The 70,810-nt window shown below is 29.2% G+C and overlaps 10 protein-coding genes across 16 annotated transcripts in view; 8 read left to right on the top strand and 2 right to left on the bottom strand.

The window, feature by feature from the left end:
• Window positions 1–5,352: 5,352 nt before the first annotated feature.
• Window positions 5,353–7,157, bottom strand: LOC101498086 (1-aminocyclopropane-1-carboxylate synthase 7). Its single transcript, XM_004503474.4, has 3 exons — window positions 6,890–7,157; window positions 6,491–6,783; window positions 5,353–6,291 (listed from the first exon to the last, which is right to left on the bottom strand). The coding sequence occupies exons 1-3, from the start codon at window positions 7,058–7,060 to the stop codon at window positions 5,424–5,426; spliced, it is 1,332 nt and encodes a 443-aa protein (XP_004503531.1). The 5' UTR covers window positions 7,061–7,157; the 3' UTR covers window positions 5,353–5,423.
• Window positions 7,158–28,239: 21,082 nt separating this feature from the next.
• On the top strand, window positions 28,240–31,202 carry LOC101497763 (uncharacterized). Its single transcript, XM_004503473.4, has 3 exons — window positions 28,240–28,381; window positions 29,520–29,706; window positions 30,665–31,202. The coding sequence occupies exons 2-3, from the start codon at window positions 29,525–29,527 to the stop codon at window positions 30,849–30,851; spliced, it is 369 nt and encodes a 122-aa protein (XP_004503530.1). The 5' UTR covers window positions 28,240–28,381; window positions 29,520–29,524; the 3' UTR covers window positions 30,852–31,202.
• A 1,181-nt stretch (window positions 31,203–32,383) lies between these two features.
• LOC101497430 (uncharacterized) lies at window positions 32,384–36,465 on the top strand. The gene is made up of 3 exons (XM_004503472.4): window positions 32,384–32,544; window positions 32,860–33,046; window positions 36,033–36,465. Exons 2-3 carry the CDS (start codon window positions 32,865–32,867, stop codon window positions 36,217–36,219), a joined length of 369 nt encoding a protein of 122 aa, XP_004503529.1. The 5' UTR covers window positions 32,384–32,544; window positions 32,860–32,864; the 3' UTR covers window positions 36,220–36,465.
• Window positions 36,466–36,609: 144 nt separating this feature from the next.
• LOC101497099 (probable caffeoyl-CoA O-methyltransferase At4g26220) lies at window positions 36,610–39,147 on the top strand. 2 transcript variants are annotated; one of them, XM_004503471.4, is made up of 5 exons: window positions 36,610–37,255; window positions 37,351–37,430; window positions 37,582–37,726; window positions 38,392–38,523; window positions 38,610–39,147. In XM_004503471.4, the coding sequence occupies exons 1-5, from the start codon at window positions 37,187–37,189 to the stop codon at window positions 38,898–38,900; spliced, it is 717 nt and encodes a 238-aa protein (XP_004503528.1). In that variant the 5' UTR covers window positions 36,610–37,186; the 3' UTR covers window positions 38,901–39,147. The 2 variants fall into 2 exon arrangements, with proteins under 2 accessions (XP_004503528.1, XP_073225521.1); XM_073369420.1 differs by having other exon boundaries at window positions 38,392–38,557; window positions 38,653–39,147.
• A 136-nt stretch (window positions 39,148–39,283) lies between these two features.
• LOC101496780 (small ribosomal subunit protein uS8my) lies at window positions 39,284–40,865 on the bottom strand. The gene is made up of 3 exons (XM_004503470.4): window positions 40,449–40,865; window positions 39,909–40,069; window positions 39,284–39,724 (listed from the first exon to the last, which is right to left on the bottom strand). The coding sequence occupies exons 1-3, from the start codon at window positions 40,576–40,578 to the stop codon at window positions 39,626–39,628; spliced, it is 390 nt and encodes a 129-aa protein (XP_004503527.1). The 5' UTR covers window positions 40,579–40,865; the 3' UTR covers window positions 39,284–39,625.
• Window positions 40,866–42,503: 1,638 nt separating this feature from the next.
• Window positions 42,504–45,106, top strand: LOC101496226 (F-box/LRR-repeat protein At4g29420). Its single transcript, XM_004503468.4, has 2 exons — window positions 42,504–43,100; window positions 43,736–45,106. Exons 1-2 carry the CDS (start codon window positions 42,647–42,649, stop codon window positions 44,641–44,643), a joined length of 1,362 nt encoding a protein of 453 aa, XP_004503525.1. The 5' UTR covers window positions 42,504–42,646; the 3' UTR covers window positions 44,644–45,106.
• A 122-nt stretch (window positions 45,107–45,228) lies between these two features.
• Window positions 45,229–58,556, top strand: LOC101495894 (zinc protease PQQL-like). The gene is given in 21 exon segments (XM_012716730.3): window positions 45,229–46,055; window positions 46,168–46,414; window positions 47,285–47,410; window positions 47,529–47,666; window positions 47,755–47,889; window positions 47,997–48,254; window positions 48,371–48,508; window positions 48,597–48,666; window positions 48,791–49,004; window positions 51,371–51,476; window positions 54,050–54,283; window positions 54,911–55,075; window positions 55,155–55,304; window positions 55,378–55,469; window positions 56,232–56,313; window positions 56,424–56,507; window positions 56,583–56,699; window positions 56,782–56,892; window positions 57,117–57,197; window positions 57,790–57,984; window positions 58,077–58,556. Coding segments are annotated over 21 exon segments (3,048 nt in total). The 5' UTR covers window positions 45,229–45,843; the 3' UTR covers window positions 58,170–58,556.
• A 2,367-nt stretch (window positions 58,557–60,923) lies between these two features.
• LOC101495565 (large ribosomal subunit protein eL31) lies at window positions 60,924–62,459 on the top strand. The gene is made up of 3 exons (XM_004503466.4): window positions 60,924–61,058; window positions 61,139–61,233; window positions 62,040–62,459. Exons 2-3 carry the CDS (start codon window positions 61,151–61,153, stop codon window positions 62,317–62,319), a joined length of 363 nt encoding a protein of 120 aa, XP_004503523.1. The 5' UTR covers window positions 60,924–61,058; window positions 61,139–61,150; the 3' UTR covers window positions 62,320–62,459.
• A 1,402-nt stretch (window positions 62,460–63,861) lies between these two features.
• On the top strand, window positions 63,862–67,462 carry LOC101495244 (uncharacterized). The gene is made up of 7 exons (XM_004503465.4): window positions 63,862–63,971; window positions 64,044–64,117; window positions 64,241–64,324; window positions 64,930–64,984; window positions 65,210–65,345; window positions 66,894–66,944; window positions 67,034–67,462. The coding sequence occupies exons 1-7, from the start codon at window positions 63,890–63,892 to the stop codon at window positions 67,131–67,133; spliced, it is 582 nt and encodes a 193-aa protein (XP_004503522.1). The 5' UTR covers window positions 63,862–63,889; the 3' UTR covers window positions 67,134–67,462.
• A 739-nt stretch (window positions 67,463–68,201) lies between these two features.
• Window positions 68,202–70,810, top strand: part of LOC101494191 (vacuolar protein sorting-associated protein 32 homolog 1-like) — a 5,567-nt gene continuing 2,958 nt past the window's right edge. For 3 of the 6 annotated variants that reach the window (XR_001144055.3, XR_003473714.2, XM_073370506.1), the window contains exons 1-2: window positions 68,202–68,621; window positions 69,988–70,087. Coding sequence is in view for 4 of the 6 variants with exons in the window: in XM_073370506.1 (XP_073226607.1) it covers window positions 68,550–68,621; window positions 69,988–70,087 (172 nt within the window). In the remaining 2 variants the exon portion in view is untranslated. The remainder of the gene's footprint in view (window positions 68,622–69,987; window positions 70,088–70,810) is intronic. The other 3 variants (XM_004503464.4, XM_027336122.2, XM_004503463.4) reach the window with 3 other exon arrangements.

Genomic DNA, 70,810 nt, shown 5'->3' with positions numbered 1-70,810 from the left:
GCATCAAACCTCATGTTATGTTTGGAATAGGTAATTGTTGAAATAAAGGAAAAGAAAGCACATTAATCAAAATCATTTGGTTTGTAGTTAGTTGACCAGCAAGGAAGAGAAAATAATTGGATCCTATATTAAAAATCATTCTCTCTAAATTGAAAAGAAAATATTAAAAATGAGAAAAAGCAAATTAAATTATAATATTATCCTATTTTGTCATGATTAATTTCATTTTTCATATTTTTTCTTTCGGTTGATTATATTTTTATATATTATTTTTTTTATTAATATAATTATTTATTTCATTTTATTCTTCTCTTTGGTATCAAATCATCCAACAATTACCTCTTTTCTATTTTTTTTCTTTCTCTTTCTCTAATTTTTTTAAAGAAACTAAACAGTGTTTATTTTTAAGAAAACCTTAAAATATAATAAAAATATTTAATATATACACGTTAAGAGAGATAAAATAAAATAAAAAATATATAATAAATATAATAATTTGGTCATGTGATAAAATAAAATATATAATAATTAAAGTATACAAGTGACATGTATAATTATTGAATATTATCCTCACAAGATTGATAAGAACGTGTAGGACCCGATTCATTACTTGACAGTTCCATTCAACCGTACAAAGCTCCGTACAAGTTCGTGCAATTGTTGTATTAGCTATATATAGTTGCATTTTTTTTAAATTATCAAATCTATATATACTAGCATTTATATGAACTTTTTCTGTCTGTTTTATCAATAAAATAAACAGAAATTAAAAAACTTAGTAATATAATTGAATTATAAATTAAAATAGTTTAAATTTAGGAGAAGTTTTCTTTTATACAAAAACTTAGTATATCCTTTTATATACTTAACTATGACTTTTTTTAAAGTTTATTATTTTATTGAACAATAAAACATAAAATTTTAAATAACATAAAATTAAAAAAAAAATTATATATAGTTGCAGATGTATCGAAAAAGAAATATGTCATATACAATCACTATAAATCAAACCAATTTTACATTGATATCTAATAATTACATTCGATTCTATCATTATCAAATCGTATTATTAATAATCGTCATTTTAAAAAATTATCAAATCAACAATTTTTATTTGATGTTAATGTAAAACGGTTTACAAGAGACAATATATACTAATTAAATCCATCAAATAATTTAAAATAAAATAAAAGTTAAATTGGATATTATTTTTATGTATAGATATAGATATATGTAATCAAAATATAATAACAGTAAAAAATAAAATATATCCTATAAAAGAATTAATAATATTAAAATACTTTGATCATATTCATTACCAATTTCAATATAATTTATTTTAATAAAATTTATTTATGACATAATTATTTCTTAGTAGATATGATAAAACAAAACAATTAAATTTTGTTTATTTAGCTTTTTATAATTTTAATAAATGCAATGACTATTTTCACAATTCACTACACATTTCATGATTAAATTTGAAATTAATATATTTTTATTGATCGATAAATATTAGCGTTGGTCCATAGTACGTACAAGTTAAACTATAATACATATCTCTAAAATATTTGTTATATATTATCAATATTTATAAATTATTAGATGTCTTACAATAATTTAATAATAAAATACAATATTTAATGCAAATCAATTTTTAATTTTTTTTATGAACTAATTTTTAAAATAAAAATATAACTAAAAAATTATTCTACACACTAATATAAATACATAATACAAAATTTAGCATGTTCCTCGAAAATGTAAATAGTTTTGAAATGGGCCAGTATGGCCCACCACAGGATGAAGAAGAGAGGGGTTGGTAATAGAGTACTATCACTTGTACCCCCCACATATCTGAATCAGACAACCATTCTTCGCTCACTGGACCCTCTCCATAAATAAACTTCGGTGCCAATTTATTACCTATTGGTATTGGATCCATTATTTAAGGTGTTTACTTTTTATTTTTAAACTATCATAAATTCATTTCCACTTCTATTTGATTTATTTCAACGCGAAATGTTGTGACATAGCATTAGCTCTGTTACTATTGTTCATATTTTATGGAAGGTAGAGACGAATTTCAATTATTTATGATTATACTTTTTAGCTCTTTTATGTCAGTTCTTAAATTAATTTCATATTTTTTACTTTAATTTGATTTTTAAATTTTAGACTATAATAAATAGTATTTAATTATTTTCTATCTTTTAATTTAAACTTTCAAATATCATTTTTGTTCCAATTTTATTAGTTTTTTCAATAATTAATTTTTACCAATATATTATTATATGTTTTAAAAACTCTATCTTAAAATTCATTTTAGACCTTTATGTGTATTAGATTCTTGCTCGCACGTATATTATAGAAAAACATTAAGTTAAATGGAGAAATTGGTGTATTGCGTTGCTAATAAAATATATACCAAAAAAATAATTTTTTATGAAAATATGTACTAAAGTTTATTTATTACAATTTTTTTTTTATGAAAAATCGAATTTTGAAGAGTTTTAATCATATTTGTATAATATTTTATGATTATCAAAATCTAAAAAGATAGTATCCTTTCTCTAAAATGAACAATGTTTCTATAAGAATTACGTAAAAAAAAAAAAAATTGATAGACGAAGAGAAAGTTTTAGTATGAAAACACAATAATTTCTGCGACAACAAAATCCTTATATTTTTGTCATTTTCAGTTTTCTCTTACCTTTGGTCAACATCCGTCCACAATTATATTTATTAAAAATCACACTATTGTTAAATTGGATTTTGTGTGTTACTATACAAATTCATCAATTTATATATATATATATATATATATATATATATATATATATCACATAATTTTTTAAAAGAATAAATAACACACTAGTATATAAATTAATTATACACTCTTCAATCTTAGTAAAAGTGAGTGGTTCCTAACTCCTTATATTATTTACGAGACTTCTACATAAATATATACCGGATAATCTGATTGACAAATTCTTGATATATTATATTAAATTTTTATATTACAGGTAATATTTTCTTACACGATTGATTTATAAGGTGATAAATGATACTTTTATAAAATCACTCGAGATCTTATGTATATTCTAACAGTGGAGTTTGAGTTTTTTTTTCAATATTTGTCATAAAAAAAAAAAACTTTACATAAACTATAAAACTTAATGCATAGCAATTTATTCCATAAAACTAAGACGGCAGCCCTGCATGTATAATATCATATACTTTAATTGGTCAGTGTTGGCTAATTAAAGTTTGGTGGCGAGATGATAAGTACAATAATCTTACTAATAATACTATCTTAAGGATATCATTCGTTCTTATTTTTAAAGTCAATAAAAATTAATATATCTAATTTGAATTTTAAATTAAATATATTAATTTTTTATTTATAAATAAAAACCAATGAAGTATTTTTAAGTGTAATTAGAAGAATATAAATATATATTTTTTATAAGTATTTAATAAACTTTAAGAGCTATTATACATTAAATTGAGATATTATTTTTTATTTTAAATTTTTATAATAAAAACAAATACTTAATAAGATTTTAAAAATAATTATTTTTAAAAAATGATTTTTGAACATTTAAATAATTCAATATACCAAGTAAAAAAATAATTAAATATACAATTTTCAAAATAAAATTTCAAGTTGATTTAATACACGTCACGTTAACCATTGTCTGAATATAATTATGAAAATTCTTTGTAAGTCAAAAGTTAGCCTGATCGTGCGATCGATCGCCATCGATTAGATGATATATCAAGTAGGGGGACCATTAATAATTTGTTTTAATAATTTGAACACCACGCGCGACACTAAGAAGCCAAAGTATTAATAGTATATCTATAAAATTAATTATTCTTAATGAAGTCAAGTTATATATTATCCATATAATAAGTCTGAGAGTGACACATCTACTTTCAAATTGAGAGTTGAATCAGAAGAGCTTCTCTATTTAAAAATGATTCCAACCTTGACATGAGGCTAAAAGCCATAATAGCTTTGGTTTTTAATGCTAGCTGTTGCATCAAAACACCACACACATGTCCTTTGACTCTTCACCTATCTAAATAGTAACATCGAATTTGAGTTGTGCTTTTCTTTTTTTTTCCTCTCTTAAGTGTCTGCTTCTTAAGATGAATTTTATAATTTTTGAATTGAGTCTATAAATAAGTAAAATCTAATTAATTAATTAATTAATGATTTTTTAATAATAGTTTGAACTCACATTTATTTGAATTGTTGTTAATTAGCAACCCAAAAACAACTTTGACAATAACTTCATTGATTTATACACCTTTTTAATTATTAACATGTAATATCCTAAATAGTCTAGTCGTTTGTCTAGAGATACATTAAAAGGAGTTGTATGATGAGATCTAAGATCAATTAAATTCTCACACAACATTTCCTCCTCTCTCTAATATTAATATATAGTAACTACTAATATTCGCTTATTAAAAAAAAAAAAATCTTTTTTAATTGTTTAAGAATTTTGTTTTTCTTCAAAACTTTGGATGTTTTAGAAACTTAAGCCATATTTTACAATGTTCTTCCAAATATACCCTTGGGTATAATCAATACTACATTGTAGTACTATTTTGCTTTTTACAATATTTTTTTTTAAAATTTAAAATTGAAATTCACACACATTAAATAAGAAGAAAGTAGAATATCATAATTCAAACGGACATCATAAAATATCAAATATTTATGTGACTACTATTCGAATTGTACTTACGTAATATTTTTTACAATATTATTTTAGTATTTGTTAAGAGATGAATTTTTATACATTATTAGTATTATAATATCCATAAATTAAAACTACTTATACTATAGTAGTATTTTAAAACATTTATTTATAATGGTTATGACTTATATGTAATTGATTGACGGTGTAGATAATATTGTATATAAATTAAATTCATTTATAAATCATTAATTTTATCGTAAGAATATAAAATTTGATTTTTTTTTTTATTCAGGAATTTTGATACTTATAAACATTAACTAAGTGACTCCTTAATCATATAAATGGACAAGTATTGGAAATTTGTAAAAAAAAAATAAAAATAGAATAGAATAAGCATAAAAAATAGTACATATAATCAATATACTTTAATTAACTTAATTTCACATGAATTAATGATACAAAAGGAGTTTCCAAAGAACTTGCTTAATTAAAGCAAGCAAACAAGAACCAAGACATACATATATAGTACACTTCAAGTGAATATGCTTTACAGTAATATTCCATATATCAACGACAAAAGAATTTATCAAAATGGCCATAACCATCTAAAAAAAATACTACCATGATATGAATATTGAATATTGAATATTGAATATTGAATAGAAATGAATTTGTCAAATAGCATGCATATCATTCTTCTTTTCTTTATATATTTTTTGTCCTTATTCTATCCATGAATTTACGTATCCTTTCCAATGCAACTTGAAGAGTATGTTCACTCATATTTGCAAAACACACTCTAAACCAACCAGGTTGTGTACAATGACAAGAACACCCCGGAGATATATTCAATTTCACTTCATTCAAAATATCATTCCAAATTTCCAATTCACCTTCCTTACTTTGTTCCTTCAAATATGGACTTAAATTCATCCAACAAAACAACCCTGCATTCCCTTTCAAACACTCAATTCCAACATTTCTCAAACCTTCAATAATCATTTCATATCTTTTCTTCAATCTCTCCCTATTAATCTTAATGTAATTCTCTGTAAACTCTTTATCAGACAACATAGTTGCCAACAAATGTTGTGTTTCTGAGGATATTAAGGAAAAACTTGACATTCTTCTTGCTGTTATAACAACATTATCATTGTATGAATAAATCGTTCCAACTCTAAAACCAGGTAGACCAAGATCTTTTGACAAACTATAAACAATGTGAACTCTTTCTGCAACATTTTTTGGGTAGTTTTTCGATTCTAGAATCTCTGCTACACTTATGAACTCAGAGGATGTAAAAACTGAGCCAGAGTAGATTTCATCTGAGACAAGATGGATGTTTTTTCGTGTCGTAAAATCGATAATTTGTTCTAGAACTGAACGTTGAATTGTTGCACCTAAAGGGTTTGATGGGTTTGTTATAAGAACTCCACTCACTTTCATGTTCATGGATTCTGCTTCTTTGTATGCAGATTCTAATGCTTGTGGTGTAATTTGGAAATTGTTTGAACCGTCACACTGAATTGGTACTATGTTTACACCAGTTCTCCACCTTAAATCTCTATCAAACCTACACAAATATCCACAAAGAAATAGATAAGTACATAGAATTTTTTTCCTCACTATACTATAGTAGAAAAAGTATAGTGAAATTTTTTTAGACTTAAACTGACCAAAAAAAACAAATGTGTAAAATTTTATCACGTGTTATTTTAAGAATTTTTTTATCTTAAAATAGATAAGTAAATTATTGAGTACTTCGTTCTTACCCTGGATAGTACGGGGTAGGAACAAGTAAAGCGTCTCCAGGGTTTGCAATAATGAAAGTTAATAGTTCATTTGCAGCGGTTGCTCCGGCAGTAAGAACAATTCTTTCATGATCAAATTTTGCTCTTCCCCCTCTAATTTGTTCCATGAAGTTAGCCATTGCAATTCTGAATGATTTAAGTCCATGATAGTCTTGAAATAAAGCATTCTCTCTAAAACCAGGTGCTCCTTTTTCTCCCCATGTTGAAGCCTCTGGATGCTCTTCCAAATACTTTTCTAGCAAATCAAATGAAACCTGGAAAATCACAATAACATACATATTTATAAGATACTCATGATTATACACAGTTTTCTAATTAATTAATATTCTATAATTTTGAATTCAATATTTAGAAACTTACTTGATTTTCTGCCAATCCCATTTGAATAACTCCAGAGGAGTTAGTTAATTCATGATAAGGATTTTCATCATAGGCTTTCCATCCAGCAAAGTAAGGTGAGTTTTCTCCATGTGTTTCAGAAATTGCAATTTTTGAAAGTTGCACACAAGATTGTTCATTCTCAATACCCATATTTAATTAAATAAGCTTATAATTAATTAAAGAAGTAGAAAGTTTTTGTTAGTAAGAGAAATTAAAGAAGGAATATGGAAGAGATAAAGTAGTTGAGTTGAGTTGATTTGAATTGAGTTTGTGAATGAAATCCCCGCTCTATATATAGACTTTGAGAGTATACATCAAATATAATATAACATCAAATAAAAATAGTTTATTGTTATGTAGTATACATAGTTAAAGAAAAATATTTACACCGATTTTAAAAATAATTTTAATAAAAATTAAAATCAACAATTTATTATTATTATAATAGTTGTGATTAATGGATAGAATAAAAAAAATTACATTAGAATATATATAAATAAAAATATCAAATTATTATTATTAAATTATAAGAAAATCAGAGTTTCACCAAGAAGTTTTTTTCTTACACAGATATAGATTTATCTGACGTGACGGGTGACAACTGTAGATGATGCCAGATCACGCGGAAAATATATATGGTTGTTGTTGGGGAGGTGGATTTCTTGCAATATTTGTCGGTTTAATGGATTCATGTTTAGTTTATAATATAGTATACATTAGATAATTAATTAGTGTGACTATTTCATATGGTTACTACAATATTATTATACACATTTATTAAAAGTGGTTGAGACTCAAAAGGAATTTTGAATTCTAAACCTATGACTAACTATGAAGCATCCACGAGATTAGGGGTGTTTGACAATAATTTTAGTATATGCGTTATGATTTGGGAATCGATTTACTGCAAGGAGTTTTGTACCATTTGTTAATATGTTTTAAAAAATTATTTTTATAATATTTTTTTTATAAATAAAAATATAAAAAATTAGTTTAAATAGTTTATTTTAAAATATGATTTTAAGTATTTAATCTATTTTCTACAATTTTTTTTAGATAATGAAATTTTAAAAAATGATTAAAATGAAAAGCTATTTTAAGAAGCTTTTCATAAAATATTTTTGAATTGTACTTTTAAAAAAAATAATTTTTATACCATTAAAATCTCTTATAATGAATATATAACTCTAATTTTATTAGTGATATGATGATGGTGATACGATATTAGTGATATGTTAATGATAATGTGATGATAGAGAAATTAATAAAGAACTCTAGTTCTCAAACTATTTCTCATATTTAGATAAAGCGACTAAAAACGACACTTTCAACTTTTATTCGTTTATTTTTTTATTCTTAATCAGTTTAATTATTTAATTTATTCATTTGTGATGTGTCACGTCACTCCTCCATTTATAATGAAAGAGATTATTTTAAAATTAAATTGAATTTAAAATATTTAAATTGAAAGAAAAAAACTTATAAAAAAGAAAATTAGAGAAATACACGAACTTTTATGAACTAATCAATTATTTAATTCTTTATTTTATAACTTTTTGAATTAAACAAATTATTTAGTTTAAATACATATATATTTCTATTATCAATTTATATCTTTAATAAATAATATTTATATTTTATTTAATTTATAATAAATAAATAAATAAACATATGTGAATAAAAGTTATAATAGTTATCTTTTTTAATATTAAGTACTATGGTAAACTTAGGGTGATAATATGATTTTCAGCATTCATCCAATCCATCCACCACACAACAAAATTAGGAGTCAATTCATCCATTTTAAAATATGGATGGATCTAATTCATCCAACCTTATTTTAAAATCTAATTAATCACATTTAGTTTTTATGCAATCCAACATATTACATATATTTATTTTAAAATATATACACTTAAGAAACCATATATATACAATTATATTTATTATTTTACAAAAAATATTTTTAAATAAAAAATATTTCTTTTTACATAAATATATTGTCTGGTTACTATTTAAGAAAATAGGTTTTGTTATATTATTTTAAAAACTGCTTTTAAAAAATTCTTTAACTAATGTTATTTAAGTAAGAACTGATTTTGTTTTATTATTTTTAAAAACTTTGTTTACAGTCACTTCTTTTTGGTAAAAAACTGTTTTTTAAAAAGACTGATTTATTTGTTTAAAAAACATTATTTTTATATTTTTAAAATAAAAATAATAATTTAAATATTTTAATTTATTAATTATCGATAATAAGAGTTGATGAGTGTTGACTGAACAATGAAGTTCTATTGGGATCACACGAGTCGCAGAAGCTCATACACTGATCATTAGAGATTTGATGTTTGTTATCGGAGTTCCGCCACCACCACCATCAATCATAATTTTATTTTAAATTAATAATAATTAAATTATTTATTGTTAAATTCTAAAAACTGTTTTAACAAAGTAATATAAAAACTATATTTTTAATACATTAAAAACTGTAATTAATTAATTCAGGAAAAAAAACTCTAGTTAACTGTGGTCCAAAAAAACATTTTGATAAAAATAAAAACAGTGTTAACTTTACAAAAAACCGTAATAAAAAAACTGTTAAAAAAACATCATATTCTTTTTCACACAAAAAACAATTTTTAAAAATCTGAAAGTATTTTTACAATAATACAAAAAATATTTTTCTCAAAAACTATTTTCATAAATAATTATTTCTTGCAAAACAGTTTTAAATAATAATACAAAAAATAGTTTTCTCAAAAACTATTTTCAAAAATAATTTTTTATTGCAAAACAGTTTTAAATAATAATAAATATAATTATTTAAAAAAATTAAAAATATATTATTATTGTAGATATTAATTTATTGGAATACTAAAAAACATTTAAGTGGATTGGATGGATATCCATCAATTAAAAAAATTAGTTGATGGATTGGATTGGATGTTCTTTAAAAAAATTAGTTGATTGTAAATGAATGATTTTGATTTATCCATTATTATCGTAATCTAAATCTATTCATTTTGTCATCTCTACTTTTACACAAATATATTGGTTGATTATCGAAAATAGGTTTTGTTATATTATTTTTAAAATAATCTAAAATAGTTAATTCTTAAACTAATTGTTATTTATTTTTATAAGAACTGATTCTATTATATTATTTTAAAACACTGTTACTAAAAAATAACTTTTTTTTGGTAAAAAAATTTATATTATAAAAAACCAATTTAAAAAAAAACTGAATCGTTTACAATTTTAAAATAAAAATTTAAATATTCTAATTTATTAATTAGTTATTAATAATGGGAGCTAAGTAGGTGTACGCTGGAGTTGCAGGAACTCCATCACCGATCACTATGGGAAGCGTTGGAGATCCTCTGTTCGCTATATGTAACTCTCAATCGCCACTTTTTTAAAATTAAAACTAATTAAATGATATATTTTTAAATAATATAAAACTTTTTTATACATTAAAAACTGTATTTAATTTATTCAAGAAAAAAAATTGTAGTTAACTTTGATCCAAAATAAAAACAGTAGTAAACTTTACAAAAAAACGTAATTGAAAAACTGTTAAAAAAATCATATTGTTTTTGAAATGGTTTTTTCTGAAAGTATTTTAAAAATAATTCAAAAAATAGTTTTTTCGAAAATTAATTTTTTCAAAAATTAATTTTTTTCTTGCAAAACAATTTTTAAAAAGTAAAACACTATTACTTTAGATATTAATTTACTAGAATACTAAAAAAAATGAAGTGAATTAAACGGATATCCATTTATAAAAAAAAATAAAATAATGGATTGATTGGTTGATTTTTATTTTTACTAGATGGATTGAATTTGATTTTTTTTAAAAAAAATTAATAGATAGTAAATGAATTAATAAATTGTATTGGTCCATCTATTATAATTGAAATCAAAATTAATAAAAATCATCCATTTTATCACCTAACAATAAAGTATTATGAGTGTGGTCTGAATTATCCATAATATAACATACCATGATTCTTTGATCGAGTTATCAAAATCCCTCTCTAGAAACTGCAAAAGTTGAAATGCAATGAGAACCAAATGATTAGTACATTTAAGATGTGAATACGTGTGGAGATTTTTGGAGAGTAGTTAAGTGTTTTTAATGAGGTGACATGTGACAAAGATTGAAAAAGATTTTTGATGTGCAAGCTAGCTTAAGTTCTTCATTGATCTTACCCCACTATATTATAGCCACACGCTTTTGAGTTTTGACTGAGATTTCCATAGATGAAGCCATTAACAAAACAACACACTTAATGACTTCTTAATTTTGAAACATCCTCTCTTATATCCTTTCAATTTCATTTCATTTAATAGTATAATTAACTTATATGCATATTTATATATAATTATTAATCATTTGTGCAATATGCTATTGGGCACGTAGTACTACTACTATATGAGATAAGAAATATATTTCAAATCAATCACCACCATTCGTGTGGAAAAATTTAGCTCCCACATTATAATTACAATGATAGCTCGAGTATTTGTGAATTGAATCAAATTGGATTTCAAGGCAAAATATCCAATATAGTTAATGGTATTGCACTAAGAATTGGTAACTTGGTCTATGACAACAACATTAGAACTATTTAATTATTCAAGAAGAAAATTGAATTGAACTTAATTGTTAAACTAAATAGATTAAATTGAATTAGTAATGGTATATCTTGTAGCCAACAGAATTAATATAAAAATTTCTGAACCGAATTAAAATTATTTTTAAATCGAACTTATTTTTAATTTTATGAACTGAGTTATATCGGATAATCATTATTACATATTAATTGATATTAGAATTGTATAAAAAACAAAAACAAAAATAAAATCAGTTGAATATTAAGACATGCAATATTCAAAACAAAAAAATCAAATTAAAACATTAAACTTAACTGAACACCCCAAAAAAGAATCGAATTGAACTAGTTCAATCCACGAACTGCCAATTATGTATTCCATCAAGAGAAAATTTGAGTTATATTATATTATTTAAATGATCATAATTAAGAAATAATACAATTAGAAGGTGATCAAAGGTGTTCGACTTTCAAAATTATGCAAGAAACAACAATGATATTCCAAAAATAAAGAAAAATGTAGAAAGAGATATTTCTAATTTTTTTAACAACAAAAAAAATGTATAAAAAACGAGTACAATTAATAAAGAGATACTTGGCAAGAATAAGAATATAATCAAAACTATCCATAGATCCATTCTATAACCATATCTAATTACTAATCTAATGCGTTCACTTTAAGTACTAAAAACCCAGTGATAATAATTAGTTGCAAGAAGCATTGATAAATAATTGTCATTTGAATCCAGATTAATAAGCTAAGTGTGATTTGACTTAAACAAATTGGATGGTTAGGTATACAAGCTTAGGATAAATACGCACACCATATAAATCGTGCATATCTAAGAAAATATTATTATTCTTGTGAAGTAAATTTCTCCATATATATATATGCATGCGCCACAACTTTATAAGGAGTTAGGAAGTTGAGATATTTGTCAAGATTGTGTTGTTTTTTGTGGATTTCAATCATTTTTTTTACTAATATTGGATTGTTCTAGATTTAGAAGAAGAAAAAATGAATATATGACAAGCAATGATGAGAGGAATATGCTTCATATAATTGTGGGGCTCAACAACACCGTTAATATCTATGTGCTAGAGAAGATCAACTTTTGATATGCAGTTAATATTATGAATCTTGAATTTAAGAAAATATTTTTTTTTTATAGAAAAAAGTAAGAAAAAATATATATAATAGGACTGGAGGTATCATATGACGACTATGAGGCGACTTGGGCCTGTAAGGTTAAGACAAGTATCCATAAAAAGAGTTCACAAGATATGTGGAAATTCATTATTTATATATATTTGATGGTTTTATAATGGAGTTATTGTCGTGGACAAGTGTACGTATATTTCTTGCTAGATTCCCTTCTCTTCCCAGATTAAAAAACATCATCATTCACCAAAAAAAAAATTCATTAAATATTTGAAGAGCCCTTTAATCTTTTATTGTTATATTAATTAGAACAACTTATTATAATTAATTCTTAAAATTTAAAATGATTTTAATTCAATTATACAAAACTAACTTATAAGGTTTGAGAATTATATATAGTTATAATATTTTTTCGTGATATATTTCACATGTCTCTCACACACACGATATATTAAATATATGGAGTACAATTTACGTGTCCCGATAGAATATAGTTCGATATATTATTTAATAATTTTTCTTCTTCATATAATCTTAAAATTTGAGTTAACTCGGATTAAATGCTACAAAACTTATTTTTAAGATAAAGGACAATGTTTCTTGCTTTTGTAAACAAATATTTTTAAGTTATATCTAATTTATTGCGGAAGAGTTTAACTAATTGTTGGCGTTGTTTGGTTTTGAGTGGCAAGGGGTTCATCCACTTTTTATGTAATTTTGATTTTAATTTTAAATAAAATAAGTAAAATTTAATAAATATAGTTATAATTATGTGTGTTGATTTAATGTGCATGAGTTACTCTTTATTTCTAAATGGTTATAGCCATGGAAACTATAAAATTATTTGCTCTTAAAAGAAAATGAAAGGTAAAAGAAGAAGAAAAAAAAAATAGGCCACACCAAAATGAAATATTGTCTTCATTATAAGTATAAACATAGATATACAATGATATATAATTTGCAATTTTTTTTAACGAAGTTACGATATTATAATATTGTTGTAGGAAGTTATATAAGAAAAATGTCTGATATACATTCCATTGTATCTACACATTTTGAAAACAAAAATAATGTGATATAAATAAAAAAATAAAATAATAAATGAGTGTATAATATTATATAAATAGATGACAAAATAAAGCGTTCTCTCTCCATAGAAAAATAAGAAGATATAGATAGCGATTGCGAAGTTGTGTTATATTGGTTTGAATTTATTTGAATAATATGTGAAAGTGACAAGTGGTCTATTGTCCATGAAGGAAGTTTACAAGACTGCTTCATTTGGGTTTGGGCTCTTCTCCGACACAAAGTTCTTTTTCTAAATTGGAAGTCTAGAAAAAATCAACTCGTACGTGCGATTGAGGATCTTTTCATAATTGTTTACAGCTAAGAGTGTCAACATTAAAGGAAAAGGCCAATATATTGTCACTTTGATGTGGACGTTATTTGATTGAACTATGCTAACAATAAAAAGGGAAATGTTTTTAAAATTAAATCATGTTGCATATGATGTTTTATTAAATTTGATGTATATTTTGTTTGCCCTTCTTTGGATACTACAATTTTATCATAATTGTACATTTTTTTTAAGTTCCTATAAGTGTAGTTAGTTGCAACTCAATTACACTAAATGTGGATAGTATATTGAAAATAATATAAATTTAATGTCGTTAAAATTTAAAAGAATTAATTTAAAGTAAATTTACAATATTCAAGATAATAATATAAAATGATCACGTGTATGATGTATATGTACCTATAAATATAATAAAATAAAAATAATTGTAATATTTATGTTTCTTGATTTATAACATTGGCAATTAAGTCATTATTGAATCTTTAATAGATCAGATATAATATATCAACTTAAAGTTAACGAATATTATGACAGAGAGAAAAACAAATAATCGCACCAAAACAACAACAAAAAATGTCACATTCGAACAAACTAAAATCATGAAAAAATACAAAAGAAAAACTAAAACTATGTAAAACAATTAAATTAAAAATATGCAAATTATAAGAGATTTATTTTTTAGAAAATCATAATTCAGATTTTAAAATTTAGACTATTTTATTTTTGATCGAATGGATAAAATAAAATCATGTTATTGTATTGAATTTGGATTCAATAATAGAGAAAGAAGTGAGACACACACCTGGATTAAAGGGTTACATTTATAAAGTCTATGACATTTCTTATGAAACTTTATACATAGAAACTAAGAAAATAAGGAAGATCAAAGTTACGTTTCTAATGAAATATTGGAATGAAAATATTTTTTTTCAATAAAAATGACAAAATTTGATGTCGTAATATGTTTGTAAATTATCATTTTTAATTTATAAAGAAATGATAAAAATGACCAAAAGTTATATCATAGTTTTTCGGTGACTACTATATTTAAAAAGACAAAATTGAGAATCCAACGTGGATAAGATTTCAATTTTTAAAGTAAGGCTCGCATAATAAAATTACAATATTTTTTCTTTGAATATTGATTGATGTTTAATATTTTCTTAAATAACTTACAAGATTATTATATATAGAATTGTAAATAAAACAAAGTCCAAGACTTATATAATAGTCGAGAAAAAGAGTGTTGTCGTATAACAGAAGCCTTTACACGTGTTTGGATTCACGGCAATTTACAATGCGTCCCTAACTTCCTATGTTTAATTACTACCATGGATTTTTTAGAAGCAACAAATTCTTGTGTATGTTGGGTTTTTGTGGCGAATATGGTGACGGTGATTTTGTTAATCTTATCCTAAAATTAAACATTGTTAGCAACATATGTGATCTCAAGGTGTTTTATGAATTTCCAAACATACATGTCATGTATTAGGTCGATCAAATTAAGAATAAATAAGCTTTAAATTTGATCTTTTAAATTGTAAAGATGGAACAATTTAGTATTTTAAACTTTCTCAAAAGACAATTAGTCTTTTAAATAAATGAACATAACTCAATTTATATATCATACTTTTAAATGTCGTATATTTGTTTTGATGCAGTAAAATACTATTAAAAATAAGAAAACACTAATAATTGACTTAAAGTATCGATTAAACAATAAATAAAAGTAAATTTTCATATAAACAAATTATTTTTTTATGAAACTTCTTAACTTTTAAGACATTCGTGAATGAGACCTGTAAGTAATATATATATATATATATATATATATATATATATACATATATCTATTCGCGAGGTACAGTTTTTATATATATATATCATTGATCATATTAAATCTAATAAAAAAATGAGTTTGTTGTCAAATTATTCTCAATAACTAATAAATTTAGTGATTAAATTTTCTCAAGCGAAAAGAAAAAAATGTTGATTTTGGTAATATAGATTTAAGAAGCGAACCAACGTGCGAAACCTCGTAAAATCCTTAGAGTGTCCCAATGTTGATGCAACCATTCCTCCAGCAGCTTTGAACACAAAGTGGCCTTTCAAAATCATCCGCCAGCTAGCTTTAAGACATCATCGTGGCCCTCCTTCGAGAGGGTATGTAATTGATTTTATCCAGTATTTAGTAGGGTTGGATATACCCCCAGGTCCACACATACTCATCCATCACACCCACATTTATAACTCAACATATTTATAAGTTCCTTTATTAAATGTGGAATTTCAAGTCCGATCTATTCAATGACTCATCATCCGCTTTCTAAAACTTTCTTTTTATACTTCTCTCCACTTTTTCTTTAGTTTGATATTTATATATTTTCAATGTAATAATTTTATGTGACATAACTATACAATTATTAGTTCATATTAATTTACACTCTTTTTGTTATTTTATTTTCAACATTTACTTTTTTATTGGATAAATACATATAAGTGTCCATACTTTAGAAATGAGTCTCACATAAAGGGTATGACTCACATGTTTTTCACTCACTAATAGAGTGAATGTTGAAAAGAGAGTGATAAAGAGTGAGTTGCGTGAATGTTGGAAATAGAGTGATAAAGAATGAGTTACTAGTGCGGCCCTTGACAAATTGTTTAAGCCTCTAACGACTACCGCTACCGACTTTGTCTTATTTATGGAAGCATGAGTTCACATTCCTTCTCATTCTCCTAATTGAAAAAATGACTTGATTGACGTTGATTCGAAAGAAAAAAAATGAATATATGTCTCTTATCATCAAACCAATACCAATATCAAGTTATTGCTTCAATGGTAATTAAGAACAAATAGACTCATAATGTCTCTACTAGTGATAAGTATGGCGGTCACAATTTTCAAGCACTCATTCGTGATGGACAATATGTGGTGTGAGTCCACCGAAATACTTGCCAAAGGTCCTCTATTTAACTAAATTGAAATTTAAATCTCTTAATTTTTTTTAATTCAGAATATTGATATAATTTTATAAATTTCGGTATTTTTCGTATAATTTTGTGTGGAGTTTATTACGTAAAATCAAGATCATTTTAAATATTTTGAAAGTCATGTTTTAATTTAAAAAATTGAACTTCTAATAAAAAATGTGAAACTCTAATAATTGAAAAAAAAGATATAATAAATTTTAATTCCTTTAAAATTTTATTTTAGTACCTATAAAAAAACTTTCAACTTTTTAATCTCTAATAAAAATTATTTTGTTTTAGCATTTATTTTAAAATTTTGTATTTTATAAAAAATGATATTTTTAGTCTTTAAAAAAAGTATCCATAAAATCAAAATAGAAACTATAAATAAATAAAATTTATTTATTTTTTCTTCTTCTTTTTCCAGTAACATATTATTGAATTTTGTAACGTTAATGAAATCATATAATTAAATTTGATAAATTGTTTTGTGCAATTCTTAAGCAACTATATTGTATCGAATTAGTCACTTATATTTTATTTTTTAAACCTGATAATTTATTTAGTTTTTATTACGAATAAGTCATTTATGATTTTGTTTTTTCAAATCTACTTGGAATAATTGGTTTGATCACTAAACAAACGTTTTAACTCTACAACGTTTGTCAAGGAAGGACTTTAAAACGGTTTTGAGTGTCATCTATACATTATAATAAAGCAAAGATGATAATTTGGCAAGTTTGCCACGTGTCAGCCAAATAGAGTCTTAGGAATATATGAAGTTTCTATTAATAGAAATAATACTTCATCGTGCAGATTTATGGCCAATTAAATAATTAAAAATAAAATACTATACACCACGACTACTTGATAGTTTTTTTGAAGGTAAGTGTTTTTTAAACACTACTTTATCAACTACCGCTTCAAATTAATTTAATTAAAAAATTTACGGCCAATTAAAAAATTAAAAATAAAATACAATACACCACGATTACTTGACAGTTTTTTGAAGGTAAGTGTTGTTTAAACACTACTTTATCAACTACCGCTTCAAATTAATTTAATTAAAAAATTTATGGCCAATTAAAAAATTAAAAATAAAATACAATACACCACGACTACGACAGTTTTTTGAAGGTAAGTGTTGTTTAAACACTACTTTATCAACTACCCCTTCAAATTAATTTAATTAAAAAATTTATGGCCAATTAAAAAATTAAAAATAAAATACAATACACCACGATTACTTGACAGTTTTTTGAAGGTAAGTGTTGTTTAAACACTACTTTATCAACTACCCCTTCAAATTAATTTAATTAAAAAATTTATGGCCAATTAAAAAATTAAAAATAAAATACAATACACCACGACTACGACAGTTTTTTGAAGGTAAGTGTTGTTTAAACACTACTTTATCAACTACCCCTTCAAATTAATTTAATTAAAAAATTTATGGCCAATTAAAAAATTAAAAATAAAATACAATACACCACGACTACGACAGTTTTTTGAAGGTAAGTGTTGTTTAAACACTACTTTATCAACTACCCCTTCAAATTAATTTAATTAAAAAATTTATGGCCAATTAAAAAATTAAAAATAAAATACAATACACCACGACTACGACAGTTTTTTGAAGGTAAGTGTTGTTTAAACACTACTTTATCAACTACCCCTTCAAATTAATTTAATTAAAAAATTTATGGCCAATTAAAAAATTAAAAATAAAATACAATACACCACGACTACGACAGTTTTTTGAAGGTAAGTGTTGTTTAAACACTACTTTATCAACTACCCCTTCAAATTAATTTAATTAAAAAATTTATGGCCAATTAAAAAATTAAAAATAAAATACAATACACCACGACTACGACAGTTTTTTGAAGGTAAGTGTTGTTTAAACACTACTTTATCAACTACCCCTTCAAATTAATTTAATTAAAAAATTTATGGCCAATTAAAAAATTAAAAATAAAATACAATACACCACGACTACGACAGTTTTTTGAAGGTAAGTGTTGTTTAAACACTACTTTATCAACTACCCCTTCAAATTAATTTAATTAAAAAATTTATGGCCAATTAAAAAATTAAAAATAAAATACAATACACCACGACTACGACAGTTTTTTGAAGGTAAGTGTTGTTTAAACACTACTTTATCAACTACCCCTTCAAATTAATTTAATTAAAAAATTTATGGCCAATTAAAAAATTAAAAATAAAATACAATACACCACGACTACGACAGTTTTTTGAAGGTAAGTGTTGTTTAAACACTACTTTATCAACTACCCCTTCAAATTAATTTAATTAAAAAATTTATGGCCAATTAAAAAATTAAAAATAAAATACAATACACCACGACTACGACAGTTTTTTGAAGGTAAGTGTTGTTTAAACACTACTTTATCAACTACCCCTTCAAATTAATTTAATTAAAAAATTTATGGCCAATTAAAAAATTAAAAATAAAATACAATACACCACGACTACGACAGTTTTTTGAAGGTAAGTGTTGTTTAAACACTACTTTATCAACTACCCCTTCAAATTAATTTAATTAAAAAATTTATGGCCAATTAAAAAATTAAAAATAAAATACAATACACCACGACTACGACAGTTTTTTGAAGGTAAGTGTTGTTTAAACACTACTTTATCAACTACCCCTTCAAATTAATTTAATTAAAAAATTTATGGCCAATTAAAAAATTAAAAATAAAATACAATACACCACGACTACGACAGTTTTTTGAAGGTAAGTGTTGTTTAAACACTACTTTATCAACTACCCCTTCAAATTAATTTAATTAAAAAATTTATGGCCAATTAAAAAATTAAAAATAAAATACAATACACCACGACTACGACAGTTTTTTGAAGGTAAGTGTTGTTTAAACACTACTTTATCAACTACCCCTTCAAATTAATTTAATTAAAAAATTTATGGCCAATTAAAAAATTAAAAATAAAATACAATACACCACGACTACGACAGTTTTTTGAAGGTAAGTGTTGTTTAAACACTACTTTATCAACTACCCCTTCAAATTAATTTAATTAAAAAATTTATGGCCAATTAAAAAATTAAAAATAAAATACAATACACCACGACTACGACAGTTTTTTGAAGGTAAGTGTTGTTTAAACACTACTTTATCAACTACCCCTTCAAATTAATTTAATTAAAAAATTTATGGCCAATTAAAAAATTAAAAATAAAATACAATACACCACGACTACGACAGTTTTTTGAAGGTAAGTGTTGTTTAAACACTACTTTATCAACTACCCCTTCAAATTAATTTAATTAAAAAATTTATGGCCAATTAAAAAATTAAAAATAAAATACAATACACCACGACTACGACAGTTTTTTGAAGGTAAGTGTTGTTTAAACACTACTTTATCAACTACCCCTTCAAATTAATTTAATTAAAAAATTTATGGCCAATTAAAAAATTAAAAATAAAATACAATACACCACGACTACGACAGTTTTTTGAAGGTAAGTGTTGTTTAAACACTACTTTATCAACTACCCCTTCAAATTAATTTAATTAAAAAATTTATGGCCAATTAAAAAATTAAAAATAAAATACAATACACCACGACTACGACAGTTTTTTGAAGGTAAGTGTTGTTTAAACACTACTTTATCAACTACCCCTTCAAATTAATTTAATTAAAAAATTTATGGCCAATTAAAAAATTAAAAATAAAATACAATACACCACGACTACGACAGTTTTTTGAAGGTAAGTGTTGTTTAAACACTACTTTATCAACTACCCCTTCAAATTAATTTAATTAAAAAATTTATGGCCAATTAAAAAATTAAAAATAAAATACAATACACCACGACTACGACAGTTTTTTGAAGGTAAGTGTTGTTTAAACACTACTTTATCAACTACCCCTTCAAATTAATTTAATTAAAAAATTTATGGCCAATTAAAAAATTAAAAATAAAATACAATACACCACGACTACGACAGTTTTTTGAAGGTAAGTGTTGTTTAAACACTACTTTATCAACTACCCCTTCAAATTAATTTAATTAAAAAATTTATGGCCAATTAAAAAATTAAAAATAAAATACAATACACCACGACTACGACAGTTTTTTGAAGGTAAGTGTTGTTTAAACACTACTTTATCAACTACCCCTTCAAATTAATTTAATTAAAAAATTTATGGCCAATTAAAAAATTAAAAATAAAATACAATACACCACGACTACGACAGTTTTTTGAAGGTAAGTGTTGTTTAAACACTACTTTATCAACTACCCCTTCAAATTAATTTAATTAAAAAATTTATGGCCAATTAAAAAATTAAAAATAAAATACAATACACCACGACTACGACAGTTTTTTGAAGGTAAGTGTTGTTTAAACACTACTTTATCAACTACCCCTTCAAATTAATTTAATTAAAAAATTTATGGCCAATTAAAAAATTAAAAATAAAATACAATACACCACGACTACGACAGTTTTTTGAAGGTAAGTGTTGTTTAAACACTACTTTATCAACTACCCCTTCAAATTAATTTAATTAAAAAATTTATGGCCAATTAAAAAATTAAAAATAAAATACAATACACCACGACTACGACAGTTTTTTGAAGGTAAGTGTTGTTTAAACACTACTTTATCAACTACCCCTTCAAATTAATTTAATTAAAAAATTTATGGCCAATTAAAAAATTAAAAATAAAATACAATACACCACGACTACGACAGTTTTTTGAAGGTAAGTGTTGTTTAAACACTACTTTATCAACTACCCCTTCAAATTAATTTAATTAAAAAATTTATGGCCAATTAAAAAATTAAAAATAAAATACAATACACCACGACTACGACAGTTTTTTGAAGGTAAGTGTTGTTTAAACACTACTTTATCAACTACCCCTTCAAATTAATTTAATTAAAAAATTTATGGCCAATTAAAAAATTAAAAATAAAATACAATACACCACGACTACGACAGTTTTTTGAAGGTAAGTGTTGTTTAAACACTACTTTATCAACTACCCCTTCAAATTAATTTAATTAAAAAATTTATGGCCAATTAAAAAATTAAAAATAAAATACAATACACCACGACTACGACAGTTTTTTGAAGGTAAGTGTTGTTTAAACACTACTTTATCAACTACCCCTTCAAATTAATTTAATTAAAAAATTTATGGCCAATTAAAAAATTAAAAATAAAATACAATACACCACGACTACGACAGTTTTTTGAAGGTAAGTGTTGTTTAAACACTACTTTATCAACTACCCCTTCAAATTAATTTAATTAAAAAATTTATGGCCAATTAAAAAATTAAAAATAAAATACAATACACCACGACTACGACAGTTTTTTGAAGGTAAGTGTTGTTTAAACACTACTTTATCAACTACCCCTTCAAATTAATTTAATTAAAAAATTTATGGCCAATTAAAAAATTAAAAATAAAATACAATACACCACGACTACGACAGTTTTTTGAAGGTAAGTGTTGTTTAAACACTACTTTATCAACTACCCCTTCAAATTAATTTAATTAAAAAATTTATGGCCAATTAAAAAATTAAAAATAAAATACAATACACCACGACTACGACAGTTTTTTGAAGGTAAGTGTTGTTTAAACACTACTTTATCAACTACCCCTTCAAATTAATTTAATTAAAAAATTTATGGCCAATTAAAAAATTAAAAATAAAATACAATACACCACGACTACGACAGTTTTTTGAAGGTAAGTGTTGTTTAAACACTACTTTATCAACTACCCCTTCAAATTAATTTAATTAAAAAATTTATGGCCAATTAAAAAATTAAAAATAAAATACAATACACCACGACTACGACAGTTTTTTGAAGGTAAGTGTTGTTTAAACACTACTTTATCAACTACCCCTTCAAATTAATTTAATTAAAAAATTTATGGCCAATTAAAAAATTAAAAATAAAATACAATACACCACGACTACGACAGTTTTTTGAAGGTAAGTGTTGTTTAAACACTACTTTATCAACTACCCCTTCAAATTAATTTAATTAAAAAATTTATGGCCAATTAAAAAATTAAAAATAAAATACAATACACCACGACTACGACAGTTTTTTGAAGGTAAGTGTTGTTTAAACACTACTTTATCAACTACCCCTTCAAATTAATTTAATTAAAAAATTTATGGCCAATTAAAAAATTAAAAATAAAATACAATACACCACGACTACGACAGTTTTTTGAAGGTAAGTGTTGTTTAAACACTACTTTATCAACTACCCCTTCAAATTAATTTAATTAAAAAATTTATGGCCAATTAAAAAATTAAAAATAAAATACAATACACCACGACTACGACAGTTTTTTGAAGGTAAGTGTTGTTTAAACACTACTTTATCAACTACCCCTTCAAATTAATTTAATTAAAAAATTTATGGCCAATTAAAAAATTAAAAATAAAATACAATACACCACGACTACGACAGTTTTTTGAAGGTAAGTGTTGTTTAAACACTACTTTATCAACTACCCCTTCAAATTAATTTAATTAAAAAATTTATGGCCAATTAAAAAATTAAAAATAAAATACAATACACCACGACTACGACAGTTTTTTGAAGGTAAGTGTTGTTTAAACACTACTTTATCAACTACCCCTTCAAATTAATTTAATTAAAAAATTTATGGCCAATTAAAAAATTAAAAATAAAATACAATACACCACGACTACGACAGTTTTTTGAAGGTAAGTGTTGTTTAAACACTACTTTATCAACTACCCCTTCAAATTAATTTAATTAAAAAATTTATGGCCAATTAAAAAATTAAAAATAAAATACAATACACCACGACTACGACAGTTTTTTGAAGGTAAGTGTTGTTTAAACACTACTTTATCAACTACCCCTTCAAATTAATTTAATTAAAAAATTTATGGCCAATTAAAAAATTAAAAATAAAATACAATACACCACGACTACGACAGTTTTTTGAAGGTAAGTGTTGTTTAAACACTACTTTATCAACTACCCCTTCAAATTAATTTAATTAAAAAATTTATGGCCAATTAAAAAATTAAAAATAAAATACAATACACCACGACTACGACAGTTTTTTGAAGGTAAGTGTTGTTTAAACACTACTTTATCAACTACCCCTTCAAATTAATTTAATTAAAAAATTTATGGCCAATTAAAAAATTAAAAATAAAATACAATACACCACGACTACGACAGTTTTTTGAAGGTAAGTGTTGTTTAAACACTACTTTATCAACTACCCCTTCAAATTAATTTAATTAAAAAATTTATGGCCAATTAAAAAATTAAAAATAAAATACAATACACCACGACTACGACAGTTTTTTGAAGGTAAGTGTTGTTTAAACACTACTTTATCAACTACCCCTTCAAATTAATTTAATTAAAAAATTTATGGCCAATTAAAAAATTAAAAATAAAATACAATACACCACGACTACGACAGTTTTTTGAAGGTAAGTGTTGTTTAAACACTACTTTATCAACTACCCCTTCAAATTAATTTAATTAAAAAATTTATGGCCAATTAAAAAATTAAAAATAAAATACAATACACCACGACTACGACAGTTTTTTGAAGGTAAGTGTTGTTTAAACACTACTTTATCAACTACCCCTTCAAATTAATTTAATTAAAAAATTTATGGCCAATTAAAAAATTAAAAATAAAATACAATACACCACGACTACGACAGTTTTTTGAAGGTAAGTGTTGTTTAAACACTACTTTATCAACTACCCCTTCAAATTAATTTAATTAAAAAATTTATGGCCAATTAAAAAATTAAAAATAAAATACAATACACCACGACTACGACAGTTTTTTGAAGGTAAGTGTTGTTTAAACACTACTTTATCAACTACCCCTTCAAATTAATTTAATTAAAAAATTTATGGCCAATTAAAAAATTAAAAATAAAATACAATACACCACGACTACGACAGTTTTTTGAAGGTAAGTGTTGTTTAAACACTACTTTATCAACTACCCCTTCAAATTAATTTAATTAAAAAATTTATGGCCAATTAAAAAATTAAAAATAAAATACAATACACCACGACTACGACAGTTTTTTGAAGGTAAGTGTTGTTTAAACACTACTTTATCAACTACCCCTTCAAATTAATTTAATTAAAAAATTTATGGCCAATTAAAAAATTAAAAATAAAATACAATACACCACGACTACGACAGTTTTTTGAAGGTAAGTGTTGTTTAAACACTACTTTATCAACTACCCCTTCAAATTAATTTAATTAAAAAATTTATGGCCAATTAAAAAATTAAAAATAAAATACAATACACCACGACTACGACAGTTTTTTGAAGGTAAGTGTTGTTTAAACACTACTTTATCAACTACCCCTTCAAATTAATTTAATTAAAAAATTTATGGCCAATTAAAAAATTAAAAATAAAATACAATACACCACGACTACGACAGTTTTTTGAAGGTAAGTGTTGTTTAAACACTACTTTATCAACTACCCCTTCAAATTAATTTAATTAAAAAATTTATGGCCAATTAAAAAATTAAAAATAAAATACAATACACCACGACTACGACAGTTTTTTGAAGGTAAGTGTTGTTTAAACACTACTTTATCAACTACCCCTTCAAATTAATTTAATTAAAAAATTTATGGCCAATTAAAAAATTAAAAATAAAATACAATACACCACGACTACGACAGTTTTTTGAAGGTAAGTGTTGTTTAAACACTACTTTATCAACTACCCCTTCAAATTAATTTAATTAAAAAATTTATGGCCAATTAAAAAATTAAAAATAAAATACAATACACCACGACTACGACAGTTTTTTGAAGGTAAGTGTTGTTTAAACACTACTTTATCAACTACCCCTTCAAATTAATTTAATTAAAAAATTTATGGCCAATTAAAAAATTAAAAATAAAATACAATACACCACGACTACGACAGTTTTTTGAAGGTAAGTGTTGTTTAAACACTACTTTATCAACTACCCCTTCAAATTAATTTAATTAAAAAATTTATGGCCAATTAAAAAATTAAAAATAAAATACAATACACCACGACTACGACAGTTTTTTGAAGGTAAGTGTTGTTTAAACACTACTTTATCAACTACCCCTTCAAATTAATTTAATTAAAAAATTTATGGCCAATTAAAAAATTAAAAATAAAATACAATACACCACGACTACGACAGTTTTTTGAAGGTAAGTGTTGTTTAAACACTACTTTATCAACTACCCCTTCAAATTAATTTAATTAAAAAATTTATGGCCAATTAAAAAATTAAAAATAAAATACAATACACCACGACTACGACAGTTTTTTGAAGGTAAGTGTTGTTTAAACACTACTTTATCAACTACCCCTTCAAATTAATTTAATTAAAAAATTTATGGCCAATTAAAAAATTAAAAATAAAATACAATACACCACGACTACGACAGTTTTTTGAAGGTAAGTGTTGTTTAAACACTACTTTATCAACTACCCCTTCAAATTAATTTAATTAAAAAATTTATGGCCAATTAAAAAATTAAAAATAAAATACAATACACCACGACTACGACAGTTTTTTGAAGGTAAGTGTTGTTTAAACACTACTTTATCAACTACCCCTTCAAATTAATTTAATTAAAAAATTTATGGCCAATTAAAAAATTAAAAATAAAATACAATACACCACGACTACGACAGTTTTTTGAAGGTAAGTGTTGTTTAAACACTACTTTATCAACTACCCCTTCAAATTAATTTAATTAAAAAATTTATGGCCAATTAAAAAATTAAAAATAAAATACAATACACCACGACTACGACAGTTTTTTGAAGGTAAGTGTTGTTTAAACACTACTTTATCAACTACCCCTTCAAATTAATTTAATTAAAAAATTTATGGCCAATTAAAAAATTAAAAATAAAATACAATACACCACGACTACGACAGTTTTTTGAAGGTAAGTGTTGTTTAAACACTACTTTATCAACTACCCCTTCAAATTAATTTAATTAAAAAATTTATGGCCAATTAAAAAATTAAAAATAAAATACAATACACCACGACTACGACAGTTTTTTGAAGGTAAGTGTTGTTTAAACACTACTTTATCAACTACCCCTTCAAATTAATTTAATTAAAAAATTTATGGCCAATTAAAAAATTAAAAATAAAATACAATACACCACGACTACGACAGTTTTTTGAAGGTAAGTGTTGTTTAAACACTACTTTATCAACTACCCCTTCAAATTAATTTAATTAAAAAATTTATGGCCAATTAAAAAATTAAAAATAAAATACAATACACCACGACTACGACAGTTTTTTGAAGGTAAGTGTTGTTTAAACACTACTTTATCAACTACCCCTTCAAATTAATTTAATTAAAAAATTTATGGCCAATTAAAAAATTAAAAATAAAATACAATACACCACGACTACGACAGTTTTTTGAAGGTAAGTGTTGTTTAAACACTACTTTATCAACTACCCCTTCAAATTTCCATTGTCGTTGTGTTTTGCAATGACCATAAATAAGAGTCAGGGTCAATCTCTTTCTCAAGTTGGTTTGTATTTAAAGCGACCTGTATTTACTCATGGTCAATTCTATGTGGCTATTTCACGAGTAAAGTCTAGGGAAGGATTGAAGATTGTTATTTTAGATGAAGAAGGAAAACTATGTACCGACACCAAAAATGTTGTGTACAAAGAAATTTTCAATAATTTGTAAACATGTATACGACATTCTTTTTACGGTTATATTTGTTTATTGTAAGTTATTTTTTGTATGGAATTGAATTGATGATAAAATTCATATTATGTCTTTAATGTCAATGTCAATAAAATTATGTCTTGAATGTCAATGTTAATTCAAATTTTTATATTATATAACTTTATTATAACAATATATTTATCAATATAGTAATTTGTATCCGTGCGACGCACGGGTTACTCACTAGTTATAATAAATACGGGCTTAAGTTTTGGTGGATGTATTATTTCTGCTCATTTTCCTATTGCACGATAAACTTTGAGCGGTGTATTAGAAATCAAATGGGTCTGTCAATAGCAACTCCCTATTTGCACCTACTTTGGGTTCACATGGCCCAAACATTCAAGTATAGACCAAACTCAGAGATATTTTTTTTTCTTCCAAAAAAAATTAAGAATCGAAAAACACACACTTCCACAGCTCACACAAGCTAAGAGAGTTGAGAGACACACACAGACATATCCTGTGTTAGCAGCGTCGCGAGGTAGCGGCGGCGAACAATTTCCGATTACTGCATTCATTCAGTCGACAAGGTAGCGTTCTTCATTCTTCCCGTTCTTTGATTTCATATATGTGAATGATTGATCACTCCCGTTGAAATATTTATCTCTTGTTACTTCGTTTTTTGTATTCCTTTTCAGATCTGTTTTCTCTCATTTTATCCGATCTCGTTCATCTGTGTTTTTGTTTGCCTTTTCTCTTCTAAATTTTGTTATTGATATAAGGAATAATGGAATTATAGGGTTTTTACTTTGCATTCAGAATCTAAATTTATGTTTCAAGTACGTTTAGATTACCCGAATAAATTCTTTGTTTGATTTTTAAATATTTCCCCAATTCAATATGCTGTTTCCAGAGTACACAGATACTTCAATTGGCAGAACAATTTCTTTTACTTAGTTAGGTATGTCTGAATTGAGATTTTTTTTGGAAGAATAACATGGTAGATAATCATTTAACATGTCTGTCACACTTAATTTATTTTTAGAAACAATTTATATTTTCTTGAATTTAGAAAATAAAAATAAGTCCTCTCATCGGTCCCCTACAAAGGGTCTATTTGGGAGGGGATTTTGGAAGGAAGAGGAGGAGAGGACTTGTTTTTCCCTTTGAAATTAAACAAACTATAAAATGTTTCTAAGAATGAATGAAATGTCATTGAATGTTGAATTATCATATATCATGTTATTTTTTTGATTTTTTTTTTAAATCTCAAATGTATATTAAAGTATAGGCTTAGCCCTCTAAAACTCTCCTATCTAAAACCCCTATCCCAAACAGAGCATAAGGGTCTGTTTGCGAGTTGGATTTTGGAGGGAAAGGTTTTAGAGAGCTAAGTTTATATTTTGATATTTAAATATTTTTTGAAGGAGCAACATGAAGTAAAATATTTTGTTCATGAGCTGATGCTGTTCTTTCTTGTTTTGTATGTTAATTTTCTTGACTGAAGTTCTCCCCATTTCACATCAATTATTAGCTTTCTGTTAAGCTATCTTTAAGTAATAGTAATTTTAAGATAGAATCAAATGGAAACGGTAACAACAATTCACTTGAAGATCACTGATCACCAATGGGAAGAATAATCATGGATATTTAGAATTACAATTATGGATCAGGAGTAGGGTGATATATTGTTCATCTCATGCCTTATCATGCATTGGTATTTTGCAGATTTGATGGCTTCGAAGTTGCAGCAGTTGCAGTCCAAAGCATGTCAAGCATCTAAATTTATAGCCAAACATGGAACTGCATACCACAAGCAGTTGTTGGAGCAAAACAAGCAATACATTCAGGATCCTCCTACAATAGAGAAATGCAACCTTCTGTCTAAGCAATTATTTTACACCCGCCTTGCTAGGTTTTATTTTGTCCAACTTTTCGCTTTTTTAACAATGTTATATCTAGCTGGATTTTGTGTGTAATATTCTAACTATCCATGCTTCTTGGCCACATTTATTGATTTTAGATGAAGTTATTAATATTGACATTCTTTGTTACATTACACTTTGATGTCGGTCTTTCTAACTGCCTATCCTTTTCTGTATTGAGGGAGGAAGCAATGGAGGGCGAGGTCGCTAGTTTTGAACCTAATTTTTAATTATGTTGGTTGGAACTTACACTTGAAATACAAAGTGGACAGTCAGAGACCCGAAGTGTTATTATGAAGCATCTTAGTTTTGTATTAGATTAATACTATTTATTTGCTAGTTATTTTGCTATTATATATAAGATGGTCATGTGATCATGTGATGAACATGAGTACTTTCTCAGCAGTGAAGTGTCATTAACTTAGTGGTATAGGAATAGGAATCTTAGAGTTAAGGTCATGAATTAGGGATCATGAGGTATAGGAATCGGAATCTTACCTTGAACCTGTAGATATGACCAGAATTCTATTCTTATGTTGAATTGAAACATCAGAAGATATATTCTGAACATTGTTCTGCACTCCTATAGAAATGCAAAGAGAATGGCTGTTTATCGACCCGTCCTAACGGTTTAAGTAGTTCTAAAATTAAATACGTTGACCAATAAATCTCTGAGGAAATAAAATAACTATTCTGCTTTTGTAATTATTTTTCTACATCACAGCCATCCGTAAGACAGATTTAGAATTGTAATTTATTGGTGTTTAGGGCATGATGAAACATGCCACTAGATCCATAGGTATGCATAGATAGATATGTTGGTTTTTGGCTGGGGCTTTTTTCCAGCATTTCCTTGCACGTGTCTTGTAGCTATATATGTATAACAAATCTATTCTAAGTTTTTGTCGCTTCTATTACTAATAAGTTATAACTCACCGTGTTTTGCAGTATTCCAGGTCGTTGTGAGTCCTTTTGGAAGGAACTTGATTATACCAAGCAATTCTGGAAGAATAGGCAAGAGTTGAAGGTTGAAGATGCAGGTATTGCCGTTTTGTTTGGCCTGGAATGCTTTGCATGGTTTTGTGCTGGTGAGATTGTTGGAAGGGGATTTACTTTCACGGGTTACTATGTCTGACAGTAATCACTTAATAATGTAAGATTTAGCGGGGTCTATTCTCCTAAAGTCAGGAGTACTGTCATTTATAACATTATGTCGATTTTGGGCATTCTACAAGCAATTTGTCATTCTTTTTTCGAGGGAAAAAGGTTGAGAAAATAGTGGTTAATAAGCCTCAGTAACCTCTTGTATTTGAAGCGGGATGAACCATACATTGTTCTTTTATCATGTAAGAAAGCTAGCTGTGGTATTCGACGATAATTATTTTCCTGTAATTTTTTAATCATTTTTGCCATTTTCAATGACTATCAATGTTTTCAGCTTTGCATGAAACATTACAACGAGAATAAAAATTGTGGAATTTTTGTACTGTTTTCTGGTCACGATGTTAAATTTAGGTTCGGTTACATATATGAAATGAGTATTTGGCTAATAGTTGAGATTATAATCATTTATGTTTGGTTATAATCACTTTATAATCACTTATGATTGGTTATGTATATGCATTTTATGTTAATTTTTGATTTATTTATTAACAATTGATAATATACCTAAATCTTTAAAGTAAGTCGTTCATTTTAAAGGAGTTGAATCTATGAGGTGATAGTGATGTAAACAAATTGAGTTATTAGTAAAATTATGCAAAATTAACTTCAAATATTCAATCAATTTTACTATTTAAATGAGTCAAGCTCTAGGCCAACCTATGTTATTAAGGTTTGTGAATTCACAAAATTGAACAAGTTAAAATAGCCTTTGTTTTTTCTTCTTCTTCTTCTTAGAAGTCAACCATCATTGGGGAGAATATTCACTTTGTACAGGTAAAACACAATGCAATATTTCAAATTATTTTAAATGTCATGGTTTATTCTTTTTGTTATATTATGCCTTATTTACGAGTACTTTTTATAAGGATAGTAGTTTGTTATTAATAACTTCTTAATAAAAAAAACTTCTGAAACACTTGTGGTACGAGTGTTGGCTTCTAATTTATTTATGAAACTTTTTAATTTACAAAATGTACAATAAATAAGAGAGAAGTTCTATTGTGTATTGGTATTTGAGAATAAGTAAAATATTTAAGAAGACTGATTATTTGAGATAATAATCTGATTAATGTCATTTTATGTTATAAAAATAATTGAGTTTTGAAGTATACATGTCTATAATCAATTTATCTTATTTTTATTAAATTAACATTATTCATATTATTTTTTAGACATTACAATTAAAAAATATTATGAATTTTACTTTTAAGATCCTCATTATTAAATTTCATACAATTTTTAAATATTAGTTTAGGACTAAGGTTGTCACGATAGCCTACAATAGAACTAGCCTACTTAGGACAAGAAATATAACTTTTAGAAGTCTGCTTTGGAATGATTAAAAATAAAAAAAAAACTTTGGAACATGGGTATTTTGAGAAAAGTAACAATGAATAAACTTTTACGGTGGGGTGTAACTTTATTGACGAAAAAACAGGGGTGGTAATAGAAACTTCATTGCCACCTACTTTCGTTCATATGGCCCAAAACTGTTCAAAAGACTTGAAGATACTAAAAAAAAATATAGAAAAAAAAGCACACAAGGTTTGAGACTTAGAAAGTTGGTAGTCGCAGATAGAGAGAGTGAGTGCCGCATCCTTGTTTCTTGCAGAATCCGCGTGGTAACGGCGGCTAAACAATTTCCGATCAATTCACTCCACAAGGTAGCAATCTTCTCTTTTCCGTTTTATTATTTCATCTTTGAATGAATCGTCTATAGTTACTCTCCTTTCTTGCATTCCTCTTCAGATCTGCGCCTTTTCTCTCGTTTTATTCTATCTCATTCTCATGCTTTCACTCATTTTCATAAATCGCCGAATATATACGGTTTTATTTTTGCATCAAAAACTGTATTGATTATCAATCAGTAGAATAATTTAGGTTTTCTTAAATTAATTTAGGTATTGTAATATATTGTTTACTTGATTAGAATATAATTGAATTATGGATTAACTTTGTGCTTTCTGCTTCACTTGCAGATTTAATGGCGGCGAAGTTGCAGCAGTTGCAGTCCAAAGCATGTCAAGCATCTAAATTTATATCCAAGCATGGATCTGTTTACTACAAGCAATTGTTGGAGCAGAACAAGCAATACATTCAGGAACCTCCTACCATTGAGAAATGCAATCTTTTGTCTAAGCAATTACTTTACACTCGCCTAGCTAGGTTTGGTTATATTTTCTCCAACTTTGGTCTTTTTTCCCCCTTAAATAGTGTTATATTTGGCTGGATTTTGTGCTAAAGTTCTCTATTCATGTATGTTTGTTATCTATGTTTTGTTGATTTCTGTTTATGTTTTTGTAGTTCTTTATTCTGATTTGATTTTGTCGGTCATTTTACTGTCCGGCGTTTCCCTTTGTCGACAAAGAAGGAAGCCCTTGAGGGCAAAGTTGCTAGTTTTGAACCTACTGTTGGTTGGCACACTTGAAAAGTGTAGTAGACAGTCAGAGCCTTGTCGAGATGCAGTTTACTAGTAATTAATAATAGCTAGTTGTTTAAGTAAAATGGTCAGGTGATCACGTGGAAGATGATTACCTCGGACTTTCAGATAAAATGAGAATTTTGATCCAAACTCAAGAGAAATTCCTGAACATTGTTACACGACCAGATTTGATGGTTGGTCCGACCATTTGGCAGTTGAATTGTGAACTGATTAGGGCAGTTGAAAGGGGAACTGATTAGGTTTTCAATGTGTTTAACGTGGGAAAAAATGGACTGATCAGAAAACCGATTTAGAACTAGTCAAACTTCTCCAAAACCGGTGGTGATTTGTAGGTTTGAATCAATCATATTTATTTATTTAAGGATATATTGTTTGGATAAGTTGAAGTCCAATATCAAGTGATTAAAACCCCTATATGTTAATTTATAATTTTGTTTTTCTTTATTGCTTAAAGATTTATGTTAATTAATTACATATTGTTATATAATATTAAAAAAGTATATTTAATTATCACTAGTTTGACCATGGTTTAGTCATATTTTAACCTTTTATTATTAAAGATATGTATGTAAAGCTGTAAGCCTAACTAACTTGGCTATGTTAGTAAGCTCTCAGCCTTACCAAGTGGTTGAGTCTAAGTGGTTAATGAACTTTAGTTAAGGTCAAATCGATCAAGAGTACTCGAGTTTGATCTCTGGTTCAAACAGTTTTGGCTAGACTTTACTACCACTTTGACCAAACTTTGGATTATCACAACCCCTTTCCTCTGAGAGCTGGAACATTAAGACTAAAAAAAGCAAGCTGTTAGCGTGTAAGGTGTTACACTTACAGCTGGGCAGTTATGATTCAGTTCCAACTGTCATTGTCATGCCATAAACTATCTATATGTAGCTAACCGTTGATCAGAGATCAGTTAATGAAACTAGAGTTAACAGCAACGGTTTACAGTCGGTTTTCCTCTCTGCAAATTTTCTTAACCTTGAACTGTAAATCACTGCATTTAGCAGTTTGGTTTCAGATCATTGCTAGAACTGACTGGACTATTTAGAGTCTACATGACTTTTGACGACCTTTTGCACTATACCCGCGATTAGTTGAAACCATGATTACGATGTTGGACTCTCCGAGGCTTCATAAACTTGTCAAATGCACCAAACCATAACTAACAACTCTTTATCTGTTCTAGACTAAAGTACAATGAACAATGCATATTTTGTAAATGCAAGCACTTCAGTGAAAGATGGCTTTTATTCAAAATAACTGCCTTGGATGAGCACATTGATCACTGTTTGGTGTTTGTTAGCAGCATTTCGTTGATGCTATTGCTACTCACCTACCATAGTAAACTAATTTAGATTTATCACATCATGCCTGCAAGGCTCCAACTGAATGTACTGCAATATTTTACTGTGCAACTGTAAGGCTTGCAATGTTGTGTGGAACTAAATGTTAGGCAGTAAGTTCAGTGTTGCAACAATGAGAATGTTATGATGTAGATGTACATATGATCACACCAAACAAGGTAGGATTAAGAATAAAACCATTAGAAAGAAAGTTGGGTGGTTTCCATCATAGAAAGGATGGTAGAGTTTCGTCTTTGGTGATTTGGATTTTGGGCATGTTTGCGGAAGAACTATAATAGCATTTCTAAGGAAGGTAGCTCAAATAAAGGATAATTCAATAGTCAAAGGTAGAATTGGATCAAGGAACAGTATAGGTCAGACCATTAAATTAAAATAAATTTACAGTGAATGGTTTGTCATTGGATTTTATGCATATAGATCATTACGCATCATTGATCCATGTAGTTTACCCCATCAGCCCATCTAGTGAGGAAAAAACTTTGGTTGTTGTTGTATTATTAAAATCTAATGTATGTCTAGAATCCTTTTCTTTTTCAACTAAATGTGTTTGGGTGAATGATTTTTAAAGTAACAGATATGGTTAAAATTGAGTAAGAATTGAAGTGATTTGTGTGAATAAATTTCTGTATACAACTTTGATGTTTAAATTTTTCAACATGATGCAAAGGCTACTTTTCATCACTTCTAGTTAAACCAAAGGTTTTGAAGCAAAGTCGATGATCTGAAGCCTGATTGTTTTAGATCCTTGTGACCACAAACTGGTGTTAAATGGAAGGGGTTACAAATAAGCTTTCCCAAAAAATGACACAGGAAGTTGCTATTTTTTTCCATTGTTTTGGACCATAAACTTTTGGTTGGTGTTAAAACAAAAGGACTATAAGTGGTTTGCAGTGTAGAAATGCATGTAATTTTCTTGACCACTACAGTATTAACACTCAACACGACTTATGAATTTTACCATAATGGAATGGTTGTTTTTGGAAAACGTTATTTATCTTGACATTTGACTGCCACTATTTTTTGACGTCTGAAGTTTTTTCTTCTTCATGATTTATCATTGTTGCTTGTAGTTCTTGTGCTGAAGACCACTTCTCCTTGATGTTTTGAATTTTGTGTTTTGCTTATGTGCTCAATTCCAACATCATTTTCAAATTAGGAATGCACATCAAATAGTGCAACATATCTTCACCACCATCTTTAATGAATTGCTAAACAATCATTGGTGAAATGAAATGTGAAAACCTGTTCTGCCTGTCAAATGTCACATTCATCTGTCAAGTCTGTTTTCGGCCAATTTAGTTTCAGTGCTTATCTTTATATGTAACTCTACTATTTTGTTTTGCAGTATTCCGGTTCGTTGTGAGGCCTTCCGGAAGGAACTTGATTATGTCAAGCAATTATGGAAGAACAAGCAAGATTTAAAGGTTGAGGATGCGGGCATTGCTGCTTTGTTTGGCTTGGAATGCTATGCATTGTTTTGTGTTGGTGAGATTGTTGGAAGGGGATTTACTTTCACAGGTTACTATGTCTGAAAATAGCCACTTCCAAATGTAGGTTTTTGCAGTGCTATATAGTCGTTTTGTCATTTATATACCGGATAATGGGCATTCTGAATGGCAATGTGTTATTCTGTTTTTTATTTTGAGAGAGAACATGGTTGAGTAACTAGTGGTTAACTTTGATGAGCCTCGATAACAATAATCCCTTGTACTTGAAGCGGGAAGGACCTTTCTTTGTGCGTTTATATCATGTTGGAAAGCTTGTGGTGCTACTTTTCACTGACGGTGCTCCTGCAATTTTTAAAAATAATTCTTACAAATGTTTAAATGATATTTGTTATTTAGCTTACAAATATAATGACTTTGATGTTATTATTTTGGGTGGCAATTATATGAGCAAACATGTTTCAAATGAGTGAAGTTACTCCTATATGCTTTACATGTTCAAATGACAGGCGTAGGTACCCAACATTAAACATGTTACAAAAGTGGCGAATTAATGTGGACCTCTGTTCGTTTCTTAGAAACAAATTACTATGTGAGACTATCAATTTAGTTTCGTATATTATCAATGATCTATTAATAGTTTTTAAAGTTGTAAAATATTAATCTAGTTTGTTCTTTTGTGGGATATGAAGCAAAACTAGATAACATTTTACAATTTCATCAATCATTTAAGAATCCTGTAAAAAATAAATAAAATAAATCATTTTATAACATTTATAATGTAAAGAGTCTCTGAAGAACTAAATTAAATATTTATTTAAAAAATAATTTTTTATCAAAAATAAAAAATAAATTGACGTTTCCTAAAAAGTCTTTGAAGATCACGGTGGATCATGAAAAGATGGTGATAATTGAAAATTGGAAAATCATGAAGCAATCTTCGAGTGAAAGATCCTATAAAGAATAAATTCGTATTTACTGAAAAGTCCATATTGGTTCCTCTGCTTTGGATGCTAGTTGTTAATAATTAACGTGAATACGTTGTAGAGAAATAATGGACAAAATATCAAAGCCATCGGTTTCCCCCAATCCTGTTATTTTGCAAAGTGAAGGCTTACTCAAGGTTATTATATATTTATAAATAAATATTTCTTTTCATTTTCGTTGGAACTGTTTATATTGATTTTTCATATTTAATTAACCTCAAATTTGTGGTAGTATATACTAGAGACCAGCGTCTACCCAAGAGAAGAAGAGACTCTCAAAGAGCTGAGGAATGCAACAACAAATCATCCTCTGTATTTATTCTTTAGACTATACTTCAATTCCAGCCTAGAAATTCATTCAAGTTAGAGTTGCATATAAGAATTTCTAAAACATAAATATTGTATGACATTATTATATGATTCTTTTTTGTTGAATCTATGTATTATTATTTCCATTTTTCAGTGGCTTCATGGGCACTGCACCTGATGCGGGTCAGCTAATGGTCTTGTTCTTGAAACTTTTAAATGCTAAAAAGACAATTGAAGTTGGAGTTTTCACTGGATACTCTCTTCTCCTTACTGCACTTAACATTCCTCATGATGGAAAGGTTTGTATATATTTCCCTCCAATACGTGACTGCTTCTAGCTGGAGTATGGTCTATGGAGAACTTTGAAATTTTGACAATGATAACGTCACTCTCCATAAGTAGAAGCTTATGATATTACCGGTACTCATAATTTACATGGAAACATAATTGAAAACATAATTGGTGTTAGTTTGACAAAAACAAGGAAAGTAAATATTAATGTTTTCAAACTCCACTTAAATGAGTTTCCTCTTTGAATAATAACTACTCTTTCCGTCTTAAAATAATTATCGCATTTGTAAATAATATGTCTAAAAATATTATCCCTTCTAATTTTCAATACAATTTTAATTATTTTTTTCAATTGTTACAATTTACACAACTCTCAAGTTATTATTCTCTACTTTACATTGATTGTGATGAAAATAAGATAATATAGGAAAATAAACATTCTCTTTATCATATTTTCTTAATCTATATGAAATTGTCAAATGAGACAAATATTGTGGAACAAAATAAGTATTAGGTAAATGTGTCAGCCATATGGATGTGAAAAAAACCTGAACTAATACTCAAAAGTATCAATACATCGCAGACCACAATTTCAACCCTAACAATAGCTCCAATTATGTATACTTCATTTATTATTATTATGTTATTAGCTCCGTTTGTTTGCCTGCTTTAGATTACAGCCGTGGATCCGGACAGAAAAGCATATGAGTTAGGAATTCCATTCATTAAAAAGGCCGGTCTCTTACACAAGATTGACTACATTGAGTCTCCAGCTTTACCAGTTCTTGATAAACTCCTTGAAGATGTAAGGAACTTAGCATATCTACACCTTTATCCGAGTTAAGTCCCTACCATTGATGGTTTGTTTAATTTTTTTCTGTTTTGGTGCAGCCTGCAAATGAAGGCACTTTTGACTTTGCCTTTGTTGACGCAGACAAAAATAACTACTGGAATTACCATGAGAGGCTTATCAAATTGATTAAGATTGGTGGGATTGTTGCTTACGATAACACACTTTGGGGAGGGACTGTTGCCTTGCCAGAAATAGCAGTTTTAGAATCAAAAAGAGAATGGAGAAGATCTACACTTGCTTTCAACAAAGCAATTTCAAACGATTCTCGTCTAGAAATTGCTCATGTTTCAATAGGTGATGGACTCACTATTTGCAGGCGTGTTAGCTGATATAATTTGATTCCCAAATTGAGCCATGAGCAATAGTTCAACTCGTGACAAGACATGCTTTAAATAAAATCATAAAATTGTGTTTTCATAAATAAATGTTCTCAATCTAGCAACTTACTTTTTGATTAGGATGAGTACATCACCAACAGAAATATTTCTTATTTTAAGATAATGGATGGCACACCTTGATGATAGACGCCATCTAAAACATGTAAAGTTAAAATTTAAAGAGACAAGATCTGGTAAAATTAATTAGGCTCCAATTGGTTAGGTATTAAAATATCCACAAGGTGACAGGGTTGGGAAATAAATTTTAACATTGACTATCCTCTAGCATGATACATTATTCTTCTCATCCAAAACTACATCTTTCGAAAAACAAATAAGAAAACCAGTGCATAATGGTTGAACTTGATTAAAACTACGGAGGATTACACATGTGCCACTCAGTATTTAAAGTGGATTACGAACTAAGATGATACAAATATCCGTTCAAGTCTAGTCTATTATTTAACAAAGACATGGCTAATTTCCACAAAGCATGAGATCCAATACATCATGCTCATCGGGCATTAACTGCCACAATAAAATTCATTCATGACAAAGCAACAATAAAGAAACCTCCTTTGCTAAATAATACATTCTTTCATCAAATGTATTGAAAGTTTATCAGGAAACTTAGCTGAACACAGTGGCTGACCAAAATAACAAGATAAAGGACACTTTTAATGAAAATAACCAAGAACCTGACCACCTACATTCCTTTTCATGGCCTCTTCATGATCCAGAACACCATCAGGAGTTGTAATCACAACATAGCCCCACTGCATCAAGATAAATAAAACCAAATAATTATATCCTTTTCCTTGACCCCTTTCTTTTAAAAGAAAAACTGAAGGTATAAAAGCTAGCATCTGATACAAACATCATTCTCCATATTCAAAATGTGGAAACTGCTATAACACTAAATAAATAAGACTTAAAACAAAAGAAAAAGCATTAACCAACCTGATGTGTTGGAAGGGTGCGCAATCTGTAAGCTTCAATATCCTTTGCCTTCAGGTCTTGTCGGTATGTAAGAGCCTTACAATCGTTAATTCTACCTTGTAGTTCAACTGTGATCCTCCCCACTCTATGGGGATCATACACCTGAAAGTCCTTGATATATCCTATCATGATGAGTGACACTAAATTAGCTAAATTCACAATAGCAGTGTAGTAATTATCTAAATGTCAAATGATTTTAGTATGTTTAGTGTCTTTCTTTCATTCTCATCTTAACTACAAATTTAACTTCAAGTTATAATCAACGCAAAATCAATTCTACTCAAGTCCAAACATATCAAAATCAATTTTCCCCCTCCAAAAATGATTTTTGGCAGTGAAACCAAACATTCACTTACACTAACAACAACAATATCCAGATCAGTAATGAAAGTCTCAACAACACATTAATCCAGCAAAGAAGCAATACATAAATTTCATACTCATTCAGAAGAATGGATGATAAAATAATATGAGACGAGTGAAAACGAAGTGTTAGGTTACCGCGGTGTTTCATAATTTGGAGAAAGGAAGAAATGACGGTGGAAATAGGGTTGAGCTCCACCAAAGTTTTCCCTCTCTTCTCCGCATTCACCATACTTCTCAACGCATCATTCAATATTCTCCTTCCCATCCCTCTTCGTTTCGATCTTGTTACGCACTGTTACCGTTTTCACCAGCAGTAAACTCAATCCAAGCGATAAGTGTTTTGTTCGTCAATTGAGAAATAGCTCTATTGACGGTAGTCGGAAATTGTTCGCCGCCGCTACCTCGCGACGCTGCAAGCACCAAGATGCGCCACTCTATGCGTATCTCAACCCTGAACTTATTTTTTTTCTTTTCGTTTTTTTTTTCTCTGTACTATTTGGAACTTTTGGATCTGGACTGTTTAGCCCTTGTGAGCATATAGTGAGTAGGTGTGTGGCAATAAAAAATTGTTTTCACACACTGCGTTTTTGCTTATACACCCTCCTTCCAATTTTTTAAAGTTACTTTTATAATATTTGCAAGCAATAAATTTAGTCAATACAAATTCATTTGACCTCAATTCATTTAATAGAAGAAAAAAAATCATTAATGCATTTTTGTGGTGCATATAAATGAAGAAAAAAAATATTAGTTAATTTTCACAAATTCTCTAAGATTATTTATGGTGTGTGATAAATATCCAACGGTTATCAATATCTTTTTTTAATGGGGATAGAGATGACACCGTACTCTATTTTGTTGGAAGGGGAAGTTGGTGGTAGAATGTGTGTCGTTTGTCAAGGTTCATTTACAAGATAATGTTGAGGATTTGGAGCTTTGGAAAAATTATATTAGTGGTTTGTATTTTGTGAAATATGTTTATCTTTGTTTGATGTATAACTTGATTAGAGACCGTCTCCCTTTGGTGAAGCTATTTGAAACAAAATAATTTGCTGCAGAAAGACATCATAGATATCTAATCTAGTTTATGTGTGAGTGTTGTCGACTTAATAATCTATTCAACATCTATGTGTTTTTTATTGTCCCTCGTTTGGATTGGTATGTCAAAGTATTATTAATTGTTAAAACATTAAGGGTCATTTTTCTAGTTTATTGTTGGCGCACACACAGTGATTTGGTGGATTAGATGTGCTTGGTAGAAAATGTCGTAGTCATTTTCAATCTTATTTGATTAAGATGCATTTTGAGCTATTTGAAAATATATGAATTGTATTGTTTTAAGAAGGGAATAATGTAACATTATCGATGTGATAAAATGCATTCAACTTCTTCATTGGTGTTGATTTAAATACAAAGGAAAAAATAATCTTGTATGACTTCAATCAATGGCGGCCAAATCCAACTCAATGCTTGAGTTTGTATTTTAGTAATTTGATATAGAGGTTTTTGTTCCAACATTTTTATTGATGATTTTATTGTCTACCTCTTAATATATTTTGAGCACGCACAATTGTTACCTCAATACTCCAATTAACTAATTCTTACCTCAATACTCCAATCATAATAAATTGTTATTTAGACTCCCTTAAATTTTCACTCACTGAGTGTATACTTGAGTTGCATACACTCTAACTTGTTATTTACATGGCACCACCTAAAATCATAATAAATTGTTATTTAAATATTTTGTCAAAAAGAGAAAAATAAAAAATTTGTTAAAAAAAATTAAACTCGAAAGATGATATTTAAGATAAATATTTCATATTTAACTAACTAGTGTTATTAATATTTTTTATTTGAATTTAAATATGCATACAAAATCCTAATTAATTGCAAAAGTGTTTTTTATTTGACTTAATTAATTGTAAAAATTTAATTTGTTTCTAATCTTTATGAATATATTAAAAAAGTCTTTATGATTTAATTAGAAATAATATTACTAGTATCGAAAGATTATAAAATGGAATTACAATATTTAGGGAATAAAATTATAAGAAAGTCGCATATCTTAAATCAGTGAACAAAACAATCCTTAATTAAATTTTAATTATGTTTTGGTTTTCGGATAACTTCCATTTTCTAGTTAGAGAGCTGGTAGTTACTAATATAATACCGGGATATGTTTGACATTTCATATTAGAATGGAAAATGGAAAATGAACAGCGAACAAAGAAAAAAGTACAAATTTTGTTTTCCATAGCCCACGCAAAACATGCGCAAACAAAACGCACACCGGTCGTCGTTTCCTGCGCGGTGCAAAATCAATTTCGCCGATGGAAAACCTACCGTCATCGCTGGTAGTAGAAATTCTGACTCGACTAAACGACTCATCCGATCTAGCACGATGCAGGGTCGTTTCAAATACCTTAAACGCAGCGTCGTTCGAGGTCCGTTCGTTGACCCTACTCTGTTCCATGTCACGTTACCTCAAATCACGGTCACCGGAAACCAAACACCTCATCACACCTTTCAAGACCGTTTTGAAGGAACTCGTTCACCGTTCTCACAATCTCGAATCCGTATCTCTCGGTGTTGATCGCTCTCTCGGCGGAATCTCCTTCGATGATGTTGAAGATGAATCCGATGATCTTCACCTCACTGATTTCAATTTCATTCAAGATTGGCTTCCCTCTCTTTCTCATTCTATCAAGTCACTCTCTGTTTCTGATTTTTGGGTTCAATCTTGCTGGAGACGTTCCCAAGCCTTGTCCCTCATCTCTTCCACTTGTTAGCTTCTTAATTCTCAACTTCTATTTTATTTTATTTTATTTTATTTATTATTACCTTTCTTCATTGTTGTCTAATAATCAAGGTTTTAAATTACTATTGCATTGCAATTCTTGATATTGCAAAAGATTACTTTCAAATATTGTGATAAGGAAGTGACGGATTCGATCACATCTCAACAATATTAATAATACTAATTACAACCATTGAAAAAAAACAAGAGTAGAGTTTTATATAGTGATTGTGGTTATAGTTGCAGTCGCATTAATGGTGACGATGGTGTTGTGGTTTTGGCAACTTAAAAAGTTGTTATTAATGTCCATATTGCGGTTGTAGACCTTTATTTAAAACTCTGGCCAAGGCGTACAAAACTTTGATATTTGCAAAAATTTGCTTTCAAATACTATGATGCAAACCTCAATTGCTGCCAATGCTAGAGTTTTAAATAGTGGTCGCACTAACAATTGTTTGATAGAGAATAGGCCAAATGAGACCTCAAGCACAGCAACATTGTGATTGCTTATATAAAAAAATAATATAAAAGCTTGATCAAGGCATCAAAAACCTTAATATTGTGGCAAATCATAAATCATGTTTAAAATTTTGGTAATAATTTTGCTTCCTTTGCGTTGCAGGCCGTGGTCTGGTGCAATTGGTGGTTAGGAACGCCTGGTTATCCGTGGATGGTTTGTGTTTGATGCCAACGCTGACCAATTTGACTCTTGAGTTTGTTCGATTGGATGATGAGGATCTGAACATGATCAATACTTGTTTCCCTAATCTTACTCAACTTAATCTTATTGGAGTTGGAGGACTTAAAGAGCCTAAGATTAATCTCTCACACCTTAAAAATTGTGAATGGTCGGTTTCCAATGCTCCTCTTTCTTTGATTATATCTGCACCTAGTCTTGTTGATTTTAATCTCAAGTGCATTAAGCCTAGGTTGATTTTCCTTGAAGCGCCTTCCTTGTCCAATTTCAATCTCTCCCTTGAGAACACTGACGAGCTAGTTTTGAAAAATTGTGGCAACATACAATGCCTCCAGCTTGCGGTGGAATACCTCTCTTCTGATTTCCTTTTAAGCATGTTTCCTCGTTGTGTAGCGGTAGAAAGGCTTAGCTTAGATTTTGTGAGAAGAACACGGAGAGTTCAAGTTGATCAAATGGGAGAGTTTGGCCTTGATATATTGTTGAATTATTTTCCCAGCATAAGATATCTTAGTTTAGGTTCTGGAGCATGGCGTGTGATGGAGAGTTCTTTCCGCATAAAAAGTTTGGAAAATGGGGTTGGGATGAAAACATTGAGAGAGCTTGTTGCACATATTGTTGTCCTTGATATTGAGTTTTCTCTTGCATTTATTTTCTCTGTTTTGGATAAGTGCACCCAATTGAGAGACATTTCTCTACTCATTCACGGTGATGTTGATCCTCGTGTCGCCGGAAACCTCATCTCCACATGTAGAAGCAAATTCTCTGGAGTTAGATGGAGATGGGGAATATGGAAAGAAGGAATCATGAATACTTGGGTTTCTGACGGCATCTAGTTCGCTACTGGTTTATCTAAGAAAAAAGGTGGGTCAGTCTTTGATATGTTGTAGGTCTACAATACAAATTGCGTTACTGTTAGGAGCAGGACATTCAATGTTATTGAATAAATTGTAGTGAAGCAGCTTCATGGAGTAAGAGTAAGCTTCATATGTTAAAACATAAAAAAATACTACTACAAGCCATTTCGGAAGTGTATTGCGAAGTAAGGAAACCAGATAAACCTGGATTGTTGTTGGTTCTGTTTTGTAGATTTGTGTAAAATATCATATGATAATATAGTTAATAATCTTGAATAGATTTGTGTAAAATAACCTTGTGGATAGATTTTTTTTCCCCACTTCTGTATATTTGTATATAGGTCTTTGTACTGATCACGATCACCGCTCACTTGTTGTGAACATATGTATATTCTTGTATATTTGGAGATTTATTGTAATAAAAATGTGTATTTTTGAAGCAGGCTTTTTTCTTTTTGAATTTGTTCATTTCAGATGTTGCTCAATTCATTAAACAGGATGATTTTATAAATGGCATGGGGATGAGCTGAGCCTATTACAAATTGGACTTGATAGCATGATCTTATCTTTGCTGTTGTATTTTTTAAATTGAAACGTATAATCAACTGGTGTTGTGTGTGCTGTAAAAAAGCCGGTGTTCTGTCATTCCGTTATGCTATTGGTGCATATATATTCTAAAGCTGGTCTACCAAATAGAAACGAAATGAAGCACTACAACAAAAACTGCTTAGTTTGGGTAGCGGGTTTATGATTCCAAATCTACGAATCCAATTCGAGTGTTAAAATTCTTAATTCTAAAATTTTGTCCAAATGTTGAAATTTTCATAAAATAGAGTGTCTTATAATTTTCAGAGAACAAATAATCCGACCAAACCAACTTGCTCACCACCACATTGGATTAAGCTTCTTAAATATATTTTATTCGGTGTGTATTTTTTCAGAAATACAGGGGATAGAAGGTTTCTTATACTCTCAAAATAAAAATAAAAATAGTAGGTTTGTTATTTTTGCCCCAATTATAATTTCATCTATAAAAGTAGTTTTGAAAAGGAATTACAACTACAAGAGACAAAAAAAGAAAAGAAAATACAACTGAGACAGAGTGGGAGTAAACGTCACTGGCACTCTGTGCTTAACCGTGTATTGAGTTTAAAACTCGTAAGAGACGAAGAAAGCAATATGGAATTACTTCCTTCAGAGGCAGCAGCTACGATCTTTAGAAAACAAGGGTTTCAATCTCTGAAACTAGTTCACGCCGACATGGACCAACTCCTCACAGACCTACCAGTCGGCGTTGATTTCGGCACACTAGATAACGGCCTCCGTTACTACGTTCGCTGCAATTCCAAACCGCGTATGAGAGCTGCTCTCGCACTTGCCGTCAAGGTAGGGTAAGTATGACCTATCATAACCTAATTCAATCAATTTTTGAATCGTTTCTGCCAATAGTTTATTCCTTTGAATTTCTCAATCTATTATGGTTTGCTACGTTCTGAAATGTAGATCAGTTTTGGAAGAAGAAGATGAACGTGGAGTTGCTCACATTGTTGAACACCTTGCTTTTAGTGCTACTAAGAGATACGATAATCATGATATTGTTAAGTTCCTTGAAAGTATTGGTGCTGAATTTGGCGCTTGTCAGAATGCCGTAACCACTTCTGATGATACCGTTTATGAGCTTTTGGTTCCTGTTGACAAGCCAGAACTTTTGTCTCAGGCCATTTCTGTTTTGGCAGAATTCAGTTCAGAGGTACTCCTTTCTTTTTAACTGTGGCTTTGGTAGTTTTTAAAGTTCAATGCACAATGCAATGTTAAATATTATTTCGTCAATAATACTCTAAACTATTTATTTTTGAGAGAGAAATAAATTGAATGAGATAGCAAATAGTAAATGATAGTATTATAAGAAAAAGACAAATAATTTAATCAAGTAGCAAAATTTATTGGTTTTTTTGGTGTGTGTAAATAATTGTAAAACTGCAACTAGAAAAATATGGAATTGGAGGGAGTATTAATAACAATTCCACCAAATTATGTTATGCTCTTTCTAGATTATGGAGCGCTTTTCTTTTTATTTGTTGTAAATAGAAGGAGATGCAAACCATCTAATTCATGCTAGGTGATTGAAATGAGGAGGGGCTCAGGTGTTTTATATAATAAGAAAGTATTGCTCAATTTGAAGGAAAATCTTTATCGCACAGTTGTAAGATCAGTGATGGGCAGTATAAAACCAACACGAAGATAAAATAAGCGTCACAAAGATGAGAATGTTGCGTTGGATGTGTGGGAAAGACTAGATGAGATAGGATTAAGAATGACAATATTAGAGAGAGAGTTAAGGTAGCACCTATCATAGAAAAGATGGTGGAAACTCGGCTTAGGTGATTTGGGCATGTGAAGAGGAGATCTGTAGATTATGTAATACGGATATTAGATCAGATGGAAGATAGCCAAATCGCTAGAGACACAAGAAGATATAGAGAAACTATTAAGATAGACCTAGAGATAAATGAGTTGGATAGAGATATAACCATTATGATGTCTTTTGATTCATATAAGCGACCCATATAAGGCTTAGTAGTTGTTGTTTTATTTGTTGTAATTAGATTGTTTTGTGCAGATTCGAGTCTCGAAAGATGACTTGAAGAAAGAAAGAGGAGCTGTAATGGAAGAGTACAGGGGAAGCAGAAATGCCACGGGGAGGCTGCAGGATGCTCATTGGATGCTGTTGATGGAAGGTTCAAAGGTAACTGAAACCAATACTCGCTGCTACTAGTCAATGTTAAGATGGTTTTGTATTGTAGGTTACTTAGACGTCATTTTTGGGAATTTATGTTGTTACATAAAGCGTTCAATTATTGCAGTATGCTGAAAGATTACCAATTGGACTTGAGGCAGTGATTCGGACGGTTTCTCCTGAGACTGTGAGGCATTTTTACAACAAGTGGTACCATTTATGCAATATGGCTGTTATAGCAGTTGGAGATTTTTCTGATACACAGGTTCTTTTTTTATTTATGTTCTTTGTATGTTATGACTGTGTTGTTTGGTTGATATCTCTACTAATGGCTTCCACTCTTACAATTTCAGAGTGTAGTTGAGTTGATAAAGACTCATTTTGGCCAGAAAGTTCCAGCACCCGACCCTCCCCCTGTACCAACATTCCAGGTTCCATCACATGACGAACCACGATTTTCTTGTTTTGTTGAATCTGAAGCCGCTGGGGTAAGTAAGTAACTAATCGTTTGCTTTTGGGAATTTTCCCATGTTTTCGCTAGTAATCTTGTCTTGCTCGGAAACTAACTTGTTACTTTGGATTTGCCCAAAAACAGTCTGCAGTTATGATTAGTTATAAGATGCCAGCAAATGAGCTTAAAACTGTAAAAGACTACAAAGATTTACTTGCAGAATCCATGTTCCTCTACGCGTTAAACCAAAGATTCTTTAAAATATCCCGTAGGAAAGATCCACCCTATTTCTCATGTTCAGCTTCTGCTGATGTTCTAGTTCGTCCAGTAAAGGCCAATATTATAACTTCATCATGTAGAGGAAAAGGAACTCTTGAAGCTCTGGAATCAATGTTAATAGAGGTGCTTTCACCTTTGATCTGAGAAGCTGCGTATTCTTTTTTGTTTTTTCACTTTCTTTTTCCACTTTCCTTCTTTTCGCCTTTTTTATTTTCAAATTTATGACAGTTATATTTTAGGTTGCAAGGGTGCGGCTTCACGGGTTTTCGGAGCACGAAATATCTATTGTCCGTGCACTACTGATGTCAGAGATTGAATCTGCCTATTTGGAGCGGGATCAAATTCAGTCTACCAGCTTGAGAGAAGAATATCTACAAGTATATTATTTTATATTTCTTTGTTCACATTAAAATGGATAATAAAAACTGTGGATCATTTTGGGTATAATGTTCTTTGTTCATGCAGCATTTTCTCCACAACGAACCTGTTGTTGGGATTGAGTATGAAGCTCAACTCCAAAAGACTCTTCTACCACGTGAGTTGATATTTTATGCACTTTTGTCTTCTAAGTTCTGATATCAAATTTCTAGGTTTTTTTGGTGAAAGTCGAATTTCTGGATATATTGAGCTAATGTTATATATAAATTTATACCCATCAGATATATCGGCATTAGAGGTCTCTAAATGTTCTGAGAAATTACGGACGTCTTGTAGCTGTGTCATAAAGACCATTGAGCCGCGAGCATTTGCTGTGTTTGATGATCTGAAAAATGTTGTGAAGAAAGTAAATCTTCTGGAGGAAGGCGGTAGAATTTCTCCATGGGATGATGAACATGTTCCAGCAGAAATTGTCACTGCAAAACCAAATATGGGGTGAGTTTCAAAGGGGAATACTTTTCTCTATCTTCTACAGTACACTCTCATTTGCCTACATAGTTAATTGCTCTCTGATTTCTGGCCCACCTTTTATAATTAAGTCCAAAGTGTATATATCCTTGTAATCGTTGTTGGTAATTCATATGATCATTGTCGATAATTCAACATGAGATGTGTTAGGATCGATGGCTACCCGAATATAGAGGGGGTGAATAGATTCCTTGCAGGCAAACGGTTAAAAAACAATTTTTAAACTTTTTTGCAAAAACAAATTATGCTTATTGGAACTAATGATGATCAATCAATAATAAAGATCAATCAATAATCAATACACAAATTGAATAACACTTTGAATACGATCTCAACCAAACTTAATAACAACAAATACTAACACTAAGAACTACAACAATGCAATGATGAACATCAATAAAAATTCTGCACTACACTAGATTTTTGTTTTTCACCTTGTCTAAAAACAAGATGAAAAACCAATTATCAATACAATTAAAAGTCACACTAAGAACGAATTTTTTATCGACATGCTTCAAAATTGTTTTTGAACCAATTTGTGAACCAACTTTCTGCACACATTAAATCAGAAAACTTATCAACAATTTCAATCAACACATGAGCAAAAGCTTTTTCACATTGATCAAAAGTCACTTTTCAAGAATCAAAACTTTGCATAATCAATTAATTGCTGAAATGAAAAGATTAAGGCAAAAGGAAAAAACACCAGATTTTATTCTGGTTCGGTCACTTCATCGTCGCTTGTGACCTACATCTTGTCCTCCTATCAATCAATAAAAGATTTTCTTCCCCTATAGTCAATGATGAATTTTTATGATTACTATAAGAAGTTCCTTGAGTCTATTGAGCATACACTCTTTGATCCAATTCTTTCAACTCCTTATAAATCATATAATTTTCAAGTTTTGAAAAACCTTCCATGAATCCCCTTGAATCTCAATCGATACATTTGCAAATCCAACCTCTATAAAGTCTTCAACCTTGAATCTTCACCTCTCGTTGATTCAACTCCTTCAAACTTGGCAATTCAATGAGAAACCTAAAAATCCCAATTATCCCCAATTAGGGTGAAAAGAAATCCCTTCTTTTTCTTTCTTCGTGATTGTAGATGATGAACCTATATCACTCACTCTCACAATCCATTGAACACTCACAAAGCTCTAACTAGCTAAGAATCTCACAAACAAACAATCACACCAAAGGATTTTTAAGAGTTTTCAAGAAGTTCTTTGTATAAGAGAAAATGGATAAGAATTATGAATGTTGTGTTAGAATGAAAGTAGGTGAAGAGTATTTATAATGTAACATGAAAAACCACTTCTGATGCATTAAAAAAGTAAAAAATGCTTGTTTGATTCGAATCACATTAGAGTTGATTCAAATCAACATAATTCCACTGAATATGACAGGTTGGTTGGAATCACATCTGGCTTGATTCGGATCAACATAATCCAATTCAAAGCTGATTTTGACAGGGTGATTCTAATCAACTCTGGGTTGATTCTAATCATCTTTGCCTTGATTCTAATCAACGTAATTCCAATTCAAAGTGATTTTAATGCATGTTTAAAAAAGCAATATTTGGCAATATTTTCAAAGATCAAAGTCACTTAGATATTGACTTTAATGCAAAATTTAAATGTCAATTTTCTTAGATCCTAAGGTGTAATGATTATTGAGAGAAACTTAGTTACATCATCTAATCTCAACCTAGTTTTGACATACTCAAAATAAACTAGAAACTAGGCATAGGAAACATACACTCACAAGATTTTTCTTCTTGTTCTTTCAATGAGGTAACATTCACAGTTTTAGTGATTATCATGAGGATTGAGTCATTTTTGTAATGTGGTAAGCGTGAAGCTTTAGTGGTTCTTTTATAACTCTTTTTATTTAGATTTGGATTTATGTAATGAACATAAAGGAAATTCCCTTTCCTTGGTAGGTAATAACTATAGTTGTTTGGGTGTACTTTTCAATTATTCTAATCCTCTATGCACATCTTGTTATAATAACAATTTCAAATTGAGTTTCAGAACCGTTAGAGAAAAGTTTAAAAGCTCCTTACTTGGTTTTCCCTGTAGGAATCAATTCTTTATGCTTTTAGCTATATTCGTTTACTTTCTTATTAGGTTGTCTTTCGTTAAAGTTTTGATTGTTCTAAGCAGTAAAATGCTAGTGTATATGTTTAACCAGCTAGTATTTTTATATGTAATGAAGGGCTTCATATATCAGTTATTTAACAATGGGACAAGTTTCTTAATTAGGTCATTTTCTTCAAGTAAAGCTTATGTTTAGGAAATAACATTCTAATCTCATTTTTCCCAAATAAGGCATGTTGTGAAGGAATTGGAATACTCAAACATTGGAGCTACTGAACTAATTCTGTCAAATGGGATGCGGGTCTGCTATAAGCGTACAGACTTCCTTGATGATCAGGTTTTGATTCTTCCAGGCATTGCTTATCATAGTTCCTACTTTTTTTCTTAAACATACAATGACCAACCTCTGTATCAATCTGGTTACAGTATTTTTTTAGAAAAGGCGAATTTATTTAAACTGCTCCAAGACACAGCATAAGACTTGCTAAGTTCTTGTCAAAAAAAAAAAAAAAGACATGCTAAGTTGAAACACCCATCTGGTTACAAAATTACTATTATTAACTGACAACTTACTTTAAATTTTGTCAAATTATACTGCCTCTGTCCTTAATTATAAACACCCTTTTAAGTTACTAGGTGCATTTATTTATTTTTTCAAACATACCCGTTATTAATATACTAATAAAAGGGTCATGCTAACTTGTGCCCTAAGAGCACATGTTAAGGATATACCAAAAGTAGAAATTTTTATTGAAAAAACAATGTTTGAACTTTCAAAGTATTGAAAACACAAGTTTCAAGATAAAATTTCTACATTTAATTCATTAACATGTGCCCTCATGGCACAAGTTAGCATTTCCCCGATACTAATTTATCTTTGAAAACGAAAAGTCAAATTTAATACATTCATGTTTAAAGGGTATTTTAGTAACATTGGCACATAAAATTGTTACATTAAATTTACTACCTACGTTTCTTAATATGTGTGAAAATGGCAATGAAGGATATTAATTAGGGACAAAGGTAGTATGAAATTATCCCCAATAGAGTTACTTAAACCAATCCATCTCAGTCTCAGGTCAAATTGCAGATACCAAACTGAAACAAATCAAAATAACGAACCAATTTTTCTGATTGGATTGGCTTGACTTTTGGTTACAAGTTAAAAATCAATCTAATCAAACCAAACTGAGATAATGAGTTTATATTTGTGTGTGCGCTCGCGCGTATGTCTGAACAACAAACACTCACAAAGGTGATCTGTTAGTTTGCAAAAGTGATGAATCGGTCGAGAGGTTTGGGGATTAGCAGACGAAGAGAAGGGCTTTGAAGAGGAAGGGGGACTTCATTGAATCAGATAGCAAGTTGTTGGTGAGTGTGGGGGAGAACCAGAGGACAAGAAGGAGATGATGACAGATGAGGAGTGGTGTAGACAATGGGTCTTTCTCGTTTAGGGCTGTTAAAATTCAGTGAATGTTTTCATTATTATTTGATTGTGCAACATCCTAGGCTAATTGTTAGTAGTCCTAGTCAATACAACTTTCTAGATTTTGAATGTAATTATTGCAACATCATTATGAATAGAAAGGTGTGTGATCTCATTAGACAAGATTTTTCACACAAGATTTTTCATCTTCCCTTCGCGTGGATCGCATGTTCGTTACTGTATCTGTTGCTGCTTTTCGTTGCGCTTTCAGTTTCACTACTCTTCTGCTCATTCCTTGCGAAAAATTGGTCGGTTTTTCCAATTACGCAAATTGGGTTGCTGTTGTGAGAACTTGGTTTCAAGCTAGGTAGTTAATCCCAGATAGCAGCCCGTTGCAGCCAACCCTGGAAACCGAGATAGCGGGTTGCGGGATACTGGGATTACCTCTATTTGTTTGGACAAATTACATGAATAAGAGTATATAAACATGCATAGTTAAACAATATCTCAAAATTATAAACATTCATACGTAGTAATAAAAAACCCCAAGTCTTAATCAAATAATACATTTAAATATTAAATATCATTGTCGTCTTCAACATAGAGTGATAAAATAACAATATTAAAAAATATTAAATGAAGGGAAGTAGAAAAGGACAGAGAAAAAAAAAAGAACAGAGAAACTAAGTAACAAAAGAAAGGAAAAACTAAAAAAAAAAAGGGACAGAAAAGCAAAACTAAAGATAAAAAAAAATGAAGCGGCGCGGCTGGTGGTGTATGAAGCTGGACGGTGCGGCTAGTGGTGGAAGAACAAAAGCAGCAGCTAGGAGGAACGGAAAAATAGGAAGAACGAGGAAGAAGCCAACATGAACGAAGAAGAAGGGGACGTGAACGAGGAAGAAGGGAAAGTGAAATTAGGGTTAGTGAAATCTGAAGTATGGAATACCAAAAATACCCCCAAGATGTTTTAAAATGGAAGGGTAATATTGGTTTTTCTTGAAGAAAAAAATCACGTTTTCTGGGCTTTGGGAACACGCGACCCGCAACCCTTGAACGTGCCCGGATCGCGCGCGATCTTGCTTTTCCCCGCACTGCGCCGTCGCGGCCAGACCCTTCGCCGGAGCAATTGCGTCGGGACGCCGTGATTGACTACCTAGGTTTCAAGGACAAGGTACCATTTGCTCAGACGATCATTTTATTTCCACCGACGATCATTTTATTCCCACCGACGATCAATCCGGTGATACTCTATTCTTACATATGAATCATATTAGTGGTGCCTTTTACTCAATCATACTTATGCTGTTTTTAGTGCCACAAATTATGGTTTCTGTTTTGTTGTAACTTGAAATTAGCATACACTAACATTTGTTATTGGGCATAATGGTAATACATTATCCCCATGAGTGGTGTTCCATTATTTTTGTGGGGTTCAAATTTTGGCATAAATGTATCAGTTCTAATCTATAGATGTACCACAACAGGTCATCTTCACGGGTTATTCATATGGGGGTTTGTCTCAACTACCCGAAAGCGAGTATTTCTCTTGCTCAATGGGACCAACCATTGCTGGGGAAATTGGTGTGTTTGGTTATAGACCATCTGTCCTAATGGATATGCTTGCTGGCAAAAGAGCTGAAGTCGGTACCAAGATTGGTGCATATATGAGAACATTTTATGGAGACTGTTCACCTTCAGACCTGGAAACTGGTTTGCAGGTATATTTGATTTAATTAGAAAAATCACGTCGCTCCTTTCATTATAGATCACAACTCTTAAGTAGTATGCTGTTGCTCACAACCAAGAGAGCAGATTAAAACCCATTATTAAATTTTATAAGTACATGTTTATGTTTTAAAGTAGGAAGCAAATATTTTTATATCTAAGTTAGTATGTATTAGTAATCTTTTTCTGAATGCTTATTATTATAGTGCATGCATCTTATTATAGTCAACTGCAGCCGTGTATTTAGGTTTGTTAGCATGCTCGTATTGCATCCATTAGCCACTCAGTTTCTGAGCAGACATGTATTTGATTCCCTTATTTCTGCACTATACTTTTGATGCATCATAATACAGTTTATTGTGTAGTTGGAACTGTTCAACGCAACCTAGGTTGATCTATTGTCCTGCATCAGTTATATATTAATCATGAATGCATGATTTTGTCGTGACAATTTGTTGTGTAACATCGTATTGATCACATTTCTCGAGTGTTATTTCTTGTTGGATTATTCATTGAAGTTCCTGTGGTTATGATTTCCACGCTTCTCAATTCTTTTTTTCAATGTGTGCTATCTCTTTTTTCTATTTCTGATATCATTTATATATTTATTTATTTTTCAGCTTGTCTATCAGCTGTTTACAACAAATTTAACCCCAAACGAAGAAGATGTCAAAATAGTGATGCAAATGGCTGAAGAATCAGTCTGTGCTCAAGATAGGGATCCATATACTGCTTTTACAAACCGTGTAAAGGAGCTTAATTATGGAAAGTCCTATTTTTTCCGGGTATGACCTTTTCTGGTGTTAATTTAGTCATGGTCTGAATAAACTTCACTTGACTTTCAACATATCATTTGTTATGCAGCCTATTAAAAAATGTGACTTACAAAAGGTTGATCCTCTGAAAGCTTGTGAATACTTCAGCAAATGTTTCAGAGATCCTTAAACTTTTACGGTTGTGATTGTTGGGAATATTGATCCTACTATTGCACTGCCCTTAATGTTGCAGTATCTAGTAAGTATAAATCCACTTACCAAAAGCCAGCAGACTTTCAATTATACTAAACAAATTGATTTCTTCCATGCAGGGTGGAATACCAAAGCCTCCTGAACCTATTATGGATTTTAACCGTGATGAGCTGAAAGGATTGCCTTTCACTTTTCCAACAGTCATCCATAGGTACATCAATGCATTGCATTCACACTGAAGGTGTTGGTGTTATAATAATTTTTGTGTAGTTTTGTACCTACAGGAAAAAATGTAAACAAATTTGTCAGATTCTCAAATAAATTATATATTATTTTGGCCTAGCTCTACTTTCTGCCTCTCTAGTTTGGATTTTTTGAGCAAATCAAATCCCTCGATTTTTAAAGTTATACAAATTTTTTCTTGCTGTCAATTTTTTATCATCCAAAACCCTTGAACTCTAATTTTCTGTCCAATTATTTGGGGATTTATGATCAATTTGGGATATGAAATAATTCTAGTAGTTTAGATGCCAGAAGTTTAGTGGAAATTTAAATTTCAAGGACTTTTCAGAATATTAGCACAGGGTGTAAAGAGGTAAAGTTTTAGGAATTTTTTAGTAAATTTTGTTGGTGTGTTTGGAGGCCAAGAAGGTTTTAAATGATTTTACTGATTCAATTTATGTAGATTTTGAGTAAAAAGTGAAAATTTGAGAGTTCTAAGTAGAAGAGAAGTGATAGATGGACTTAATTAACACAATTAAAATTATTAAGCGTTTTACTATGGTGAAAAAAGTAATGGACCAAAATCACACATTAGTTATAGCGAAGGAAATAAACCTGCAATTAAGTTTTTTTGCTTTATCTCTAAAAGGCTGCATTACTGCATGTTCTTCGCTATTGCAACTTTTTGACAAAGACTATTTAAGGATTTGGTGAATACATCTTCCAACTAAACCATATCCTTTAATTGTAGAGAAGTGGTCCGAAGTCCCATGGTGGAAGCACAATGTTTGGTGCAGATATGCTTTCCTGTGGAGCTGAAGAGTAGGACCATGGTGAGTGCTCCTTTCTATTAGTTGCTGAATCCATGGAGTTATATAGAAACTTGTACTTACTGTATCTTACAAATAATTTGTATAATCTGTGTCTGGGGCATGACTTACAGGTAGAAGAGGTTCACTTTGTTGGGTTCCTGAGCAAGCTTCTGGAAACAAAAATAATGCAGGTTCTCCGTTTCAAGCATGGGCAGGTGTGTTTGTGTTATCAGCATTTTCCTTAACTCGTCTTATATGATTAATTCTGAGGTTTCACCTGTATGCACCAGATATATTCTGTAGGTGTTTCAGTATTCCTTGGTGGTAATAAACCCTCAAAAACACGTGTTGTTCGTGGAGACATTAGCATAAATTTCTCGTGTGATCCAGAGATATCTTCCAAGCTGGCAAGTCTCCTGCATATATAAAATAGGTGATCTTTTTATGCCGTTACTTGGTAAAAATTACTGTCTTGTAAATCATTTACAGGTAGATATTGCTTTGGATGAAATGTTGCGTCTTCAAAAGGAAGGACCTTCAGAACAGGATGTTTCAACCGTACTTGAAATTGAGCAAAGAGCGCATGAGAATGGATTGCAGGTTGATTTGGCCTTAAAGTTCTTTTTATTAGCATCTTAGCCTTTTCTACTGTGTGTCAATGGAATAGAATTAATACACCCTGGACAAACAAAATTCAAAAGCTTCTCCTTCTCACATCCCTTTTCATCTACAAGGGCATTCTGAATTGTGGATGAAATCGTTGGATCATAGAAGTAACATTACCCTCTTAATTTCCTTTTTCTTATTTTCACGTGCTCTTTCAGGAAAATTATTACTGGCTAGACAGGATTTTACACAGCTACCAATCAAGAGTGTATTCTGGTGACGCTGGCACTTCTTTTGAGGTTTGTGTCTATTACTCTGACATGTTTGTATTTTCCAATTAAATAAATTTAGTTGCCATTTTTCATGAGTATCAATATTTCCATTTTGATTTTCCAATTGGAAAGGAATAAATTTTAGTAACTTCTAATTCCAGTACAGTTCAAATAAATGCAGAATATCCCTCTATTTCCATTGATGTTGAGGTTATAGGGTTAGTCTTTTGAATCTAGATGAGGAAAAGGAATACTCAAAATAATTAAATTAAATTATTTATTTACACTAGTATTTTGAAAATCAATCGTAAGAGATAATTTAAGTTACTCAATTACTGTGAAGATATAATATGATATTTTTCTTATATGATAACAATCTATCTTGATTTGACAATTGATGTGGCATTGAGATGTTTTTTTTTGCAAGTTGTGATCTAATGCCGATAACCGTTCAATTTTTCTATTCATGATCTTTATTAGAAAGTCAAACTTATATCCGTGAGTCCAGATATAAACTTTTTTTATATTATTAAATGATTTGTTTGTGTGTTGCTATTGCTAATTATGATGGCAGCATAGGTTATGGAATCATATTTATTTTGCAACTAACTTACTGCAGATTCAAGATGAAGGGAGGTTAAAAGTTAAATCATCCCTAACGCCATCAACTGCACAGTTGGCACTACAAAGAATATTGCCTTATCCTTGCAAAAAACAGTATACTGTGGTGATTCTTATGCCCAAGTCTTCTCCTTTTAAATTCCTGAAATCAGTATTACAATCTACTCGAACAAACTGTGGCAGAGAAGCAAAGGTTTGTTCTTATAGACCTCTTGTAGGGAGATTTATAGCCGGGTTATATTATAACAAAAGCATATTCACTTGCAGCTTTTTTTTCTATGGCAGATTTTAGCTGGAATTGCTGGCTTGACAGTTTTGGCTCTTAGTGTGTGGAGACATTCACGCAGTGGCCATAGTAATAGCAGACATTTGCTTTAGAAGTTTTCCGGCAGTGTGATTATTTATTTCACTCAAGAGAGAACATACATATCAACATGGTAAGAGTAGATTATTTAAAACACAGGTCACTTATGAAGGTAAATTAGGTGTTAGTTGTATGCGGTGGCCCCGCTAAGAGCTTGAAATGAAACATCATTATATTTATGTGTGCTTTGCCGAACTGCATCATGCAATGATGCAACTTCACTTACATCTGGTGCACCATTGTAGTTAACTATTTATGACCGACTATTTCCCAAGTTTCACAAATTAGAAGTTTTGCAGAGACAGTTCATGGACAGGTATCCAGGCCGAATAAGAGTGCTCATGATGCACGCTTCTTCATCTTTGTACCATTTATTATTAATTTTCTATTTATTTACTTCATGGATTGTGCATTTCGAAGAAGAGAAGAGAGGAGGGGAAGATTTTGTAGCGGAGAGAAGTGTATGAAAAAATAAAGACATGTTTGCTTTTATAAAGGATTTTTTTATTTTATTTTCAGTTTTAATAAATAAATGGTGAAACTAACCGTAAAAACAACTTGTACAAAATTTTACCAAAGATATCTATGCACATTTTTCAGGAATTTCCTTATTACAACTGAAAACAAAATGAGTCAAAAGCAAAACCGAAATAACATGCCCTATTATAACATCATTAATTCCATTATTTTATTATCGGATTGGATTATGGGCCATATTTTTGGCTGTAAACCTGGAGTAGAGGTAATGGGCCGTTTGTTTTAAATTTAAAAAAAATGTGATTTTTAATTTTATAGTTCTTAAAATGATTTATAAAAAGTTACTTCAACATAATACAAGTTATTTTGAATTTATTTGTTACCAATTAAAAATTATAATTTTGACATCTAATAATCAAGATATTTATTATTAGAGGTTTTTATGTGACAAATTAAGTATCTCTCAAATGGTTTTTGTGAAGACCTTCTCAAAATAGTTTTTTCTTTTAATTATTTTTTGAATTTTATTATTAAAAAAATTATAATAAATAGATAAAATATTTTAAATGATATTTTAATATAAATTAATTAAATTAATTTTTTATTTGAAGTTTTGTTTTTAAAATTATTTTTTAAAAAGTTGTAACAAAAAAAGAAATATGACTATAAAAATCATTTTTAGAAAACCTGTAACAAACGACTTGTGGTAGTGTCTTCAGATACCACAATGGGGTGGTTTTATTTCCTTTCAATAAATATGGAAATCTGTTCTATAACTCATGTTGAATTATGGGCCATAATTTTGTAGTAAAACGGATTTGGAGTCGAGATATAAAGAGTCTGACTTTGTCTGCTATTATCTTTTTGAATGAAGACAATCCATCTTCACCCTTGTCACTCTCTTCTCAAGACCATTCTTTGTTTTGAGAAGCAAATCAAGTACCAGATAATCTAGCGAAATTTGGTATTTTTGGTGGACAATGTTGTGCAACTTTTTTACTATCTATATTACTTGAAGATTTTTTACCAACAAAATACTTTTGATTTTTAATGAGTTGCCATTTTAAGCTAATAAGCTATTACCATGATTTAATTTCAACTCCATACACATGATTTAAATTGAGTGCATGCTTGTTTCTAAGTTTAGAAAACCAAACTCACGTCCCAAAATAGGATTTAACGTAAATTTAAAAAGTTGTTGATTTGAGTGATAATTAAACGTAAGTTTCTAATGTGAAATTTATTTATTTTTCTTTTAAAAATAGATCTATTTTATGTTCATTTTTAAGTTGAAATGAAGTTCAACAATTCAAAAATAAATAAAGTTAAATAATGAGAGGAAAAATTAATTTAACAACTATTTTCAAATATTTTATCATTGTTGCAACGTTCTTTGATTTGGTAAAATAGCTGAAAAATGGTGTTCATATTACAACAAATAAAACAACGAAATATTTTAAAATATAAAATATACTTTTTCTAACATGCAACAATACATATAAATTATATTTAAAATATAATATTACAGTAGCTAAGTTTATTTTAATTTCATGTAAAAAAATATATGATGGCGAACTTACCCTTAAATATTGATAAATTAATCAATTTTTATTTATATTTGTAGTCAATAAATGGTATTTTATTTATTTATAATTGAAGTAAGATGGAGTTTTTGATGCCTATATCCCTCTCTTAAATTTTTAATTTTAAAATGCCCTAATTTAAAAAAATTATACAAAAATGTCCTACTTTTTTGTTCCAACTGCTCATCGCAGAGATGCGACTTCCTGAAGTAGATATTTTTTTTATTTTAACAGATGGTCGCATCCCCATGATGCGGCTTTGTACTCTGACAATTTTTTTTTGCCATTTAAAGAATATTTGTATTTATTATTAATTATTTTTAATAATAAATACAAATATTCTTTAAATAATAAAAAAAAAAATTTGTCACAAGGACCAATAAAACAAAAATCTCTTTCAAGAAGTCGTATCCCCAGATTGCGATGAGCAATTGGACAAAAAAGTAGGACATTTCTATATATTTTTTTCAAACTAGGGCATTTTGAGATAAAAAAATTCAAAAGAGTGATATAAGCATTAAAAACCCGTGAGATGGAGTATATTTTAAATTAATTTTTTGATTTTTTTTTATCAATTCATTACCAATTTTATTTTTGTAATAACTAATTGATCCAATAGATTTATAGAAAGAAAAAAAACCTAAATATTTAGGGAGTAAAAAAATTCTTAAAAAATAATACATAATTATATTTTTATTAAAAAAAATTATCGAACCCTAGCGCTGATATGACGCAGGCCCATTAGACATTAGGGTTTTATATTTAACTTCTCACTCTCAACTCGGCCTTCTGAGTTCTGCCTCTCTCTCTTCACCTTCTGTGGATCTTTGCGTATTCCAAATCGTAAGTTCGCCTCTTCTCTGTTTCGTTAATCATCTCTTTTTCTATCGTATCATTCATGAAATGTAAAAAATTACTTATAGGTATAAGTGAAAATGTTGGAAAAGAGCGCCGGCAGGAAGGAAGAGGTTGTTACCCGAGAGTACACCATCAATCTCCACAAACGTCTTCATGGATGGTAATTCTTCATACTCGATCTTACTATAATTCATTTCTCGTGTCTCTCATAACTCTATTTAGGTTTTTTGCCCCCTTTTGTTTTTAAAGAATATTCTGTTCTCTCTTTTTTTTATATATTTTTTTAAAAAAGTATTGCTTTAGCAGGTGTTTTTTCAATGGAAGAAAAATAGTATGTGTTTTTCATTTTGATTATGATCCCTATATTATGTTTTTAATCTGTATGAGACTACATAATGTTTCACCATTGTATTCGGATCTGGCTCCCCATTCCGCTCACATGCTGTCAGAGTCTGTATTCACACATTTAGGACATTGTTCGATTAAGATTGAATGACCCATATTCAATATTTTAAATTATAAAATTAAAATTGGTATTTTTTTGGACCGATTGATGGAGACTGTGGACAGCCACCAATGTGCCTTGATGTTTTTTGTTTAGGATATAAATTATGAAATTAAACTCCCTGACTGCAGGGTATACAAATTAATTGTGTTATGGGTAATGTGTTTTGTTTAGTGTAAGTTTGGATTGATTTTTCAGATTTCAACATCAGTGTATCCAAATTCATTGGATTATGTTGGATACATATCCCTTATTGCAACCCTATATTTTGTATATTGGTCTCTTATTTTGATGGATTATTTCAACATGAGATTTGCATTTGTCTCTTTTTTTGTGGTTTATCTGTGTGAAGTGACATGGCCATTAATGAAGTTTAGACTGATATCTTGTATTATTGTATATCTGTAATCACTTATTGAAGTTCAAGTAGTCATTGTTTCTTGTGGTATTATGTTAAACAGCACATTTAAGAAGAAGGCTCCTAATGCTATTAAGCAGATCAGAAAATTCGCACAGAAGGCTATGGGGACCAATGATGTCCGGGTGGATGTCAAGTTGAACAAGTCTGTGTGGAGCCAGGGAATCCGAAGTGTCCCCAGAAGAATCCGGATACGCATTGCGCGCAAGAGAAACGATGATGAGGACGCCAAGGAAGAGCTCTACTCCCTTGTTACCGTTGTTGAGATCCCTAGGGAAGAGCTCAAAGGTTTGGGCACCAAGGTTATTGATGATGAGGAATGATGCCTGTTAGCTTTACTATTGCGGTTTTCATATTTGATTTTGTTGAGACAGCGAGTATATGTTGTATGACAACATTAATTTTCTTTCTCTTATTTGTTTTGCTTGTCTTAGAAAGATTAAACATATGCTTTTTTTTACCATCTTTTCTTTTCTACTCTTGGATCGATTGAGAAAATGAGAACTGTTTACTACAAACAGGTTATGACCAAAATTTTGTTAGAAAAAGATTTGAAAGAGAAGCTTTCGAGACAACTAAATACTGGGTTATGTTCAGTTTTTTTTGTTTTTGCTTAAGAATTTTTTTTGGAACTATTTTATTACTGGTTCCTTGGGCAAGGGCATCAGAATTGTGGGAGTAGGAAGGGCATCTAGCATAAGTTTTCCTATTATTAATATATCAAAAATTAGCATCTTCATTATATTAATAATTAAGCTATTAGCTAGTTCATAACTTAAAAAATTGGTTGATTGTTGAAGAATTAATTAATTGAAATTAAAGTTTTTGATAAATTTAGCTTTTAATAATATAAAATAACATAAAAGAATATAATTATTTAATTTAAAATAACAAAAAATGTAATATATTTATCTAATATTTGTTAGGTTTTGTTTTATTCTATTTTTTTAATCAGTTTCCCTATTTTACTTATTTAATTTAAAATAATAAAAAATGTAACATGTTTATCCAATATCTCTTAAGTATTGTTTTATTCTATTGTTTTTTTAATCAATTTTCTTATTTTATTTTATTTTTGTGGTAAAAATAACTAAAATACTGAAATAAAAATAAAAACTATACAATTCATTTACTTTTTTTTATTACATCATTTTTTTTATTACAATACAGTTTTTTTCACTACTGAGAAAAATATATACATAACATTTAAACTAGTACTAGTTATTTTGTATTCCATAAACATATAGAAAAAAATCATAATAATAATAATAATAATATTACAATTATAAACGAAAGAAAATATAAAAAGTTATAAGAGAAAATTTTGTTTATTGAACACATCAATTTTGATTCAACAAAACTTATAAATTAGTTTAATAAAGACTTGTAATTTTAGTCTCTCAATTTTTATTTGTGAAATTGATCTATCTATTTTAAAGGTCGACAGTTTTGATCCTGATTTGTGAAATTGATCCATCTATTTTAAAAGTCGACAATTTTGGTCTATCTTTTTGATTATTTAACTAAAAAATGACGACGTGAAATGTTTTAAATAACGTAACATATCATACGAAAATATACAATGATTAACACTATTGCAATAAAAACTTAGTTTGCAACATCATAAGTGTTTCATATTTTTAATTTAGTTAATAACATATAAATAATTAATACATTTAAATAGTTCTATATCATAATAGAATTATATGTCACATTATTAGTAATATATAAATTATTTATTTTTTAGTTAAAAAATATAAAAGAGAAATCAAATATATCGATTTTTAAAATAAAATAATTATTTTCATAAATTGATAATAATTATTAAATCTTTATTAATAATTACTTCGAAAATGGTAATGACATTGGAGCATCGTTCAGAATTTCCGAAAAATGAAAAAACTTGCAAGAAGGTTACGGAATTCAGAAGATGACAAGTTCTCTCTTCCGACTTCCTTTCATATCAATTTTCCTCAAATATTGCATTTTTTTCTTAATTTTGAATTTGGTCATCTTGTAATAATTCTAGTTAAATGATGACCTAGATTTTGTTGTACAGAACAAGAAGAGTTGGTTCGTTCTTTAGAAAGAAGTCAAGCTCAACAGAGTCGATTATGGAGGGTATATATATACAATTACAGTTACAATGCAATTTTACTTTTTTTCCTTTTACACATTAATATCAATTGATTAAAATCTATTAAAGTATTGGGCTCGTGCTAACCTTTTTTATTTATTTAATAGAATGTATTTGCGGCTCTAGTCTCTTGTTACATCCTGTTTCTTTTGTACTCCATCTTCCACCAGGCTTCATCTCCATGGGAACTGGTATGCTTCCTCAAGTATTCTAGTTTTTGTAGTAAGTAAGAAACCTCTTATAATGACAAAGCAACAATAAATGATTCATGTGTAAAATAAGTTGTTAGGTTATTCTTATATGATCATGTTATAGTCTGTTTAGATTGACTTATTTAAGTTTATATGCTGATAGAAGCACTTGTGTGTCACTTGTGTGAGACTGTTTGAGAGACCTTATAGAAATAACTTATGAGTTATAACATGTGCATGAGCTCATGTAGTCATTTTATTTCCACAAGTTCTTTGAGACAACTTATTAAAACCATTTATAGCTTAAACAGTTTGAATTTATTTTATCTTTTGTTTTATAAATAACTTATACATATGAGCACTTATAAGTTATATCATCCGTGTTTATGTTATAAGCGTTTAATTAAGTTGTTTATTCAAATAGGGGTTACTCTGGTAGTTGACATGCGTGGAAAGGCTATGCATCCATACTTTTCTTTTTTTTTTCCTCCAACTTTATATCATTGTAGTTCTAGCTTATAATTTTTGTTTTATCATTTTCTGAATTTAATGGCTGTTTTTTTTACTCAATATGTTGCTTTCTTTCTTTGTTTTCTGATGAACAGCGGTATCATGCTTACTTCATGGAGGAAATCTACTCATGGATGATTATATCTGCAGGTTCACTTATCTTTTACTCAGGGATATTATATAATGGCCTATTTCTTTGATTCTTATTACGTTGTCCTTTTAATATATAATTGTGGACCCTTTATATTGAGTTTCACCTTTGACTTCCTTCTATTCTGCACTAATTTGCAATTGAGGTGACATATGATATGCTATTTACTTTTCAAATTTTGAAGATTATCACTGTAAACTTTGTTAACTGTAAGACTTCTACAGATTTGGTGGCTGTTTTAGCATGCTCATTTGCTATCATAGGACTGCTTCATGAGTCAATGCATCACAGGATATGGATCCAGTACTCATGTTATACCGGCATTGTTCTGGCAATTTTCTGGTTATATTACATGTCGAGGTAAAGTTCTTAGATAAGGACCAACAGATGCACTTTGTATACTCCATATAGATTCAATATATTGGTAAACCAGTTATAAACTTACTATATAAAGTATATTCATTTGTGCTGCGAATCTGATTCACACAGTGGCAATTAACATATAAATTACATCAATAATGGGAAAACAGGAGTATTTTATTTCTGAAAGTAAATAATAACTGTAAAATGATGAATGTCCTAATGCGCACAAAGCCAAGCTCCTACAAGGAACGGTAATCTCTTAGCCCATAACTAGAACAAAATGATTTTCCAACATACCATCCCCCTCCTCTCTCTCCCTTCAGTCCCTATATAACTGACTCCCCTAAGTTGGATAACACTCTCTTATCTTTGTTTTGGATGATCTGTTCTTATTGGATATAGTCAACAGATGCCATGATATATGCTTTTTGTGAATGATATAGTCTTAGTTGGAGAGTGGAGAGAAAAAATAAATGAACATCTGTGGAGGTAGTGACAAGCTTTGGATGCACTTGGTCTTTGCCAAAAATGGAAGTAAAATTGAGCATATAAAATGCAAGTTTAACAAGAATGGCCTTTTCACTAGGACGGTGTACGGTGTATGTAACTCCATATTGAAATTTCCTCCACAAGCGAGAAAGCATTTATCAGAATAGTATAAATCGTACAGGAAAATACAACTTCTATCCAATATAAAAAATTGCAAGTTGTATATGAGAAAGTATTTATCAAAATAGCCACTTTTCTTTTAGCATTTCATTTGACATAAATTTTCAAATATTTTGAGATTCGTTCGTATATGATATATCAACATATATTTTGATGTGTTAGCTTAAAAATGTCATATTTTTATTTGTAACGTATCTTGTGATTCATAAGAAGATTCGATTCACAATTTGAATCTTGATTTGATGATTACCATGCTCTATATGACATATCAACATATATTGCTGCAAGAGAGTATACTTGTTGCTGCAGAGATGAGAATGTTATAGTGAATAAGTTGTTGCACAAGACAATATAAGATTGGGAATGAAATCATTAGAGAAAAAGTTGAGGTAGCTATCATTGTTGAAAAGAGAGCTAGCCTTATTTAAGATGGTTTGTACATGTGTGAAGAAGACTCAGAAACACTGGTAAAGAGGGTTGATCAGACGGAGGAAAGTCCATTAGTAAGAGGTAAAGGAAGATAGAGAAAAAATATTGTTCAAATTATCAAGAGAGATTTAGAGTTAAATGTCGTTGAACTTAATTTATAGTAGGACACTATTGCTTCTTTTGGTTGATACTTGCATTCAGTTGGGATATTTAGCTGCATGAATCAAGAGGGTCTACAATTGAGCCCAAATAAAATTGAAAAGTAAATAAAAGAATGTAAAATTTTACAACAGTAATAATATGATGAACGACAAAATAATTGTTTGCCCTATTGTAGTGCTCTTTCAGCACACTCTTCAGTTGTGTTTTCTTCTGTTTGTATCCCTTATTTGTGGTGCTTCTCATCTTTTACAGTGTGATATTGACAATAACAAAGTTTTTTGGCAGGTTGCCTAGGTTTCGTTGGGATGTTATATGGCTTCCATTTGGTCCTCTTAGGTAAGCCATTATTCGATTACTCAGTGTGTCTGTTGTTGTTTTGTAAACAGTAACTAAAATAGGTGCATTTCTGGTTTATAATGCTTCAGTGCATCCTCAATCTGTCTCTATGTGGATCACTTACTAACTGAATCATCAGAAGAGGTAAGAAAGCTTCACGGATACATGTATGCCTACAAAGCAAGCTAGAATTGATGTTCTGAATGGTGACAAATAAACATGAGAAGCATTTTGGAGCAAAATGACCAGATAAACTAAAATGTATATATTATTTATTTCTCATCATATGAGCCTGCACCCTCATCAGCCACCAGGACAGAAAAGAGATGACATGGCTTAATTGTGTGGATTCAATCCAATGGAAAGGGCATTGTTTTTGTGAGAAATAGTAACAATTTTATATCCTGTATATGGGAGTAGTTGAGCATTTTAGTATTGGTTTTGTATGTACAAGAAAATAGAAAAACTATATCAAGTTTCTCTTAACTTAATTTAAAGTATTGGTCCTTTATTTTTTTCTTCTGTTAGTCATTTTCTTGCTAGTCCTTTATTTTTAAAAACATGGACAATATTGGACAAAATTTATTTTTTCATTTATGTATGTGAATGTGTCTTACTTTTTTTTTAGAGTTAGGATCTTCTCCATTTATGGTTATTTGGAGAGAGATATACACAATGAAGATAAAAAAAAATTAATGACGACCTACTTAGTGATGGGATGTACTAATATTAATTGCTTTTTTTTTTTTTTGTCTATTTCTCTCTAATTGTATCATAAATGGAGGGGAAAGAAATGAAGAGGATCCTATCTCTTAAGTGATTGGATAGTATACGAATCACTTATGATATTTGAATATTAAAATATTGACACCGTGTGTTTATATATGTGTCTCTCTTACTTTTTATTCTATACACTTTACACACATTTTAAAATTACACACAAAAAACAAACATCATATTTTCATGAGAAATATTTTTCACACATATATAATACACAAAAATCGTATATTTATATGATGTCGGAAATTGTGTATTTAAATAACACAATATTTCTCTATACCAACAAAATATCATGATAGTATAATCCTTTTTATGTCATATTAGTATATTATCAACGTTGCAAATTTGAATAGTTTATTTTGGATCAAATATCTTTTGTTAATGAATCATTTATTTTGGAATAGAAACAACCTATTTATTTATTTACATTCGTAATAATGGATCTCGTGTAAATCTAATAATGACTAAATTTTCTCCTACCAAATAAATCGGTTGCTTGCTGTGCGCAGTATAGAAAGTTCCATTCAATTTATCGCCACGCGGTCGTGTCTCTTCCTTTACTCTTTGCATATCTCTCTCCCAGTTTCTTCTCAAACCTTTATCAATCTTTCTTTCTCTCTAATTCCAAACCCTAATTACCAATCAGGGTTCGTTCACTCCACCTCTGTGCGCTCAATATTTCCTTTTCGCGATTTCAGATCTTCGATTTTAATTGAATATATTGCTCTTTCAGCCCGATCCGTTCACGAATTCACTTTATCTACTTTAATTTCACTATTCTACGCACAATTAAATCGGTGTTTCAACATCTTTTAATAATCAACCATGTTTACCCGAATTTTTGGCAAACCTAAACAGGAAGCCAATGCTCTAACAACTTTAGACAAGTTAAACGAGGTAACTTCAATTTCGTTGTTCATACCTTTTCCTAACCGCCAAATTATCAAACTAAATTGATTTTTGAATTTTGCGTAGTTGATAAACTGATATGTTCAGTCTTCAAATTACACCTCAGTTATATACCTGAAAATTGGAGAAGAATTTTACTTTTGTTTTGGCTAATCCATAAACAACATCATTGTTTTGTACTTTGTATTTTATTTGAATAATTTTTCCATCATCTTTTTTTTTTTGCTGTGAAATCCTATGCATTGTTCTGTAACTTTGTATTTTATTTGAATAATTTTTCCATCATCTTTTTTTTTTTGCTGTGAAATCCTATGCATTGTTCTGTAACTTTGTATTTTATTTGAATAATTTTTCCATCATCTTTTTTTTTTTGCTGTGAAATCCTATGCATTGTTCTGTAACTTTGTATTTTATTTGAATAATTTTTCCATCATCTTTTTTTTTTTGCTGTGAAATCCTATGCATTGTTCTGTAACTTTGTATTTTATTTGAATAATTTTTCCATCATCTTTTTTTTTTTGCTGTGAAATCCTATGCATTGTTCTGTAACTTTGTATTTTATTTGAATAATTTTTCCATCATCTTTTTTTTTTTGCTGTGAAATCCTATGCATTGTTCTGTAACTTTGTATTTTATTTGAATAATTTTTCCATCATCTTTTTTTTTTTGCTGTGAAATCCTATGCATTGTTCTGTAACTTTGTATTTTATTTGAATAATTTTTCCATCATCTTTTTTTTTTTGCTGTGAAATCCTATGCATTGTTCTGTAACTTTGTATTTTATTTGAATAATTTTTCCATCATCTTTTTTTTTTTGCTGTGAAATCCTATGCATTGTTCTGTAACTTTGTATTTTATTTGAATAATTTTTCCATCATCTTTTTTTTTTTGCTGTGAAATCCTATGCATTGTTCTGTAACTTTGTATTTTATTTGAATAATTTTTCCATCATCTTTTTTTTTTTGCTGTGAAATCCTATGCATTGTTCTGTAACTTTGTATTTTATTTGAATAATTTTTCCATCATCTTTTTTTTTTTGCTGTGAAATCCTATGCATTGTTCTGTAACTTTGTATTTTATTTGAATAATTTTTCCATCATCTTTTTTTTTTTGCTGTGAAATCCTATGCATTGTTCTGTAACTTTGTATTTTATTTGAATAATTTTTCCATCATCTTTTTTTTTTTGCTGTGAAATCCTATGCATTGTTCTGTAACTTTGTATTTTATTTGAACAGCGTTTGATCATGTAATGATAGATGTGTGTATGAGTTTTATTGGATGTTTCTAGCAGTAGTTTACTGTTTGGGGGAAGATTTTCTCATTTTGAATGTTTTTGTTCCATGGATCATGTAGACACTTGAAATGCTAGAGAAAAAGGAGAAAGTGCTCCTTAAAAAGAGTGCAGCAGAAGTTGAAAAAGCCAAAGAATTCACAAGGGCAAAGAATAAAAGGGGTAAGTAGCAATACTCATGGATGCATGTTATACTCCCTCCCTACTTTCCCCGCTATTTTTGTTACTGTCGATATTATAAATGTATGCTTTGGTTAGATTTTTTAAATTATGATAGTATCATTGCTAACAATGTGTCAAGTTTGTCAAAATAAACTTGAGTCCCATTCACACTTTGCTTGAATCAGGGTGTTGGGAGTTGGGATGAGCTAAAAGATTGTTCTGTGATTACATTGGAATTGCAATGTGAAAGGCCGTTCATTGAATAAGTGTACAGTCCCTTCAAATTGGATGGAACTTCCATTAGAGCAAATGGCTATTCTGTTATATCAACAATGATTGCAATCACCTTCTAACTCGATGTATTTTCTTAAATTAACAAATGTATCCTTCGCTACCATTACCACTGCAGCCACTGCCGTTGCACCCACTTCTGTCATTGAACAATTTATTTTCATTCTATTACTTTATTTAGGCTGTTGTATCAAATACAATGATGAAATATTATCTATTATTGAATGGTTGACAATTCAACTCACCAAAATTAGCACAACAGCCTCTTGCAAATGCATGACTGCTTAAAATACTTCCACATTGAATTTGATTCTTCTCTATCTGCCATAGAATAACCTTTATAGCACCAAATTACTCCTTTTTTGGATACTTAACCGATTCAGCCATTAGCAACTAAGTTTTCAATCTCTTTTTTCATTACTTTTAACTTTT

Source organism: Cicer arietinum, chromosome 6 (genome assembly GCF_000331145.2).
Source record: "Cicer arietinum cultivar CDC Frontier isolate Library 1 chromosome 6, Cicar.CDCFrontier_v2.0, whole genome shotgun sequence".
Classification (NCBI taxonomy): Eukaryota; Viridiplantae; Streptophyta; class Magnoliopsida; order Fabales; family Fabaceae; genus Cicer; species Cicer arietinum.
Note: the sequence above shows the minus strand (reverse complement) of the source record. Positions and strands in the feature narration are given on the sequence as shown.

What these genes read in the sequence shown, in the direction of transcription:
- LOC101495565 (XM_004503466.4), top strand. Translation starts at nt 61,151, where the DNA reads ATGTTGGAAAAGAGCGCCGGCAGGAAGGAAGAGGTTGTTACCCGAGAG. An exon ending in CACAAACGTCTTCATGGATG is followed by an intron (nt 61,234 to 62,039) that starts GTAATTCTTCAT and finishes TATGTTAAACAG; the next exon opens with CACATTTAAGAAGAAGGCTC.
- LOC101495244 (XM_004503465.4), top strand. Translation starts at nt 63,890, where the DNA reads ATGAAAAAACTTGCAAGAAGGTTACGGAATTCAGAAGATGACAAGTTC. An exon ending in CTTCATCTCCATGGGAACTG is followed by an intron (nt 64,325 to 64,929) that starts GTATGCTTCCTC and finishes TCTGATGAACAG; the next exon opens with CGGTATCATGCTTACTTCAT. An exon ending in TGGTTATATTACATGTCGAG is followed by an intron (nt 65,346 to 66,893) that starts GTAAAGTTCTTA and finishes GTTTTTTGGCAG; the next exon opens with GTTGCCTAGGTTTCGTTGGG.
- LOC101497763 (XM_004503473.4), top strand. Translation starts at nt 29,525, where the DNA reads ATGGCTTCGAAGTTGCAGCAGTTGCAGTCCAAAGCATGTCAAGCATCT. An exon ending in TTTTACACCCGCCTTGCTAG is followed by an intron (nt 29,707 to 30,664) that starts GTTTTATTTTGT and finishes CGTGTTTTGCAG; the next exon opens with TATTCCAGGTCGTTGTGAGT.
- LOC101496780 (XM_004503470.4), bottom strand. Translation starts at nt 40,578, where the DNA reads ATGGGAAGGAGAATATTGAATGATGCGTTGAGAAGTATGGTGAATGCG. An exon ending in CCAAATTATGAAACACCGCG is followed by an intron (nt 40,070 to 40,448) that starts GTAACCTAACAC and finishes TCATCATGATAG; the next exon opens with GATATATCAAGGACTTTCAG. An exon ending in GCACCCTTCCAACACATCAG is followed by an intron (nt 39,725 to 39,908) that starts GTTGGTTAATGC and finishes ATCTTGATGCAG; the next exon opens with TGGGGCTATGTTGTGATTAC.
- LOC101497430 (XM_004503472.4), top strand. Translation starts at nt 32,865, where the DNA reads ATGGCGGCGAAGTTGCAGCAGTTGCAGTCCAAAGCATGTCAAGCATCT. An exon ending in CTTTACACTCGCCTAGCTAG is followed by an intron (nt 33,047 to 36,032) that starts GTTTGGTTATAT and finishes TTTGTTTTGCAG; the next exon opens with TATTCCGGTTCGTTGTGAGG.
- LOC101497099 (XM_004503471.4), top strand. Translation starts at nt 37,187, where the DNA reads ATGGACAAAATATCAAAGCCATCGGTTTCCCCCAATCCTGTTATTTTG. An exon ending in AAAGTGAAGGCTTACTCAAG is followed by an intron (nt 37,256 to 37,350) that starts GTTATTATATAT and finishes AATTTGTGGTAG; the next exon opens with TATATACTAGAGACCAGCGT. An exon ending in ACATTCCTCATGATGGAAAG is followed by an intron (nt 37,727 to 38,391) that starts GTTTGTATATAT and finishes TGCCTGCTTTAG; the next exon opens with ATTACAGCCGTGGATCCGGA.
- LOC101496226 (XM_004503468.4), top strand. Translation starts at nt 42,647, where the DNA reads ATGGAAAACCTACCGTCATCGCTGGTAGTAGAAATTCTGACTCGACTA. An exon ending in GTCCCTCATCTCTTCCACTT is followed by an intron (nt 43,101 to 43,735) that starts GTTAGCTTCTTA and finishes TTTGCGTTGCAG; the next exon opens with GCCGTGGTCTGGTGCAATTG.
- LOC101498086 (XM_004503474.4), bottom strand. Translation starts at nt 7,060, where the DNA reads ATGGGTATTGAGAATGAACAATCTTGTGTGCAACTTTCAAAAATTGCA. An exon ending in TGGGATTGGCAGAAAATCAA is followed by an intron (nt 6,784 to 6,889) that starts GTAAGTTTCTAA and finishes GTGATTTTCCAG; the next exon opens with GTTTCATTTGATTTGCTAGA. An exon ending in CCTACCCCGTACTATCCAGG is followed by an intron (nt 6,292 to 6,490) that starts GTAAGAACGAAG and finishes ATATTTGTGTAG; the next exon opens with GTTTGATAGAGATTTAAGGT.